Genomic DNA, 72,089 nt, shown 5'->3' on the forward strand with positions numbered 1-72,089 from the left:
TTAATGTTTTTGCTACTAACAAGCACGCAGAAGATTGTAAATTTTTTTGAATGATGTTTAATAATTTTTTTTTTTTTTTTGAAGGGTGGAGGTGGAAAAAAATAATTTCCCCAGGGTGTAAATTTTCCAAATACGCCTTTGCTTCTAAGATATATACAAGTTAAAATTCAGTAAATGTACAATATTAATATTATTATAAAGATAAGCTAGTTACAAAAAAAATTATGCAGCGAGCTATTTTGTTATAAAACAACTGTATTTATCGATATTTATTAATTTCAATTTTCAATGTATAACTAATATTCGATCAATGGCATAACTCGGGGTTGTTAATTTGGTGAGTGAGAAGCAAAACATATAATACATATTGTTCACATTAACTTTATTTTCAAAAAGCACAATAAAAAATATATTATAATAAAACAGACGATATTGAAAACTAATGACACAAATCATTCAAATATACCTACTAATAACTTCATATATGAGATGACCATCTGGCGTTTTTCGGACTTGATTGTACAAAAATATCTATAAAAGAATCCACTGTGACTAGCGTATCGGACCATTCGGACCTGCGGTTAAGTTAGGTTAGCCTTCGAGCCAACCGTCACTGTATAATTAATTTATTAGCATTTAAAATAATTTCATTACCTAGTTTAGTTTACTCTAATAGATACCAATATCGATAATGCCTAACTTTTAAGTTATATTATTTATATTTATTAGAATACAATTATTATTTAAAGTATAACTACACATTATAATACTGGAAAGAATTAACTATTATATGATTTTCTATACATATTTCATGATGTATCGTTTAAATATGAGTCGATTTCATAATTATATCAAATTCACCAACTAAATACCGTAATAAAGAAAATTAAATTATTGAATTATTAATGAAGAATGGTTAGGTTGGGTTAGGTTAAAAATCGAAATCGCTCCAAATTAACATTATGTTTTTGTAAAAATGATTATCCCAGGAGCACATCATTATATTATCCATACCTGCAAGAACTATAATCACGGGAAAATCCGGAAAATTTTTCATTCGTCAGTTATTATACATAATATATATAAGTCTATAACATAATATTATTATATAATTATAATAAATAATAATACCTACCTATATTACATTATTATACCTCTAATTTCCTTGCTACCTATATCCTGCGACAAGCACCCAAATACCAGACCAGTATAAGTCTTTTTAACGATAATATTGGTTGTTCATTGTCTCGCAGTTCTTTTAGCTACTTTGTTTTTGTTTCATTTTATTTAAAATACTATAACCCGACCTTTCCAGACTGACATTAAGTAAGTTTTCAAACATAATATTCTCATGATGTATCTTACATAATAATGTATATTAAATCTGTATATTTATTTATATTCAAAGGTTTATTTACGAATATTCAATTATTAAATCCACGTATAATTAAATAAATATAATATAAAGGTCTATTGCTGTAAGAATTAAATTATAATATTATAAATATCACGAATAGGCATGTGTATTTATTTTTATCGATGTTCATGTTATGTATAATTAATGTAATCATATACTTATACTTATCCTAAAAGTATATAAGACATTACAAAAAGGGCCAATTATGTTACATTTGGTCTAATTATTTTTTCATTTTTTTTTCTGTTGACAAAACTGTCAATAGGTATGTGACCAACTTATTGGCGTAAACATTAGCCATATTGATTTGAACGAATAGTTAGTGTTGTTATTTTGAAAATAGGGCTTATCAATACGGTAATGTGCTTTTGTGACATTGTCTCTTGTATTATAAACCTGAATGCAAGAATAATACGCTATATCTACTTAATCGGTCGACGAAGCAGTTCATTAGTTTCTATTAGTCCATTGTCGATATATAATATGTCTGATTACTCTGATTAAACTAAACACTTTCGTATTCGACTATTTTTTGGTAAGTCGACGAACGAATAACGTTTCTAGAATATATTGGAGTAGCAGATTTGAGCTAATTGTTTCCTTGTCTACACATTGATATACATACATAACACATAATATTATAATATGTATCTACCTACGGATGAGTAACTGGAAATAATTCATTCTATTGTACTTAAAAATATGATAATATTATTGACTACGTTTATTAAAACAGCTTACTGTTTGAATTTCAGTTCAAAATGGTTACTACGACAAAAATGACAACGAAAAACGAAGATAATTTAATGATCAACACTGGATTAATGAAAATAACTGGATTATACCATGTACTGGATTCACGGAGCCTAAAAATCTTTGGTCACAACGTGTTTAAATGCTTGTCTGTAGTTCAAATGTCGAGTCTTATATTGTTGACGATTATATTTCCTGCAAACATATATTATTTTTCGAATGACATTAATGTAGTAATGCAGTATTTGATGTTACTAACATCCGATATGATCTCGATTCTTAAACTCTATGTCACAATCGTAAATTCAGATACGATATGGAACTGTATACAAATGACATCCATCGACAACCTGTCTTATAAGTATCACGATAGACGCATGCTCAGAGATGGACAATTGAAGTCCAAATCGTATTCTATACTAATTATGTTTATGTGGATGAATCTCATGTTATCTTGGGGATTGGCTCCTTTGTTTGTCACAAACTATTTTTTAGAAACACAAGTCGAAAATAAAATTTACCGTTACCGCTTTAACATATTGAGTTTCGCATTCCCTGTTACCGATCAATTCTACAACGACAATTTTATGATTTATTACTATATAGAATTTGTCTATCTGATACTGTGGTGCCATTGCACAATGAATTTCGATATATTATTGCTGTCGATGAACATTACGTTCAAATATCAGTTGAAAACTATTGCGAATTCTTTCAGTACGTTCAACATTACACATTACGTTAAGAGTAAGTTATATACCTATACAATTATGTATTATACATGCTTTCAGTTTGTTATACACTCGTAAGATATATAAATAATTATATCGATTATCATTTTTCTTATTTCTTATGATATCTAGATAATCTCACAAAAAATGTTAAACACCGCAAAGAATCGGAATTGATGTCTGATTTCAAGAGTATGATATACGATCAACAACGTATCATTGAGTAAGTATAGTAGGCACCTGCATACTATTGTGACTACATTCATTTAAACTATATTCAATTAAACCTAGCCACGGTGATTATTCTTATTTATCGCAATTATAGTGACTAACGACTAAAAATAATATAGGCATAGAAGGTATCAAGTACAAATAGACAATATAGATTCTTAAACTTTTATTTTAAGCTTTATGAACGATAAGATTAAAATTTAAAAAAAAATCGTGGTCAATTGGGTATCACTCTGCTGTACGGTAGGTCACTATTATCATTTATCAATAAATAATAAGTTAAATTTGAATCAATTGATAGGTATCATTGTACCTATATGAAATACGATTCTGAACCGAAATAATTTGTCGCGTAGGATATATTTTCCAGTGGGTGGTGAAAATGGTGGTTTATGTTTTAATGATCAAAATACCTCAAAATTAAATCATATACATAAAACAAATGAAAATATTATAACGACAGTTTTATTCGATGTATAGTTAGTTCGATATACACTATATGAGGAAAACGATTTTGACGTGCGGTGAAAATGCGCGTTACCGAGTGCCGCCGTAGTATGCTTACCGCGAGCCATAATCACTCTAGTGAAGCTTGGTCCTTACAAAAATATAAATTTTTTTCTCGGAATGACAACGTTGCATTTAAAATTATGCGGAATTGTATATACATAATATATAATATAGAAATTGCGAAGTCACTTATCTATATCAGTGGATATTAAATTCAACACTATTCGGCAAATTTACGGAATCGTTCTGCACCGACATGCCCATTCAAACGACTGGTATATGTTCCAAGTTTCTACGATCAGTACATTTTAACAACAACAAAAATCTAAAATGATATGATAGTAAATCGTTATTTTACGAGTAAATTTTCGTAAAAATTTAAACTACCCGAGGATTAATTTCGTTTTAAATGACAAACGATCAAGTTCTTTTTTTTAATTGTTGTAAACCAAACTGATAGAAAATCTTGTATTATATGCTCAACTTCTAATAAAATAATTTAATAATTTAATTCCAGAAACATGAGAAATATTTACCGAATATTTCAACCCGTAATACTTACTCAACTAGCTTCCGAGTCTATAATAATAATTCTACTGTCCTGTATCATAATGATGGTAAAATTAATTTTATTTAGCTTATCATAAAAAAATATACCTATTAAAAGTAAAAAAATCAGATATTTACGTTCTGGCATTTTTTCTTTATTCAGAACTATTTTAATGGTATATCGTTGATATCGGCAATGAACTTGAGACTATTTGCAGCAGTATTGACGTTTACATTCCACATTTATGTTATCTGCTACTTATTTGACGATGTCAACCAACAAGTATGTTACATACATAATTTATTGCATAAAACATAATTGTAATTGTTATATTACATAAAACAATCAATAGCTTTTTGTATACATTTATAATACATTTAATTCACATTTTTTATACACAAGTAAGGTTAGGTTAGGTTATATATATCAATATATTTGCACTGCACTATACATAAAATATTTGAACATCTGTTAAATCTCGCAAGTGAAGTAGTGCGCTTTTATTTTATTTAAATAAAACCAATATAATACATAATAATATGATAAATTATATTTTAAATTTAAGTTCAGTGTTTATTTGTCCAATGCCATTTACACACATACACACACCTAATACCTAAACTACGCACCACAACACGACCTAACTACGACCAGATCAATTTAACGATCTTGTTAGTTTAGTCTATGTCACATCATACGTATTTTAATATAAAATAATACGTAGTCTGTTGGTTTTTCCAATCTCGAACGAATTAATATTTAATTATTTAATTTATATTATATTCCTCATCGATCTACCAACTCATTACAATCATTATATGTCGTTGTTCACAATTTAATTTTTTAGAAAGATTCGATAAACTTTGCTCTGTATAGCAGTGATTGGACGCAAAGCAATGCACAACATAAACATCTACTACTACACGCCATGCGGATGAATAACGCCGAAAATCTGAGACTACAAGTGACAAGAAAAAGAATAGTTAATTTCAAAATGTTTACTGATGTACGTACAATTTTCTTTTTTTTTCATTTTAGTACCTACTACAGATATGTCTTAAAAAATATAATTTTACGGCATTATATATTTTATATTAAATTATTATTCACTCGTTTTTCGTAAATACTCGTATATTAATGCATCATCGTTCGTCGTTTACACGACTATATCGTGCAAGCAACAATTTGAGTTGTGTTACGAATTTACAATACATTACAATATTATTATGATTAATGATGTATTAATGCATTTAAAAGTAACAATATGTTTTTACATCTGTTCGTAGATCATGCGGAAAGCGTATTCAATACTATCAGTGTTGGGAAAGATGTGTGCAAAGAAAGCGTAGACGATATCATTATACCGAAACTATTTAATTGTGACCTGTGGGCATTGTATTTAAATTTTCGAACATAATAATATTATACTATTATCTAGTTGTCTAGAATCTTTCAAAATGTTCACCCAAAATAGAATAGCATTTTTAGTCTTGTAGATAATAAACATATGGTAGGTTTTGGCGTCGGGCATCAAATATTAAAAAAAACGCATGTGTACCAAATACCGGCTTATTAAACTTATAAAACATATAAAATATAATCAAAATTCAAAGAATAAACATGACTGCAAGAAGTATACCTACGTCAACACGAGCACGTCCTAGACTGACGCTCACAACACCGATACATAAACACAATTGTACGCTGCAGGTCATAGAGCAGTTATGTTAAACCAAAAAACATCCCTGTACACGTTACACATATTATTAATATAATTAAGTGCATTTTAATTTTGAGCCTGAAGATTATTTCAAATAAAGGTTTTCGTTTAGGATTTATTGATTATAGTTTATTTTGGAGTAAATATGTACCACTGGAGAGGTGCATTAACGACAGTGTGAACAAACAGCTAGTAATGTGCTTTTTAAGGATGTGTATATTGTGAAAACTAAAATTACACAAAGTAGCGGTTCCCAACCCATGAGCCGCGAGCAGCATGATACTGGGCCGTGAACCATAATATTAATTATTATTATGTATAATATGCATATGAATACGTATATATGTGTGCTATTAGTGGGTCTCAAAGATTTTTTTTACAAAATCGGTGGTCCACTCGGGCGGTGGTAAACTCTTCTGATTTTATGGTAAACTATCCCGATTTTTAAAAATAGTAAACTATCCCGAATGTAAACTCTCCCGGGTTAATATTATGTTTACCTGAAGTAAATATGTAAACTCTTCCGAGTTGTTTTAAATGTTATTGCTACACTACGAAGTTGGAAATTTTTACGTATATTTTGTATTTGTAATTTATATTATTATTATTGAATATTTTTAAAAGAAACTTAAATGTATATTGGATTTTTTGAAATTTTATTTTTTATTGTATTTTGACTATAATATCATGGTCATAGCAGCTAAAGACATTAATTTATATTGTGATTATTATTATATATGATTGACTATTTTTAAACGCAATTTAAATGTATATTAAATTTATTTTATGATTTTTACAAGACCCGGGAGAGTTTACATATTTCCGTAAGGTAGTACAGGAATAAATCCGGGAGAGTTTACACGTTTCTGTCAGGGAGTACTGGAGTAGACCCGGGAGAGTGTACCATCGGGAGAGTTTACAATCGCCCGGTCCACTCATCTAAAAATGTTGGGAACCGCTGACAAAGCGTTTAGGGAACTCACGCTCAATAATGATCAGTCACAACATACACAGTTACACAACACTCACGAAGGATATTTAATATTGCTTAAATGTGACCCATTAAAAATGGTTCGCTTTCAACCACCCTAAATTTATATATACATTAATATTCAAAGGGTGATTTATGAATATTCAATTAAATCCGTGTATAATTAAATAAATAAATATATATATATGTAAGTAAAAATTAAATTGTAATATAATAAATATCACGAGGAGACATGAATTTATTATGATCGATGTTTATGTTATGTATAATTAATGTAATTATATACTTGTTCTAAAAGAATATATAAACCTGCATAGAGAAATAGTAAACTATTTATAATAGTTATTCGTCCAACGAAGCAATTCATTAGTTTCTATAAATCCTTTGTCGATAAATAATATTATGTCTGATTACTCCTAAACACATTCGTATTCGGCTATTTTTTTGGTAAGTTCATAAACAAATTAACGTTTCTAGAAGATATTGGCGTAGTGGGTAGATTTTTGAGCTAATTGGCTCCTTGTCTAAGCATTATTGATATATACATAACATATAAGAGTAAATAGATGATAATATTATAATATGTACCTACAGATAAGTGCTTGGAAATCCATTTGTACTCGACAAATATCTTACTTTTGACTACATATTTTATTAAAACAGCTTACTATTAAAATTTTAGTTCAAAATGGCTACTAGGACAAAAATGGCAACGAAGAACGAAGATAATTTAATGATCAACACTCGATTAATGAAACTAACCGGATTATACCATTTATTGGATTCGAGGAGTTCAAAAAGTTTTGGTCACAACGTGTTAAAATACTTGTCTTTAGTTGAAATGTCGATTCTTTTCACATTGATGTTTATATTTACTGCAAACTTATATTATTTTTCGGATGACATTAATGCAGTAATGCAGTATTCGATGTTATTTGCATGCGGTGTGATCTCGATTCATAAACTTTATGTCACACTCGTAAAATCAGATACATTATGGAACGGTATACAAATGACATCCATCGAAGACTTGTCTTATAAATATCACGATAGAAGCATACTCAGTAAAGGCCAACTGAAGTCCAAAACGTACTCTATACTAATTATGTTTTCGTGGATAAATCTCATAATATCTTGGTCATTGGCTCCTTTGTTTGTCACAAACTATTTTTTCGAAACACGTGTCGAAAACAAGATTTACCGTTACCGCTTTAACATAATGAATTTTGCATACCCGGCTACCGATCAATTCTACAACGACAATTACATGATTTATTACTATACAGAATTCGTCTTTCTGATGCTATGGTGCCATTGCACAATGAATTTCGATATACTATTTCTGTCGATGAACATTACGTTCAAATATCAGTTAAAAACTATTGCGAATTCTTTCAGTACGTTCAACATAAAAAATTACGTTGAGAGTAAGTTATAGTTACCTATACAATTATGTATATACGCTTTTAGTTTGTTACTCTCATAAGATATAATAATAATTGCGCTTCTATATGGATTACCATTTTTGTTCATTCTCATGATATCTAGATAATCTCACAAAAAATGTTAAACATCGCAGAGAATCCGAATTGATGTTTGATTTCAAGAGTATGATTTACGATCAACAGCGAGTCATAGAGTATGTATAACAAGCACCTGAATACTATTGCGACCATATTCATTTAAATTTCATTCCATGTTATTTAATGTGACCCTACGATAGTTAAACCTAGTAACTATATTTATTCTTATTTTTCGTAATTATTGTGACTAATGAGGTATCAAGTAATAATAGGCAATTCTTTAACTTTTATTTTGTGAGCAAAATTGTCAACATTAAAAAATCATCCAATAATCTAACATTTAAGTTAAGTTTATTATTCTACAATATTTATAAGTTCATTTTTGATATCAAAATTGTTCCGTTATTTAAAATATTTTAACAAAATGATTAACCTCGTATTTTGATAATTATTTAAGTATTAGTTACACTTGTCTAACTACCAATATATAGTTATGATTTTAAATAATTTAAAATTGTTGAGTTATTTTTCTGTAATAAAATCATTATTAATAATAAAATTTGTATCTTCAACGAAATCTACAACAATACTAATGTGTAATTTGAATTTTAGTTTATATAATTTTATAATTAAAAAAATTACTAACAAAATTCAAATGTTATTATAATACCTATCTATCAATCCAAGCATTTGAAAAAAAAATTTACAATTCCTTGACGTTTTATAATATATAATTTATAACCCTGTAATACCTACAGAGTACTGAGTACTATTTTATTTTTACTATAACTGGTTTCATGTTTCAGATTTATTCATAAAATAATTTAATAATTTAATTCCAGAAATATGAGAAACATTTACCGAATATTTCAACCCGTAGTACTTACTCAACTAGCTTCCGAGTCTATAATAATAATTCTACATTCGTGTATGATAATGATGGTAAAATTAATTTAATTTAGCTTATTATAAATAGATATTAGACATATCTATTATAAGTGAAAAATCAGATATTTACTTAGGGCACTTTTTTTTTATTCAGAACTATTTTAATGGTATATCATTGATATCGGCAATGAACTTAAGACTATTTGCAGCGGTATTGACGGTTACATTCCACATTTATATTATCTGCTACATATTTGACGATGTTAACCAACAAGTATGTTACATGTTTACAAAAAAACTTAACTATAATTATTATAATTACATATAATATATAAATATATATGATAGTTAATTAGAATTAAGTTTTTAATTAATAAGTTTTTCCAATCTTGAACAAATTAATATTTAATTATTTAATTTATATTATATTCCTCATCGATCTACCAACATATTACAACCATTCTATGTCGTTTTTTACATTTTAATTTTTTTAGAAAGATTCGATAAACTTTGCTCTGTATAGCAGTGATTGGACGCAAAGCAATGCACAACATAAACATCTACTACTACACGCCATGCGGATGAATAACGCCGAAAATCTGAGACTACAAGTGACAAGAAAAAGAATAGTAAATTTCAAAATGTTTACTGATGTACGTACAATTTTCATGTTTTTTTTTCATTTTAGTGCCTACTACAGACATTTCTTAAAAAATATAATTTTACGGCTTAAATTAAATTATTATTCACTCGTTTTTCGCAAATATATATATATATATATTAATGCAACATCGTTCGTCGTTTACACGACTATATCGTGCAAGCAACAATTTGAATTGTGTTACGAATTTACAATACATTACAATATTATTATAATTTATGATGTATAAATGCATTTAAAATTAACAATATGTTTTTATATCTGTTCGTAGATCATGCGGAAAGCGTATTCAATACTATCAGTGTTGGGAAAGATGTGTGCAAAGAAAGCGTAGACGATATCATTATACCGAAACTATGTAATTGTGGCCTGTAGGGATTGTATTTAAATTTTTGAACATATAATAATATTATACTATTATCTATTGTCTAGAATCTTGCAGAATATTCACCCTAAATATAATAGCATTTGTAGTACCTATTGTAGATAATAAACATGGTAAGTTTTAGCACCGGTGTAACAGGCAAATCTTACACCCAGGATATTCTTACTGAGGGGGTATGATTTTCCTAGGATCATTTTACCCCCGGTAAGATATTTCTAGGTTATCTATACCCCCGGTAAAAATATCCTAGGATAACTGTACCCCCGGTAAGAATATCCTAGGCTTATTATACCGAGAGGGGGTACGATTTTCCTAGTCATATTTTACCCCCAGTAAGAACAACCTAGGTAAATCATACCCCCATCACAGTATAATGTTCCTGGAAAATTCTTACCGGGAGGTAAGATTTTCCTAGGTTGTTCTTACCGGGGGTCAGATTATCCTAGGAAATTCTTACCTCCTTGTGAGGTATAAATGTTCTAGGATATTCTTACCGGGGGTAAAATATGACTAGGAAAATCGTACCCCCTCTCGGTATAATAAGCCTATGATATTCTGACCGGGGGTACAGTTATCCTAGGATATTTTTACCGGGGGTATAGATAACCTAGGAATATCTTACCGGGGGTATAGATAACCTAGGAATATCTTACCGGGGGTAAAATTATCCTAGGAAAATTTTACCTTCCCCCGGTAAAATTATTCGAGGGTAAGATTTGACTGCAACACCCGGCATCAAATATACAAAAAGAGGGTAAGTGAGTATCGCTTTGCTGTACATTAGATGCCGTGTGGATTAAGAGTGTTAAATTTGAATCCAATGATAGATATCATTGTATACGAAAAACGATTCTGAACGAAGATGATTTGTTAGCCTAGGATATACTCGTAATTTCCAGTGGTTGGTAAAAAAGATGGTTTATGATTTAATGGCTTGAATACACCAAAATGTAAGCTCTTTTATAATTATTGTAACCTAAACTTATGGAAAATCTTGTATTACATTTTCAACTCTTAGCTACTTATAAAAATTGTTTTTGAATTATACCTACAAAATAATTTGTAAATATTCATGATTCCGACGAATTTTTGTCAATATTTAAACTTCAAATGCTAATAAAAAAAAAATTGTGACTTTGTATTCTTATAATTTTTTTATCACCATAAAAATAACTTATGAGGAACTTTGTATTAATTTTTCAAGTATTTTGACTTAGCCAAAAAAATTTTATTGACACTCCAAAAAAAAATTCTTAAAAAAATTGAAAATTTCAGTTGTCTATAAATAGCTCAAATAAAGTCAAAATATTTTCATGTAAAGAAAATGCCAATCTAAATAACTGGTGACATTTTCAAGTAATTACGACTTATACTTTTTGAATAATAACAAATATTTATACTATATTATTTACTATAAATACTGTAAAATTATGAAAATTGGTTCATATGATAAAAAAATAATCTCTTAAAATTAATCATCGTATTTCTCAACATCATTATTAAAATATGTAGGTACTCGTAGTTAAAAAATTATAAAAAAATTTTGTATGATTAACTAAGAGTTAAAATTTTAATTCAAGATTTCCCAAGAGTTTTACTTACAATAATTATAAGAGAAGTTGAACATTGGCCAATGAAAACAATTTAATCTAAAGCTTAAACTTTTACGAAATCAAAAATGCACACTTAAAATAACGGTTTACTATCAAATAATTTTAGATTTTTGTTATACTTTAGTAGTTAAAAATTACTAGTCGTTAAACTTGAAACATACACCAGTTGTTTTAATCGACATTTTGTGTACATGACTTAATTTTAGGCTATTTAGGTCGTTACAATATAAACCACCTTTTTCACCGCCCAGTGAAAAATGTATCCTAAGCTGACCAGGTATCGAATATTGCCTAAATACGACCCCTTAAAAATGGTTCGCTTTCAACAGCATTAAATTTATGGATACATTAATATTCAAAGGGTGATTTATGAATATTCAATTAAATCCGCATATAATTAAATAATTATATAATATATAGGTTAAAATTCAATTATAATATTATAAATATCACGATTAGCTATGAATTTATTTTAATCGATGTGTATATGACGTATAATTAATGGTAATAAACTCAATATACTTAATTATATATACTTGTCCTAAAAGAATGTATAAACCTACATAGAAAAATAATACACTATTCAGTTATTCGGTCGACGGAACAGTTCATTAATTTCTATTAGTCCACTGACGATATATTATAATATGTCTGATTACTCTGGTTGAACTAAACACTTTTGTATTCGGTTAATTTTTGGTAAGTTGACAAACAAATTAACGTATCTATAGAAGATATTGGAGTAGTGGGTACATTTTTGAGCTAATTAGCTCCTTGTCTACGCATATATAATATTATTATTATTTTTTTTTTTTTGCATATGACAATATAATATTAAAATATGTACCTACAGATAAGTATTTGGAAATCTATTTGTACTTGACTACGTTTATTAAAACAGCTTATACTGTTTAAATTTTAGTTCAAAATGGCTACTACGACAAAAATGGTATACAATAACGAAGATAATTTAATGATCAACACTGGATTAATGAAAATAACTGGATTATACCATGTACTGGATTCACGGAGCCTAAAAATCTTTGGTCACAACGTGTTTAAATGCTTGTCTGTAGTTCAAATGTCGAGTCTTATATTGTTGACGGTTATATTTCTTTCAAACATATATTATTTTTTGGATGACATCAATGCAGTAATGCACTATTCGACTTTATTAACATCCGATATGATCTCGATTTTTAAACTTTATGTCACAATCGTAAATTCGGACACAATATGGAACTGTATACAAATGACATCCATCGACGACTTGTCATATAAGTATCACGATAGACGCATACTCATAAATGGTCAATCGAAGTCCAAATCGTATTCTATACTAATTATGTTTATGTGGATGAATCTTATAATATCTTGGTCATTGGCTCCTTTGTTTGTCACAAACTTTTTTTTAGAATTAGAAGTCGAAAACGAGATTTACCGTTACCGCCTCAGCATAATGAATTTCGTATTCCCTGTTACCGATCAATTCTACAACGAAAACTACGTGATTTATTACTGTATAGAATTTACCGGCTTGATACTATGGTGTCATTGCACAATGAATTTCGATATACTATTGCTGTCGATGAATATTACGTTCAAATATCAGTTAAAAACTATTGCGAATTCTTTCAGTACATTCAACATAAAAAATTACGTTGAGAGTAAGTTATATACCTATACAATTATGTATTATATGCTTTTAGTTTGTTATGCACTCATAAGATATATAAATAATTATACCGGTTACCATTTTTCTCATTCCTACGATATAATTTAGACAATCTCACAAAAAATGTGGAACACCACAAAAAATCAGAATTATTGATGTTTGATTTCAAGAGTATAATATACGATCAACAGCGTGTCATAGAGTAAGTATAATAGGCACCTACATACTATTGTGGCTACATTCGTTTAAATAGTATTTAATATGAATTCAATTAAACCTAGCCACGATATTTATTCTTATTTTTCGAAATTTTTATGACTAATGGCTAAAATAATCTATAGAAGGTATCAAGTACATATTATATAGGCAATAGGGATTTTTAAACTTTTATTTCATATTTTGTGTACGATAAGGTTAAAATTAAAAATGATCCAATAAACTAAAATCGATGTTAAGTTTAATATTCTACAATATTTACAAGTTCATTTTTGATATCAAAACTTTTTATTATCTAAAATATGCTTTTGCCAAAATTATTAACCTCATCTTATGATAATAATTTAATATTAGTTACACTAATTTAATTACTTTATAGTTATGATTTTAAATAATTTAAAATTGTTTAATTATTTTTTTACAATAAAATTTGTATCTTTGCGAAATCGAATACAATAATAATGTGTAATTTTATGATTAAACTAAAATTACTAACAGTAATCAAGTTTTATTATAATAGTATTTACCTATCAGATATCCAAGCAATTGTAAAAATAATTTACAATCGCTTGACGTTGTTTATCAATCTGCAACACAGGGTAGTGTTTTATTTTCACTAAAAGTTGTTTCGTGTTTCAGATTTATTCATAAAATAATTTAATAATTTAATTCCAGAAACATGAGAAACATTTACCGAATATTTCAACCCGTTGTACTTACTCAACTAGCTTCCGAGTCTATAATAATAATTCTTTTGTCCTGTATCTTAATGATGGTAAAATTAATTTTATTTAGCTTTTTATATACAGATATAACCTATTATAAGTGAAAAATCAAATATTTACGTATATAGTGGCACTTTTTTTTTTTTATTCAGAACTATTTTAACGGTATATCATTGATATCGGTAATGAACTCGAGACTATGTTTAGCGGTATCAACGTTCACATTCCACATTTATGTTATCTGCTACTTATTTGACGATGTCAACCAACAAGTATGTTACCTACACAATTACATAAAACTTAATTATAATTGTTATTATCACATAAAATAATCAATAGCCTTTGTGTAATTTTATAAAACATGTAATTAGATTTTTTATACTGTAATATATTTGCCCTGCACTATATAAAGTGTCTGGCCAGTGGTCACCTGTTAAATTTCGCAAGTGAAGTTGTGCGCTTTCATTTTCACACCTAAACTCTATTCACCACAGCATGACCGAACTACAACCAGATCGATTAACGATCTTATTAATTTAGTATAATTTTCATCATTAGTATTTAATATATAAAATAATACGTAGTCTGTTGATGTTTCGAATCTCGAACGATTTAATAATTAATTATTTGACTAACATCATATGCCTAATCGATTTACTGACTTATTACAACCATTCTATGCGGTTGTTCATATTTTTTTTTTTAGAAAGATTCGATCAATTTTGCTCTGTACAGCAATGATTGGACGCAGAGCAATACACAACATAAACATCTACTACTACACGCCATGCGAATGAATAACGCTGAAAATCTTAGACTACACGTGACACAAAATAGAATAGTAAATTTCAAAATGTTTACTAGTGTACGTATAATTTTCGTTTTTTATTTTAATGCCTATTGCAAATATGTCTTAAGAGATATAATTTCATTTTTTATATTTAATTCTATATTATATCATATATTTTATATTAAATTATTATTCACTCGTTTTCGTGAATAATTTATATAATTCAATGTGATATCGTCCGTCGTGTACACTAATATCTCGTGCAATCGAAAGTTTGAATTGTGTAACACAAATTTACAATACATTATAATATTATCATGATTTATGATATACAAATGCATTTGAAATTAACAATATGATTTTACGTCTGTTCGCAGATCATGCGGAAAGCGTATTCAATATTATCAGTGTTGGGAAAGATGTGTGCAAAGAAGACGTAGACGATATCGTTATGCCGAAACTGTGTAGTTATGACCTGTGGGGGTTAACAAGAAAATTGTCAAATCAACAATACATATTTATTGATTGATTCAACATTATAAGAAGGTGCAACAACTGCAATAGTATTGTTGAGTCGATACAAAAATCTTGTTGGCTCTATATTAACACGATTATTATGGTCATTCTAACATAGTTTTACAACAATATCATTGTGATTTTTTTCTTGTGCTTATAATCCTATAGTTGAATCCCGTGATTTACTCATCGCTGAGCCTGATCGATCTCCGTACATTTTTCAAAAAATTACTCGCGCTATCATCATCATCACGTTATGAATTATACGGAAATACTGCACATTTACATAATATTTTAACGACGTGCCCATAGCAACAATAAACCAAAAAAATAAATAAATAAATAAACAAACAAACAAAAACGTAATCGAAAAAAAATAATTAAAATTTCCGCTATGTCGTACGACGAGAAATGAAGCAAATAGAAGCAATAGCAGTACTGTCCGTCGACTCGGACCAAGTCCGGTTCACGGTGCTATCGAACAGGGACGGCAGCGAAGTGGCCTCGTCGGTCGAGACGTTTCCGCTGATAACCGCGGTGGGAAACGCGACGAGCGCCGATCGGTCGACGTCGTCCGTCGTCGCCGTCGAGCCGGACGATCGGACGGAATGTTCCGCGGTGGCGGCGGAAGAGGAAGACGACTCGCCGACGGGCCGAGGGTTCGTGGAACAGGACCCGGACCGGATATGGGAGGCGGTGCTGCGGGTGACGGAGGACGTGGTGGACAAGATGTGCCGGGACGGGACGCCGGTGACGTACATCAAGTCGGTGGCCATCGTCAACGAGATGGGCACGTTGGTGGCGTGGAACGCGGTCACCGGAAAACCGGTGCACAACGCCGTCCACTGGTCGGACGTCCGGATGACGGCCGGCGGCGGCGGCACGGGCGCGGCCGCCCAGTGGCTGCTCCAGCGGTCCGCGGCCGTCCGGTGTTCGGCGGACAGCTGTCGTTTCGGCACGCTGGACGCGTGGCTCACGTGGAAGCTGACGGCCGGCGCCACGTACCAGACGGACGCGACCAACGCCTCGTACACGGGACTGCTGGACCTGTCCACGCTGTGCTGGGACCGGGACGCCGTGCGGTCCCGCGGCCTGTCCGGCGACGCGTGGCCGCCCGTCCGCCGGCCGCACAAGCGGTCCGCCGCCGTCATCGTGGTGGGCCGGCTGTACGGGCTGTCCGTGCACGTGACCATGGCCCGCCCGGGGGCCGTGCTGTACGCGCAGGCCTGCTACCGGCGCGGCCAGGCGGCCGTCACGCTGACCGACCGGACGGCCGTGGCGGTGTGCGCGCACGACCGCGGCCCGCCCCGGCCGCAACCGTCCCGGCTGGGCCCGTGGCCGGTGGTCGGCTACTGCGAACCGAACGCGGCCGACCGGAAGCACCCGAGAATCGTGTACGGGCTGCTGGCCGTTTCCGGCGCCACTTCCGTCGCGGGCTGGCTGAGGAACATGGGCGTGGCCAAGTCGTGGGACGAGTGCGCGCACGCCTACGAAGCGGCCGCTCCGGCGCTGAACCGCGACGGCGCCGGCCCGCACAGGTCGTACATGGTGCCGGCGTTCGGCGGCCTTCCGTCGGCGCCGTACGGGCGGCCGGACGCGCGTCCGGTGGTGTGCGGCATCGGCGGCCACACGGGCCCGGCGCACCTGATCGCCGCGGCCGTGGACTCGATGTGCCACGGCGTGGACGACGTGGTCGGGTGCGCGGTGGCCGGTTCGGCGGCGGCGTCCGGGCTGGCGGGACCGCTGCACGTGGACGGGCCGTGCTCCGCGCTGGACGGCCTGATGCGCCGGCTGGCCGACGTCACCGGTCACCGGTTGGCCGTCAACCGGGCCGACATGGCCGTGACCGGCGCCGCCCGGATGGCCGCGGCCGCGATGAACGTCGAGTACGGCGACCCGCACGCCACCGTCCACTACGAGCCGACGTCCACGGCCGAACAGCGGTCGGCGTGGCGCGGCCAGTGGACGAAGGCGGTGCGCAGGAGTTACGGCTGGGCGGCCGCGGTCGGCCGCGGGCTGGACGACCCGTACGCGGTTCAGCAGGACTCGGCCGACCGCCGGCGGACGGGATTCTCGGCGCTGGCCGACGCTGTCCGCCGCCTCGGTTCCTGGTACAGCGACAGGGTGAACGAGGTGCTGTACGCCGTCCGCAGCTATTTCGCGCCCGACGTTCGTCCTGGGCGGTCGGTGTACGTCGTCGAAGGTTCGGCCGCCGCCGACGGTGCCGCGTGCGATCGGTGAACTTTTACGCGCTACAATTGACGCCGTTTTAATTAATAATCTTTTAATGTTCAATGTGTTTTAATACGTCATTTTTATGAAATTATAAAACCAAAATTTCCAATACAATGTCGAACTCGCAGTATTAAATAATGTTATATTTTATTCGACGTGTATATACTTACGCCATACACACTTATATATATACTTACATACGCAATAACGATAGGTTTCGTGAAAAGACAAATCGCACGCGATCGAGTTCCACCCTCAACAGCCGCAAATCCAGAATAATATTATGTTGTGTCTGCATTATCGACGAGTGCGAATCTTTTAAAACAACAAAACGCCACCTTTTTCATTTCACGTGTTTTCCGCAAAATATTTTGAAAATAATGGCATATGATTACTATTAGCACACCCTACTTTATATGCCATTGATTTAATCTTAAAACAATTATATAAATAACAATAACGCGCGTAGCCCGCGAACCACAGATATTATGTTTTGGATGTACAACGTTACATTGGTGATAGAAAATCAGCAAGTGAAAAAGCTGCAATGTTTATTACACATGAGTAAACCGGTAGACTTGTGATCAACAAGTCGCTATTAAATCTGTGCAATAATTATAACAAGCGAGTTAAATCAAATAATATGAAAATACATCATGTGGAACATAAAGTTTTTGCTCATTTAAAATCAAAGGTAAATGTTTAAATTATAACGATTCGCCCACGCACGTCAACCACGACCGTTGCGCTAGCATTTCTACGAAAAGCTAGTTCACCGTCGTACTAAATTATAGGCCTACAATGTATTTTTGATTATTATCTTATTATAATATTTTCGGGCGTGGGAGGCGTTAACCATTTCCCAAATTACGATAGGTGTGTAGTTCCTCTCTTTGTTTTTCGACATAAATGCAGTTTAATCACTCATTATATTACTTCCCTAGTGTTAGGTCGTTAAAGTCTACGTCGTAGTGCCTACATGTATTATATTTAGTTATATGAGATATTAGAGCACATAGCACAATCTACATTATATAATTGAGTTCGTATTGTGACGAAAAAAAGGCGCCCATCGCCACGGAATGGTACATATCATATATTATGGACTTAAGCATTGTAAACCAAATGGCGAACTTATTATTAGTGTGTATTGTGTGTAGTTTTGGTAGATCACTTACAACACCACTGTGGTAGATTGATATTATTATTACACGAACGTTATCCAAAACAGACTGTTAGTAGGTACTAACTAAAAAAAAACAAACCATTCAGTCTTTTTTCTAATTACTTTTATTACAATTTTGATACAACATAACATGATATGGATATTAGATACAATTAATATTAATTTTATCAATAATGATTATAGGTACATAATTAGAGGTGTATAATATGTCAATTTACATAATTAATATTATTTTTATTTATAAAATATTATGAATAGGTACAGTAATAATTCTTTATACTTAATACTAATAATAATTCTATACACTTCAAAAATAAGTACAGTGAATTCCGTATAATGTGGGCACGTAGGGGCCAGCCCTGTTTGCCCACAAAAACTGAAATTAGTTCAAAAAGATAAACATTTTTAATATCAAAAAAAAAAAATGTTTTTATTTTACACATGTGAACTACACAATTAAAAAAACTACTTTGTTGTAGACTTGTAGACAAATAACAACTAAAAGTTTTAATTTTTAATTTTATAACACTGTTGTTGTTGTTTTTAGATTAAATAATGCTGTTATAAAATAATTTTATAAATATTATTTGTTTCCATAAAATTTGTATGCAACATATTTGAATATTTTTTTTCTCTTTTTTTTCCATTGTATATATTAAACAGTAGTCACTTATAATTAATACACATAACAAGCATATTATACAAAGATACTAATATGCATTACAACACATACATAATCTGGGTTAATATTAATAATAAAAAGTAAAAACATTTACAGTATTAAATGAACATTTAAAAATTTTTTGGAACTAAAGTCACTCCAAAAATCAAACTATAATTCCACCAATGTCAATGCACTGATATTTGTTAATAATATATCATTTCTTTATATCTAAATTGTGTACTAACTAAATCGTAATATTATTAATGTTTCAAAATTTTAATCCCTTAAAATTAGATGAATTGTATTATTCTAAGTGCTAAAATTATAAAAAGCATAAAAAAAGTAAAATAAAATAATTGTATCATTTGATATTTACACAGTAAAATTCCTATACGGCCAATGTATAGAAAAATATTTCAAAAATTTAGAACTATCGACATCCAGACTTTTGGATATTTATGATGTACAAAAATCTACCTCTTTATAGTTGTTCAAATATAGGTGATTCAAAATTCAAACATTGTAGTAAAACAAATTTTTTAAACGACAGTTATGATGTAAACATATTTACAAATAAGGCATAAGCACAATAAAAACGTTAAATTAAAAAACAAATAGAACATTTTCTTGCTATAAATTATTTTATGAGAGTTGATTGAAAATTTGAAGTTTATAATAAGTTATAAATAATAAATATACACGAGACATAACAAGCTAGTAAAACAATAATAATTATTGATAGTCAACAAAATTATCAATAAAATTTAAATACAAACAAAAAAAAAACACAATAGGTATAATATCCTAGGAACAAGTTGTTTTCATACCAATGCTCTTAAACATAAATTTATTCGTACAAAACGAACCCATTAGTAAACTAACAGGTATTCGCTTCAGCAAACTTCTATACTTAAATTTAATGAAAAAAAAAAAAAATTATAACTTTTCAATCTATATACATATAGGAGACCTATTCTCTCATCAACGCCCAGACCAAACCACAGGGTCTGGCGACTTGAAATGTTGTACAGAGGTTAAGCAATGTAGGGGCACACTAAGAAAAGATTTTTTAAAATTCGACTTTTAAGGGAATAAAGGGGGGGGGGGGTTAGAAAAGTTTTTGTATAGATTTTATATAGTAACTACAGTAACAGTATAATGCTAAGTGTTTATATTGGATGGAATTGAGACCTAAACTTATAAAGTAAGCCATATTAACCACAGATATTTATCCATTTTTATACTATAATTTGTATAAATTGACCAGTAATACCTAACTTTTTTATGATTATAATAAACACTTTCAGATTTTGATACAGATACTTCATGACTTTATTATTACAGTAAACACTAACACATGGCCTACAAAAATGCCAAAAAAAAGAAACTAATACACTGGCAACACCGTGTTGGGACAGCTAGTAATAATATAATATTAAATGTGATATTGTTTAGTTGAATAATTATATAGTATTATAATAAAATTTATAATTATTCTGTTGTACTAATATAAGTTATACACATAAAAAAGAAGAATTATCAGATATGTTTCCACGGTGAAAATCTAATAATGACTACTGTTGATGTTTTTATTTTAATAAATATCTTTTTCTTTTTTAAATATCTATTAATTTTATTTTTATCATTCTGTGGGGCATGCACAAGGACAAACCTATGCAGCTGGATTTCAAATTTTAACTTGTAAATACATTTTTTCTTAAAATATCATATTTTATGTACAAGTATAGGGAGTTGGGCGTAGTAGGCTCAGGTACTTACGGTACAGTTTCGAAATGTCTTGATGTGACAAACGGGCAGGTAGTGGCGGTGAAGAAGCTGCGTAACACAATGAATGGTCGCCGAGGTGCCAGCTACCGTAGGTACTGCGAGATGATGGTGCGTGAGATTTGTCTATTACGGGCACTCAATGATGATCATGTAGTATCAATGATTGAAACATTCAGGCACAATGGTCATGTTCATATGGTATTTCCGTTGATGCGTTACAACCTTTACAGACATTTGGAGTTAAATGGTGGATCTTTAACTGTAGATGACACCAAAGAGTGTATATATCAAGTGAGCATATTTTCATGATTATTAACCTAACATAATGTTTGCTGATGTCAGAAAACTGTCAAAGGTATTGAGAGGACTGAACTACATACATGGTCAGAATGTTGTGCACCGCGACATCAAACCAGAAAATATTTTACTGTCAGCCAATGGTGTAATCAAGATCTGTGACTTTGGAGTGTCCCGCATGTTTTGTTCAGACCGAACACTAGATTTGAGCATTGAGATGGGCACTGTTTGGTACCAAGCCCCAGAAATGCTGATGGAATCAACAAAATATGATGCTACTGTGGACATTTGGTCAGTTGGTAAGTGTCCAGTCAACCAGTGTTATGAGAAACAATCATACATTTATTATATTATATATTTGGATACTGTGTGGTATTTTATAGGCATTTTGATCACAGAATTGATCAGCAAAATGCCTCTTGTCGCTGAAGACACAGTTATCAGTCAATTATATGGCATTACAAAAATACTGGGTAGTGATAATTGTGACTTAACAGTTGTAGACGAGTATTTACGCAAACACGGCTTTAGCCTTAATTTAGAGGCTAGCCGTGCACTGCAGTCTCAATCTTATATAATATCAAAAACTGCTAAGGCACTTCGAAAAGTGTATGCCTGGTGGCCAGGATATCTCATGGAAATAACAACATATTGTCTGCAGTTTAACCCGAATAACCGTAAAAGTGCTGCACAGTTACTAGAAATGAAGTTTTTCACTGCCGGAACATTTTTATTACGCTTTAATAAAGAGCTGAAAATCATGCTGGATAATGACAATGCAAGATACCAATAAACGAAATAACCGTTTATAGTTGTACCACAAGACATTGCAAGAGTCAACTTGTATAGTATAACTATTGTTATTCAACAAATCTCCACTTTGTTGGTTGTGTACACTTAACAATGTTGTCTCCACAAAAGCTATTGAATGTAGTTTCTACTGGCAATCCAAGAATTTCCCTCTCCTCTTGAATTCGGAATGAAAACGTAGATTTGGATGTTCCGATAAAATATCTAAAAAGAAAATACATTTTTAAATTTTTTAAAGATTAACATTAAAATAAACAGAATAAGTTACACACTTTGCTTGAGAACATATTATTTGATCTATTATTGCTACTCCACCATCCAAAAAATTATTCAAGGTTTTCTCATCAGCTTCAAATTTAAACACTTCATAAGGTTGCAAATAATTATTAAGTTCTTCAAATTCTAAAATAATAATATAGATTATATTAACATGGAGTTAAACATTACGGTGAGAATAAATAATCAATATTAAAAAGAAATATTTACCTTTTTTTGAAGCATCAGTTGCTATATAAATTGTTTTAATATTACTCATTAAACTTAGTTTCTCTATTATCTGTTTAGCTGTATTGTTAATACTGGGTACATCACTGGGATGGCCATACAAAAAATCTCTGCGACGCAAATGTGCACACAAGTAATCTTGTTTTAAATTTTTTTTCATAAATTCCTTAGCAATTTCATGCAGGTTGTTACTAAATTGCATACTTTTTCTAATCCTCCAATACTCTTGTCCACCATAATAGTTGTGCAATGCTAATTCCGCATGGTCAAATATAATAGTTCTAATATATAAAAAAAAAAAGACCTTTTAATTAATAATAGCTATTGTATAATATGACTTAAAAATTTTCATTAGAAATATCTTAGTTTCTTTACTGTGTTTTTAGACAGAAAAGAAACAGTATAGGGGGTAAATAATGTATAGTAATAGAGGAAAAATAATATCACAATAAATAAAACCACTATTTAGAATTTACCATTAATATTAAAACTGAATTTGTTTTTACAACAATTCTTAGAACATATTTTTATCTAGTAAGTATTATACCTTGTTTTAAAATAGAAAACTCAATTAGAAAGTTATACATTTTATTTATATATAAATTAAAAGTTTACTAACAAGTTTTTAGTTTAAAAATATAATAGCTCGTTTAACTGATTAAGTGCCTTCACTGGAAGACTTTCATTATACGTAATTCAAGTCATACAATGTTCATCACTTTTACTTATTGTTCTATTTGTAACAGATTATACATTATATTATTAAAAATAAAAATAATAATAATTAATTAAAACAAATTGTTGAAAGTTTTTTTTCCATAGTGGTATCATACTTAAAGGAAATGGTTTAACTTAATGAGTTTATTATTAGCTAATTTGATTGTACCAGTTATAAATACTTATAAATAAACAAATAAATATGGGTAACACAATATCTTTTTATTAAATTATTGAATCCATTACCTTGGTTGTAACTCCTGAACGATGTCAGCCAATAGAGTAGAAATTCCTTGAAATGATATACATAATGATTTGGTAAATGTTAGATTGTTTAGATTCCAAAATTCTTTTTGAACTTGACCTTTGCAATTGGCTATTTCCCATTTGTCTGAAAAGTCTGGATATTGATCAAATGATTTCAAATTAAAATCTTGTAACGTAACTTGGGCATCCAAAGGTCTTAATCCGTTCACTAATGTGTTAAATAAATATTATATTATACTCAATTATGATTTAGTTTAAAAAAATGTGTTATACTTTGAAAAAATTCATGTAATTCAACAACTGGAACAATATTTTTAATAGAATCTACATTGAAAAATAGACTCCATGGAACACGGTCTTGCACAAGATTTGATGATCTCCAATGATACAAACGATGCCATGGTGGCAACACCTATAATGACAATTTAACAATATAACAGTTATATCTATTGCATTTTGTAAATGAAAAAAATATGTTTACCAAAATCCAATGATAATCAGACACTTTATTCATATGATGTATAAAAGATGCCATTCTTATGAACACATCACGGCGTAAATTAAATCCTTCAGGCTTGTTGACATCATACAAAATATACCTAAACAAAATAAAGTACCCCGCCTATTATTTTATAAATCAAACACTTACATTAGAAATCATTAAAATATTAAAAATCAATTCATGTATTATAATCATATTTTAAAACTAGTTTTTTGAATAGTTTTTCCTTGCCAACACCACAGATCGTTTAGAGACAATTTTCATCAGTTATAGACGACACATCATTCATATTTAGCATTATATAACAAGGGAAAAATAATATGTTCATTTACAATGTGATTCATTAACCGCTGAAATATATGTCTTGCTAACTTTAATCTGACTTACCGAGGCAACGTGTTGAGTACAGTATGGCCGGCCAATGTTTCTCCTTCGTCCGACAGCCGGTTGTCATCGGCGCACAACAAACACTCGAATTGAACTGCAGTCCACAAGACTAGTGTCAAGCACCAACAAGCCGAGTCCAGATGCATGTTTCGTAGTCGGCTTGAAAGATTTTTAAATGTTAAACTCACTATTCATCACGAGTCACTGTACGTGATGCGGACAACAGCACTGCCGGCACAATGTCGTCCGACAAAAGTAAATAGTATGGCATATTATACGAATCGATGAGCCTCTGGTACTCATATATTATACTCTGATACTCGGGAATTTACGGCGGACATTGTTAAACGTAAAAAACAGAAATCAGAAGGAAGAAGGGCGTAAGAGAACACGGAACAGCCAAGACCAGCCGCCGCGGCTAGGCATCGAGCAGCTGCCGCCACAGCGCGGAGTTCGGTTACCAAAAAATTAAAACAACAATATGATTATCTTTCTCTTATCACGATATCGTCGTGACTAATGATAATAGATAAAAAATTATCAGCGGTAATATCGTTCACGGGTCAGCAATTTATACAATAATTATAGCTGTTGTTGTTGTTCGCTGAAAAGTGTTGTGGTCTTGTGGAATGTGAACAAGACGAGTAGCCTTGAATTCATGACTAATAGATCATAGTTGACTATTATTTATTAATTATTATTATTATTATTAGACGAGCAGTAAGCGTATATGTCGTAAGAATTATTTAATAATTATATCCACTGCTCGGAATGGACGACTTTTTGAACCGGAACGCTATGTTATATTGTTATTAAATACACGAAAAAATTAATATATTTTTAGTATTCGAAAACGAGGAAATGAAAACATTTTAATATTATTAAACTTAAAAACTTTAAAAGTACGTAGAAATTTATCACACAACATTTTTCTCTCCAAATCGTCGAATTCCTAAAGAGATCGATGATTCGTTTTTATTGAGTCAATTATTTTTCAAAATTAATAAACACTACAGTCGCGACAATCAGTTATTTCATTTTCCTCACTCAACTAAAAAGTCTTCGTCAACCGACCCGATAAACGTTTTCATGTTTTCAGGTAGGCTGCGAGCGTTACCTCCATAATATTATTAGTATTATCTATAAACATTGACCTCCAAGAACGATCCGCCACCCACGACTTGCGAGCCACATTATCATTGATTATATTCTATCAATGTTATTGCTTACATAATAATATTATTAATTATTATGATGTACAATATTGTGTAATAATATTATATTATATTATAATCATTATTATACTCGTCAATTTTATTGTTTTTCTAAATTCGTAATATTGTTTTCATGTCATATGTAAACATCGTAATCATCTCCATACAGTAAAATACGTATTGTCAATACAGATATGAAATAACTTAAATTTTCTTTATTATCTTATAAGTTTGTGATTGTCAATGTAGTTGCAATAATTTTTTTGTTTTTTCAAAAATGATAACCAGTAATGTTTCTATTACAGAAAAATACAAAAATATTATATTGCGCCATAACGTGCACTTGACATTAACGATTGAAAAAATAGCGATATTATGAATGTTGTAGTTTTTGAGGTTCATCGACTACAGCCTTTCTAAAATATGTCTTCAACTCTAATCGCCGTCTTCGCTCCATACTGACGTTGGATTCAATAATATGAAAACTCTAATATACTGTTGTGGACCAGATCGTACATTTGCAGTTTGAGTATTTTGACAGAAAATTTTTGGATCAAAAATGTTTTGCGGTAACGGCTTTAGGAGGCTATGTATTCAAACGCGCAGCTTACATATGCTGTCGTATAGAAAACCTAATCGATTTTCGTGTACCAGTCACATACCTTTTCCTGTCTATAAGTACCGATATCCACTCGTTGGTAAAAATGGAAGCAATCGTTTGCAGTCAAGTGAAAGATATTTTAGGTATATACTTTTATTATAGAATATTTATATACTATAAATGTTTTTCTTATTCTAATTGCAAACATTTTTGTTTTAATTCAGTGTTTCACCTGTTAACCGTCTTCCATTACCTCCAATAGCGGCAATAGTGTTGCGTCCAGTTGCCAAGTTTTTTGCTATGATGTTAGGAATACGTATTCGACGCTGGTGGTCAAAGCTGAGTGCAAAGGAGAAGCAACAGTTCTGGAATAACGTACACAAACGTCGAAAGCAAATAACTGCTGCCATAGCTAGTGTAATTGGTTTGTTTCTCGTTTACTGTGCTGCTCACATGGAGTTTGACCCAATTACTGGTAAACGTCGATTAATTTTGTTTACACATCAACAAATGGTAGAGCTGGCGAATTCAATTTCCAATGAAATATTGAGTGAAAACAAACAAGCTGTGTTACCTACGTCACATCCGCTTTACAAACGAGCTTTATCCTTAGCAATGCTTGTAATTAATGCCAATAAGCCATATGACCGCTTACAAAATCGAAAATGGTCTCTGATAGTTGTCAATGATCCAAGAATTAACGCTATGGTTTTGCCAAACGGCATGATAATAGTCTTCTCTGGGTTACTATATACTGCTAATGATCAACAAGTAGGTGTTGTTTTATCACACGAAATTGCACATTGTTTCCTTGATCATCATGCGGTACGTTTGAGTCGAGAACATTTACTAGAAATACTTTGGCTTGTACCACTTACTATAATGTGGGCTGTGTTTCCAGTACCAGAAGCTATTTTGGGTTACTTATTTGGTCATTATTTTAAAAATATAGCTATGTTGTTGCCATATGAACGTGAACAGGAAGTCGAAGCTGACAAGTATGGTTTGATGCTAGCAGCTAATGCGTGTATTGACGTTCGCCAGGCTCCTATTTTCTGGAGAAGAATGGAAAAGCTTGATCCAAATAATAAAGAAACATGGTGGTTGTCCACACATCCGTCTCATAGTAAACGAGTCAAATATATTGAAGATCTTTTACCGTATGCGTTACAATTAAGACAACAAAATGGATGTCCGTCCCTAGATAGAAGTTACTGGTCAAGATTTTCATTGTTTTAACAATAATTAAGAATTGTAGTCTAAAAATTATGAATTACTTTGGTAATTATATTGGTGCTTTTAATTATATAGCTTAATATACATAATTTTGTCATGAATGTCATGAATAATAATCATGGTATTTTTATAAATTTTAAATCATTTGTGACATTTTATGTACATAATATAATTCTAAATACTTACCATTATACTCATATAATTATTGTTATTATTATCTTTTGTAAATCATGTGTGTTATTTGTATTAATTATTTAAATTGTAAATTGTGAAATTGTTGTATAGGGCTATAAATAAATATAAATAAAATATAAACTAATGTTACCATAATTGACTTTTGTTTTGTAATTAATAATTATATGGTTTTAAACAGGGATTTTGGTTTTAAAAAATAATCCTACACACACCGTGATTCTACTACAGTCTACAACACCTACTGAAGATGATGAGATGTGTACATTTTTATAATACATAAAATATTAAAGATTGTTAACAAATTGAATTTATAACATAAGTTATCTTTCTACAGTTTTTTTTTTATTATTTTATTAAGTTTAATGTTTTAATAGGTAATTCTAAACAAACCAATACAATTTGTTGTCTAATGTTTTTTTGATATGGGAAAGTAACAAAGTATTTAAATTACTATTGTAGTTAAATAGGAAAGTTTTAATTCATAATAATATGAATAAACAACACTTTAATATTATACATTCACCTTTATGTATAACAACAAATGTTTTATTATTAATTATCTCAATCAAAAAAATAGTAAATCTTATATTATAGAATCATATAAAGAATCACTAAACATTCATTGAATCAATGATCATTGATGAACTATTTGACCCTTAAATAAGTTAAGTGGCCCATGGTTGTTCTGGTTGTTCAGTTGAATCTTAATGGATTGAAATTAACTAATTTTTTATGCAATGCATCGTTATTAAGAAGATGTCACGTGTTTTAGAATAAAAAAAAAATTAACTTGTTTTACTCAAAAAGTTGTAATGAGTTAATCAATTTAACTATTCAATGCAATAATACCGGATAAGAATTAAATTGTCTATCGTTCATATTTCATATGTGTTATTTTGTTTTCATTAGGTATTATTTATTAAAAAACATCAAAAATTTTAGTTTGGTTTTCAGATAAAGAGAAATTCTAATACCGAAATAGGTATCGCGATTTTTTTTTAATCAGTAATTTAAATTATTTACAGTGTGATTTATGAATGATAGTAAATTTAACATACAATAATTTATTATTGTTTTTTTTAGAGCATATTAGTGAATTCATATTTACCTAATAGGTATTTAGGGCATATGACATACAATTATAGTAATAACTGTAGCCGTCACCGAATAAATAACCGTGTATGGTCACACATGGTGCTACGTGCTCTGCTGATATCCTATACCTATATTAAATATAAAACGTGATGTGGATACTTCAGTCGTATAGGAGTTAACGACCAAATACCTAACTACCTATAAGTAGAGATAAATAATATAATTATATGTGTGCAGCCGTGCAGGGAACCAATTAGACCTAGAAGTGAAGGGTAGAATTTACACATCGTGTCCTGGGAACAACTCGGTGGCGCCACACAAAAATATAAAAAATGAATTTAAGCAGCGAGGGGTTGTGAGTATATAATCAATGGCAGCGGCGGAATAGCTCTTCTTGGATATGCTAAGCGCACGAAAAGTGTAGAGGGGGCGAGGGTAGCTCGTCGTTCAGACCACAGTATCATCGCTCATTTATATTTTAAAATACGTAAATACGTAATACCTAGACGGGCTAGACGTATAATTAACGCATATGGTGTGGGAGCGCGATGACGCGCGTGAGACTGAACAACAGCGACCTGTCGATGCGGTGCGGGAGGACACCGAACATACAAAATTGAGGGCCCAGATAGACATTTTCCAGACGTGATTCTCCAGAGTTAGAGCGAGCACTTTCACGCCAATCTGCAGTATAATAAATCGTGTCCTAGGGACTTGGAATAATTTTCAATAAAATAAACACTTTGAAATTAGGTAGTTGTCAAATTTATTTCAACTTCTCATTCCAATTAAACAACGCAAACGGTTGCTCGCACGTGGGCTGCTACAATGGATATACATTTTGAGATAGCTTGAGAGGTATAAATTAAAAATTCAAGAGTCAAATCAAATCAAATTGATTAATTAATTGAAAATATTTCAGTCTACAAAAATACAATTCGCCTGACATTGATTGGCGTGAAGGTGCTCGCTTTAACTGCGCTTTAAATCACGTCTAAAAAAGACCTTTATCGAACTCGCCTATATAGGTCGTCCTTTCCCCACTCTTTTGGTTAACCGTGATAGAAAGCAGATTATTCAAAACTATAGGGTTCAGGCCACCCCCAAATTGACCTTCTTAATTTTGTTTTTTAAAACATTTATTATATTACACAGTCACGATTAAGCATAATTTTATTCATCGATTTAAAAGTAAATTTTATAATAATATAATATAATATAATAATAATAATATAATGTTAAAAAATTAAGACCACTAAATCGACTAAATCCTAGGCGGCTAGGCACCACCGTTGACCGATGCTGACCGTCGGGTTTCCGCGGTTCGTGTGTAGTGAATACGTACTATTCGTTCTAAAATAATATCTTCAAAACGCAGTTCTTACATAATTGTATGATATTCAAAAATTCACGAGTACAAACGATTTCGCACTGCTCACCGACTGCCTGGTCAACACCGCCATCATCGGTACGAGGAAATCAGTTCTGCTTCCATGTGGTCTCCAGCGACGCGTCGCGGTTTGTCAGCGTGTGCGCTCTTTTTATTTATTTAAATCATTTAAAGTCGGTGTGCAAGTCTTATTGACTGTCACTTACGTCGTGTGTACCTATATACGCATAGTAAGTGTTGTCATTGTCACCGTCGTGCCGCAATTCTATTTTCACTATTGTAACGAACTTACGAACTCTAATATATTGAACCAAGTCGAATGGATGATGGTTTAAATTAATTACAACAGTCGTGATAGAATTTATATATTATTTAAAATGCAAAATGATCGTTTAATTTAAAGTAACTTATTTTATATAATAATAAAATAGCAGCGAGAGGTGTGGCTGGTAGTACCGCGAGGCTGCGTCTGACTCGTTCCAGTCGTAGTGTGGAATAGCTCTGCCAAATCATAGTGCGTTATTCCTTCTTATATAGTGGTCTAGGATGACTCTGCAGCCAAAGGATTTTGCGCACGTCATCATGTGCGATATGAGTGCACACGTGACGAACGCCCTTCCACGGACTTCTCACAGATAACAGCTCCACTTTTATAAATAATATAATAGTTTAAGTTGCAGTTTCCTTTGGTACTAATTGACATATTTGTAAAAAATATGGTTTGAACACAATAATAACATGATTCTTGGCTCTTATGTTCGAATTTCCAAATATATACGTAGGCCTTAATGAAGTGTACATTACCGTATGTCACTATATGTATATTATATATTTACAACATACATTATACATATATATATACATATACATACTACATAGTAGTAAATACCTACTCACATCTGGCTTCATTATTTTCTATGAGTAGTAGGTAGTTCTATATGAGGTACCTATAACACATTTTAAAATATTATAACATTGGTATAACCTTCCGACGCTGTTATCGCCGTTTTTACGTACGACCCACAATCATCAGACACATTAATTTTTAATACTTTAATATTACAATCTAATATAATGTAATATTCAGATTATCTGATAGGTAGTATATGCAGGACGGTACAGACTTTCTCTTATACTATCAGCTACAGATTACCGCAGACACCGTTATTTTATAGTCAATCGATTACAACAATTGAACTATCACGTACTTATCATTATTTCGTTAACCTCATCTCTTTTTTTTTATATATTGTTTATTGGTGTGTTAACGCTGTATAAATAACTTTAAAGGAACTCGATGACGAATTAAATAAGTTTCTGCGTCTGTCTGAATTAATTTACTGTGTAGCACTGTATTTTATATAGCTACTTACATCTAACATGTAACAACACACATTTTAGACACCAAAAATGTATGGGAATATTGTGTGCAATATAATAAGAAAATGCTTAGTAATGCATTATACAAAATTAATTTTAATATTAAGCCATATTAATGTTATCATTGTCACATAGCCATCATAATCCCTAAAGCGCATATATTTATGAATAGCTATTGCCGGGGGGGGGGGAGGAAATGCTCGCGTCCGCAAATCTGGCTTATAAAAAATAATATACAAAGAGCAGTATAATATTACGATAAAATAATATTATAATATATGACTTGAAAATGCAGATTGACAAAAATTATAATATAATATTATGCTGTTGACGCCGCTTCAATTCGTGGAATTTAATACACGAAACCGGAACCTAAAAAATATACAAGGATTTTAGATTGCGCTAAATTTTAAATTAATCGAATGTATAAAAATTACGCCGTTGTGTTATTGTCTCAGTGGTTTAGCCGGTTTAGGAACGGCAGCATAGGGGGTTCCATAATACCATTAATTATAATATCAAAGCCGAAATACGTCAAAAACAGATAATTTCTAGCGCCAATATAGTAGAGACGCATATAGTAAGCCGGCGGCGCAACTTAGGTACAAACATACATTTACATACACGCGAGTAAAATATTATCAATTAAAACACTAGGAATTATAATTAACATGCCAAAAACCGAAGAGCGTTGTGCAATAACACATTTTCGCCTCCTTTTTGATTTACCACCTACATATTATAACCTCTCTAACGCGTATTTGCTAGTCGATATTCCGTATGAATACAGAACCCGGATATTATGCTGTTTGATCATCCGAATCGTCGCGGACTTAGTCGAGTCGTCGGGTGGCGCATTAACATTGCCCTTAGGTTTTTTACGTGTATCATTGTAATTCCTAGTATTTTGACTATAGAATAAGGTTTTACTAAGCGGATTGTAATGTCGTTTACACCGATTTTGCATAAATAAATTCGCACGTTATTGCTGTACGGTGACAACGCTTGTTGCGTACCGAAGATGTAAATGCATAATATGTATAATATAATATATGTCGTATAGCGACGGCGCCAGTTTACTACACTACGTGCCTTCACGTCAATACGTTTTTTGTATTTGTATTTTATGGCTTAGAAATAAATGTTATTCGCACTTGAGCATTTTTTTATTTCATCTGTCATTGAAGATCGACGAGAGGCGTCTGTATGACATATTAAAATATTTTAATTCAGTCGGCCAATAATACTCTCGTATAGTTTCGTATGTGAATGTTGTTTCGTATTCGCGAATAGATATTCCAATTGTTTAACAAATACAATATCTGGTATGTATGGAAAATTGGCATTTTGTATAATCAAGACGTATACATAAATAATATACTGTAAAAATAAGTTAAATACCTAATAATTAGCAAGTTTATAATTAATATTGTAGCGGGTATAAGCAGTCGTCGACTGATGTTGAAGTAAGTTGAAATGAAATAAATAAACGATGAAAATATTTTCCAAGTGTATTTTTATTGTAAAATGTTTCTAAGTGTTTTTAAACTGAAAAATAAAAAGTCAAATAGTGAATGAAAATAATAATATTAGAAATTATGATTCATACAAAAAATCCAATTAGATTTTAATACATATTTATGTGTTTGAAAATATTAGGTAAATATAATATGTAGTTATTATAATTACTTGGTCTTATTTTTAATTATCTGAACACTTAGTTATTTTTTCGATTTAAAAAACACTTTAAAATATTTTTAATTTTTAAAACACTGAAATATTTTGTCAACTTTATCTACTACCTCATCCTACTTCAACATCAACATAATATGGTTCTTCACACGTGGCCTACCACATAATTATAGTTTCATCATATAGTACAGATAATTGTGTAATGATATAAATATATATATCTTTAAAATTATATTTAATTGTTCATATATATATTAGTCAACAATTAAACTTAAAATAAGAAATCAAATCCTATACATTATAATAATTGTAATGATTTACATATTATATTATAATATATTATCTTTTAAAATTATATTTAATTGTATATAATTGTTAGACGGCATTTGAACTTAAAATAAAAAATAAAAATTCAAATTATATATACATTATAATAATTGTAATGACTTACATATATTATAACATAGCTTTAAAATTATATTTAATTGTACATAATTATTATTAGACGACATTTTAACTTAAAATCAAAAATAAAAATTCAAATCATATACATTATAATAATTATTGTAATGATTTACATATATTATAACATATCTTTAAAACTATATTTAATTGTACATAATTATTAGACATTAAAACTTAAAATAAGAAATCAAATCATAAACATTATAATAATTGTAATGATTTACAAATTATATTATGATATTTTATCTTTAAAATTATATTTAATTGTATATAATTATTAGACGACATTTAAACTTAAAATAAGAAATCAAATTATACACATTATAATAGATTATTATAATTTACATTTAAATTTATTTATTTAATAAAATAATAACTATAGATAACTTTTATAATTATGACAATAAATAATATAATAATACTTAATAGAATAATTAAAACACTTAATATCATTTGATCACATCCAATAATGATAATGTCACACATACTGCCGTGCTTTAAGCGAAAACAGGATAACAGGATTTTCAACTCAATTTTTCGTAAAAATGATATTTTTATTTCTAAAGGTAAAATTAGTGGTTTTACACTGATTTTTAATGTAAAAATAGCGTATTTTTTATTAAAACCCATCTTATGATAAAATATTTTAAATAAGAAAATATGAGGTAAATCCAATAAATTTGAGATTTTGTAAGCGAAAACACGGTAAATCCAAATACCTACTAAGCAAAAACTCGGTATATCACATGAAAAATAATGGAGTTACCGTGATTTAGCTTACGCTGAAAAAAAGGGGTACTGACTTATCATAAACTTTAATCACATTATATAAATTAAAAATAACGATTATTTGATGTATTATTTTGTAATTTACTAAACTGATATTATTAAGAATATTAATATGTCTCGTGGTCATCACTGTATAGGTACTTCCTTATAATTTATAATTTTATGATAAGTCCATTTTCTCCTTAAAAAAACCCAAAAAGTTAAAATAAAAAGTACTTAACCAATGCTAGATGTACAATCAGATAAATCAGCACAAATTTTTGATCAATTTTTGTATAAATTCTATTTTTAGGCTTGATTTACTGTTAAAAACGTTTTTTGCTGTTTCTCAACAATCGTGTTAATTGGAATTATCCTATTTCCGGTTAGCGCGGCAACATAAAACATCTATAGACTATACCCCACGCAAAATACAAAAACGCCCTCAGTCGCTCACACTTACTGCGACCGTTACCGCATAATTATTTAAACGACGTAGCACGTTCCTGGTTGAGCTTGAGTTGGTTGTGAGAAAGGTAGATAATGCGAATTAAAACCTTTGATGTTTTAATTAGAAACTGAACCATCAATTTATTACGTAAATCAATAAAATATAAATTTAAATAGCTTACGGCTATCCTATAGTTAATACTTACTAAACTGGGAGTGACTATTATGTATACTCGCGGCGATATGTCTGTGTTAAAATACACGAAGATCAATAGTTTTACAATTTGGGATAATAATATAGTCAGTCTAAAACTGTGATTACCTCCAATACCTCCTGATCAGTACTAGGTCTTCTACTCATATTTATATGAGTCTTTTCAATGAAGTAATATTATCAAGTAGTATTAACAAATAATCACTCGTGATTTAAGGTAGCGTGATCTCATTAGTAGTCTACCTGTTTATGGAAATCCTACATGTTGTCCACGCCGAGCGCAGTAAAAACTTCTATATGGCGAAAATAACATGTTTTTCTAGCCTTTGCACTTTTATTTAAAACGCGAGAGTAAAAAGTAGATTGTATTTAACTTGTTTTTACATTAAATATTAATATAACACAATATAGGCTATATTGGGTTCACTATATGTAAATACTATAGTATCAATTAATATGTAATTTTTACTTTTTGTATTTAACTGTAGAGATTGGATATTTTCTATTATCATGTGTACTTCATGTAAAAATCCTTGTATTTAACAAATTTATGTATTGTATTGTTGACTGTTGCTTAATTTAGAAAATAGCATATAAAAAATATATATTATACCTAGTTGCATTTGTAGTGATCGCTGAGCAGGACACTGAGACTACGTACCAATTATTATTTAAACGACGTAGCACGTTCCTTGGTTGAGCTTGAGTTGTTATGAGAAAAGTAGATGTTGTAAATTAAAACACTTGTTGTTTTAATTGAAATAAAATAAATGTTTTATTAAGTTTGAACAAATAAAATATTAAATAATGACAGAAAACAAAGTTAAAATAGCTTACTGCTATGTAAAATTACAAGTACTGGGGATTGGCCGTAAACTCGCGGCGATGTGGCTGTGACAAAGTCCACGACGAGCAATAGTCTTACACTGGAGTTAACTACCTTCTGAATAATACTAAGTCCTCTACTCGTATTTATATGAGTTTTCAATGACGTACAGGGGACTAGTATTATTAATCGTTTTAATTAGATCTGTTTTAGAGTGGTATTATATTATCATGGTATTTTACATAATTATGGAATCTAACATATTGTTTCCACTGAGTGTGGCCAAAACTTACTATTTGTGGAAAACACGTATCTCTGGTGATCTTTGGCCTATGTAAGTATAACCAGGTGTTTCCGCTGAGTTAATGTTAATCAATCGACGGAAAGAACATATTTTTCTGATCTCTGGCCTATTGCTTACAATGCAGGTGTATTACTTAAATTAATACACATTTTCTACATGATTTAATAATATAACATAATATAATATAATATAATATAATATAATGCAGGTGCATTGGGCTTACTACACATTATATGATAAATTATAAAACTTCAAAACTAATCAGAAATTATAATTTATTTTAACATAAATACATATTTTATGAGCTAGATACAAAACTTTTTAAACTATAACTATTTAAGAACATATTATATAGGATCCAACGTCTGTCAATGCAACGGAAAAATATCAAATATTTTTTTTCATTTTAGGGTTTTTTCTTATAGTATCAAATCTAAGTGTTGTTGAAAAATTGCAAGAATCGCATATGAAAGGAAGAAAAGAATTGACCATTGTTGTTCAACATGAGTGCAGCATATATTTTTGAATCGTATCTTGATTCAGTGATGTCTATTTTACCATAAATAAATATTATAATTGGAAGTGCTGAAGTGAGTATAGAATAAAATGTAATGTAATAAAATAATTAGGAAGTTAAAGCACTAATTGCTTATGCAATATATTATGCTTTTATTTCAAAAAAACCCATGAGTTCTCTCTTAAATATTGTTTTCTATCATTTCTTAATAGGTATTTTTACTCCGAAACCACTTTTTTATGCCGTTTTGTTCGTTTTCCGCAGACAAGTTTTACGGCTGAAAATGACCAGTGTGGCGTCTTCTTAATCCAGATTATTCTTCTACTATACCTACTTAATAAATACGACTTCAAGTTTAATGTATTATTTCATATTATGTACAATGTTGTATATTTTATCTGAACATTAGAGGTGTCTCATGATGAAATAATTATTGTCACATTTTAAAATAAAAAATAAAAAATAAAAATGTAAAATTCCCAAATTTCCAACAAATTAACTTTATAACGAACTGAGAGAACAAGGCAGCGCATAATAAATAAGCCAAGTCGGTGTAATAAAAATATCGTATTTTTTTACTTTACTACTATTGCTATTTATACTGCAATTTTTAGATTTGAGTAAGAAAACGTACCATCAATTTATGTCGTTACTGCAGATCGATCTCACGACACTTGTGAAGTTGTATCGTGAGTTTTTATGCTACAACGCAGTACAGATTTAATCTGCAAGTCTTGAGTGACTTAAGTCTTACCGCAACGTAATACTATGTACAGCAATATTATAATACACTCGGAATTTTTGTATATACTCGCTGAGTTCATACCACTTATGTGATACATAACTGCAATATAATGTGCTATGTTTCACTTCCTATAATCGTTCGCGACCATTATACTCTACCTTTTATCGTCGCCGATCATTATACTAATATACTATACTTTTTGATAATTCGTACTTATTGGTCAGCTGCTGCCTGGTATATTCCGATATACCTGATCAACCCTTAAATTTGTCGTCTAGACTTACGTATTACCGTATTACGTATTAGGACGAGGTATACATATATTATAGATTATATAGTCCGACGGTGACGTAATTGAAGGGTAAATGAAGTATATCGTGAAGAATTTCATTTGAGCTTATAACTGTATCTATAGTAATAAGGTTGTCGAGTTATCATTAAGTTAAATTAAAAATTTGTATTACTTTAAAAAAAAAAATTGATTATCATGAGGCCTTTGTGTCAAAAGCTACATTTAAAAATTATTATCTGTAATAACACAAAAAGAAAAGAAAAGAAATAAAACAAAAATATAAATTATTAATTAATAAAGTAATTTAAATTTTAAATTAATAAGAAAGTTTAAGTACGTTTATTAAATTTAATGTGAGGCAAACACAAGGGACATAAGCCTTGAATGAATGCATGAATCTGTGGAACTCTTCCCTACACTTATATGTGCTGGAGAATATAGTCTTAGATATGAGTATTAAATTATTTTAATTTTTGCTATTACCTTCCTTTTGATCGTCAGAGGGCTCTCGAGGTCATGATTCGAGAATATGACCAAGTACGCCGTGGTAATAAAATATTGATAAATTAATTATAAAAATTAATATAGATAATATGATCCTCTTACACCTTACCTTATTCACAGTTGTGTTAAATTTGTGCAGTTGTTTTAATAAGGTTAAAAAGTTTTAAACACTCGAATCCAAATATTAGGTAGTATAATTTTATTGAAGTTTAACATTATTGTATAATATAATGAAATAATATTGTGATTTTTGCTTAATTTCTACTTTTACATAAATAGTGAATACATGATATTATAACTTATTAGCTATATAGTTAGTGATATTTGTCTTATAATAAAATAATTGTAAGTAGCCTACCCAATTCTTTTTATATCTATATATTATGTATTTACTTTCTATATACCTATGGTTGATTTCGTATCTATATGGATTTGCCTAATTTGAGTGTTTTTTGTTTTGTATTTTATTAGTTTATATTTATAGTTTATTTTAGTATTATTTATAATATATTTATGGATAAATAGTTGTAATTTATGTAGTAGTCCAAATCCTGTTCTCCACAACTACCACCTCCACTTTGAAGATCGCCCAACCTTAAATTGAACTCAATACAATATATCGTGATAGAAATTTTGCTTAGAGGCACATCCACCTATCGGCGGCGACAAAGTACCCAACGCCATTATTTTAAATCGTTCGTCCAGTGATCCTTATGGAAGACAAGGTTCTTGAATTTTTCTTAAAACAACTTACAGATGTGGAATCTGGGTTTTTGGTCTTTCCTGTGATTTTTCATGTGAAAAACGTCTCAGGTGCATCGTGATAGAAATCGCCTGTATAATGGGGAAGGTGACTGCAAACAACAATAACAGACTTGTAACAGACGCCATTGTATTGTTGGTTTGACTCGAAGATGAAGTAATGTGAATCATAACTAAAGTAATTAGAATAAGTCCAAAATACAATTAAAAACTACAGCATTCGCAACGAGCGGGCGCGGTGCGTAAGTGAAAAGTGTGTACGTCGAAGAAAATTACTGTTTGAAAATCAGGAAGTACAAAACGTTAAAAATCAAAGTGAAAAACAAATTGCGATTAATTTAAGTTAAGAATAATTAAGTTAGTATAAGTTATATAATAGATGTTTATACAATTAGAATAATAATAAATACACCTAACCTAATCTAAGTTAATACAAGTTAAGTCATAACTTTTTGTGCATCAATACATCATACCTATATATTTAAAAAAATTATAATTTAATTCAATAATAATTAGGTTAGTATAGGTTATATAATAGATGTTTATACAATTAGAGTAAAAATAAAAACACTTAACCTAAGTTAAGCTAATATATCTATCTATGCATAGAGGATGACAATATTAAAGGCTGGTATATGTAACACGCTGTATGGTCGAACTGCCAGATTGCCCGACTAGCTCAGTCGGTAGAACTGAAAAATAATTTTTACAATCAAGTCATTAATATAATAAAAGCAAAAAAATATAATAAATAATTAAGTCATAAATATAATATTAAGTGTCACATATTTATTTCCACTGGTACGCGTTCGCAATAATAATGTTAAAATGTCAATTTTTGTAGATTTGTAATCAGAGTACCTATATTTTTTTCATATATTTTTGTTTTTAAAATATATTAATAAGTGCGAAAATAAGTCTCAGCCCGGTAGAGCACAAGGCTCTTAATCTCGGGGTCGAGGGTTCGATTCCTATGTTGGGCGCCACTTTATAATAATACTAAAAGAAATAAAACAAAAATATTAATAAATAATTAATGGTAAATTAGTAAGAATGTTAGAGTACGTTTAATAAATTTAATGTGAGGCCAACACGAGGCACACAAGCCTTGAATTAATGCCGGAATCTGTGGGATACTTTCCTACACTTATTAGTGCTGGAGATTATAGTAATCTATCAGATATGATTATACAATTATTTATATTTGCGCTATTACCTTCCTCCTGATCGTCAAAGGGCTCTCAAAGTCGTGATTTGAGAATACGAACGAGTACACCGTGGTATTACAATATTAATAAGTAAATTATAAAAATTAATATAGATAATGTAATGCTCATGCACCTTACCTTATTCGCAGACCGCGGTAGGATTTGATTTATGCAGTTGTCTTAACACTCAAATCCAAATCGCTTTGATTTTAAACTTTTGTACTCCATGATTTTCGAACAGTAATTTTCTTTGCCGTACACACTTTTCACTTACGCGCCGCGCCCGCTCGTTGCGAATGCTGTGATTTTCAATTGTATTTCGGACTTTTTCTAATTACTGTATTTATGGTTCACATTACTTCATCCCCGCGTCAAACCAACAACACGATGGCGTCTGTTACAAGTGTGATAATGTTGCTTGCTGTCACCTTCCTCATTATACATTCCCATCACGATGCACTAGAGACGTTTTCACATGAAAATCCACAAAAACGGCCAACAGCCCATATCCCGGACTACAAGCTGTCTTAAGACAAATCCAAAAATCTTGTCCGCCGTTTGAATAACCGAAAGAACGATTTAAATTAATGGCGTTGGGCACTTTGTCGTCACATGGATGTGCCTCTAAGCGAAAATTCCATCCCGATATTGTACCAGGATTCAACTTAAGGTTAGGAGATCTTCAAAGTGGTGGAGGTAGTTGCGACGAACAGGATTTGGACCATTATATGTTGAATGTTTATCAAGCTAAAAAATAATTTTTACAATCATGTCATTAATATAATAAAAGTATAAAAATATAATAAATAATTTAGTCATTAAAATAATTTTAAGTACCGGACATATTTATTATTTATTAGTACGCATTTGCAATAAAAATGTTAAAATGTCAATTTTTGTAGACTTGTAATCAGAATATATTTTTTTCACATAATTTTATTTTTTTAATATTTATTATTTATACGAGTATTTTCTTTTTTTTTTTAGTGAATTAATTTTTAAATCACTATCGGCTTGAGTTTCCATTAGTACTTAAATAATTTGGTGAATGTGATGGTGGAAGGTATATAAGATTGATTATTGAAATGCATATGAATTTTTCAACTCCATTCGTTGTTTTTACTTTTTAGGTTAATGTCTGATTCACTAGCCCATAAGTCTGGCCCAAAATTAGCATCAAAATCAATAAAAAATTTTAATATATAATCTGAAAAAATCTATACATAAGTAGCAAGCTGCTATTGAAATTAAATCAGTTAATGCGTCCGGAACATCATTTGGATTTAAATAAGATAAACCGAAAAAAATGTCAGCTATCTTAGGTTAAAAATAAAGGTTTTAATTTAAAAGTATACGGACACCCTATACACCCAGAATTGGGAGATTGTAAATTCCACCCAGAAAATAAATATTTTTAAACTTAGCATTCCGTGACGATACGACCTATACGACATGTCAACATGTATACTGTTCCCGATATGGGGTTTATATGCTATAATATGATATTTGAAACTTTGAAAGTTCCAAATTTTCGTACACGGAACAATCATATCAGAGACGATAATCGTATATCATGTCATATCATATCAGCTTTGACAACAGTTGACACGGTACGCAACGGTCGCCAGTCCAAAGTACAGGCACCGCAGCGACGGTCGGCACCTTATCAACCACCACCACGGCCTACGACGATACGACTTAGTTGACTCTACCACCAACGCCCCCAAAGGCTAGGCGAGAGGTTAGGTTAGGTTAACAAGTCGCACTGGACGATACCAGCCGCCCGCGATCGCGGCTCTGCAACACGCAACGTCAACAGGACAACACGGTGCTATAATCGCCCGTGTTTTAAGGACATAAGAACGACGACCGACAATCATACCACGTTGGATACGCCAGCCCTCGTCCAACCATGGAGATCGATCGATCATCATCTCCGTCACCAGTACATCATCGGCAACGGTTACATCTCAACCGACACCGGCCATACACCTGCGAAGACGATCTACAATCAATCTCCGCCAGGTCCGCGCCACAGTATTGTGGACATAATAATTGGAAATATCAGATAGAAGAATATTTTAAATTGTTTAAATATAATTAGAAAAAATATAAATAATGAAATATCTAAAGATGATTATGTAGAATTGTAGAAAATGTGGCTTAATATTTTGGGGATTTTGAAGAAAAAAATAATAATAATGAAGTAATTTGATATACATTATACATGTTTTATATACCTAGTTATATATAATAATATATTATGCTAATTATTGATTATGATTATATTTCGACTCGTCTTTATTATTATAATTATTAATATATATTTTTTTTATATGATATACACGATATGTTGTAATTATTGACTTAATATGTGAAATATATATATTTTTAAATACTTATAAATTATAATGATTAATCTATGTTATGTTAAAATAATAATATAATTAATAAGACACATTCAAAAATTTGTATATATAAACAGTAAGTAATAAATGTGTTCTATATAAACCTATTATATATGGTTTTGATTAAAAATATAAAAAAAAAAATTGGGCAGAATTTACATATACCTTTTTTACCGGTATTTTTTTTTTTTTTTTTTGGTGGAATTTACATGCGCTCGTCGCGGTTAATAAGGTGCCGACCGGTCGCTGCGGTGCCTGTACTTAATATAAAATAATAATATGATCAATACACAGCCATTTTATGACATACGCCTTAAATATATGCCGGAATCTGTAGGACTCTTAGTCTTTCCTACACTTATAAGTGCTGGAGAATATAATCACCGCTATCAGATACGAGATTAAATTATTTAAATTTGCGCTATTACTTTTCTACTGATCGTTGAAGGGTGCTCAAAATCGTGATTTACGAATATGACCAATTACACCGTGGACCGTGGTAATAAATTATTGATAAGTAAATTATAAAAATTAATATAGATAATATAATGCTCATGCGTCTTACCTTATTCGCAGTTGTATTTGATTTATGCAGTTGTCTTGACACTCGAATCAAAATAAATAGAATACTGATATATTTTCGTTAAAATGTAAAGACCCAATGTCGCTCGCAGGATGTGGTGCGGACGTGTGGTAAACCAACCACACGTCCACACCGTCTGTTGTTCTCGTACTGAAGAGAGGAGCCGACGTGCAGGTCGAGGCAGCCAGAGTGGCAGGTGCATAGAGTAAGAATATAGGGAGGTGGCTTCAACAAAGACCTCTGCATTCCAATGATATAGCGTTAATCTTAGCGAGACTCTCATTGAACCATCCCTTGTGACTGGCGGCATATGAATTAGTCATGCATTTTTCGCCACATTATCACAAACACGTATTCCTTTCATCTGTATAAGCCATTCAAATATACTTTTTTTTTTTAAATTTTTTTTAAATAAAATATACTTTATTATTTCTACTTACAAATTATCAATTATTGACCAAAGGTATGCAAATAATAGTTCGTTAAAAACGCCTAAAGTTACATATTAATGTATTATTATTTATAACAATAAAAACAGTGAGGAATATTGTATACAACTATTTAATACAAGTAGAGAAAATGAATTAGCCTGTAACTACATACATTGTAGTATACTAAAAACTTCAGAATTAGACGAGTTGACGGACAGTGGATCGTAAATGGTTGACTACTCTGAGAACTCGCCATAAAAAATTTTCAGTTAAATGGTACGCGCTTAAAATCATATTCAATAATACGCGTAGGTACACCATATTATTCACTTTAATACGTAATTTATATTAAGTTTATACATAATTAATGTACAATGAGTGTATAAAATGTATACACAAAAACACAATTCAACTTAAATTAAACGCTCTATGATGCGTCTTTTGTCAAACACTGGTCAAAAAGTGGCTGAAACACCCGATTTCTTGTATTTAATATAAGATAAACCATCTTAATGTATTATTAAGTTGTATAGTTATGAATTGTTTACGTATAAGTACTTGAAAAATAAAACATATTTTAACATACGCCATTGGCAATTGTATTTAGTGAAATATTTTCTTTTACAGACGAATAAATAGAAAATTAAAATTAAAAAACAGTAATTTTGCATTTATATGTGTCCTAAACCAAACAACGGTTGTTGAACATAAATAATGGGACAAATTACTGAATAAATACGTTCACTGGATAAAATATAGCTGTCACCATCCAGCGCGACGGTAGTGGCGCGAAGCTAAGTAAAAAAAAAAGCGTAGTAGCCACGAACAGGAATAATAACAGGAGCAAGAGTTTTACCATTGAAAACCCGTCTTAATTTATATGAATCCATTGTCCAGCCGTCCTGCAGGGCAAACGGACGTAGGTATAAGGTATCAATCGATCAAAAATATTGTGCAAATATAGGAACAGAGAAACTCGCAAACGGATTCCTTAGATGGTTTATAAGTTATAACTAAAAATGTTCAAGTACTTTTAAGACCGATTTTGCGTACGCAATGAAATATATATGTCCCCCGATCTGCCACTTATCCATCCCCACTACTCTCATCATAAAGACACGGTCTCTCAGATGCTGGTGAATATAATAATTATATAACAAATAATAATATATAAAATATTATATGATATAATATAATAATAATAATAATGTATAATATTATAATGCCACTGATGCTAGCTAAATTATTATTACTAATATATAGGTACACTCTAATATAGTATTATAGTACTATACTAATGTTAAATACTTAGTCAACATATTGTTTATACATTATTAATTATGAAAAATATTATAGTGGTTACTTATTTGTATTTATTGAAGTATACTTCTACGTCTGCCAAATAGTTAAACAATATGTTGACTAAATATTTAACATTATAACATTCATGGGCGCCCGCAGAGGGGGAGGGGCCATACCCCCCCTTTGGTTGCCAATGATTGTATACCTATTACAGTATTTTACCTAACCTAACCTAGCATTTTGTATATATAATATATATATATGTATAATATACACCTTGCCCCCCCGGTGAAAATTTCTGCGGGCGCCCTTGATAACATTATACTAAATTTATTTTTTTTTTACGGAGTTATAACGAAGTTAATCTTTATTAAGAAAGTTATTTATTTATTTATTATTATTATTTTTTTTTTTTGACTATTTAAAATGTTTGCAACGTCGTAATTCACAAGAAGCCACAACATTGAGCAGTTTAGACGGGAATTACCTACTTAGCATCCAATTTGAAATTAACATAAAATTAAATATTAAATAAATATATAATTAAATTATATATATTATAATTAAATATATTTAATAGTCTCAATAGTAGTCGCAACTCACATTATACCTATAGTTTATATCTATGTTTGATAACGATAAAATAATACTAAATTTAATTTATATACCTTGGTATCTGTTTCCAAGTTGGCTTAAATATATTAATAAAGATTTTGTATCCTTACGATTTAAACATTGATTGAAAGCTTGAATATTAAATTCTATTTTTTTTTAATTTCTACATATAATAACTGGTGTAATAATACGTGAAAATAATAAATTACAAAATGTTGGCAACGTGAATGTGGTAACATCGCATAAAATATATTATGCTCAATCGTGCTTTACTACTATTAGAATAATTGGGTGCCTGGTTTTGGCAACGCCTATGGTAATAGATAATATAATACTACATTTATATTAAAACGGTTTAGCGCCGTTTAAATTCGCAACAACATATTGGTGATAAATAATAGTAGAATATTGTTATGTACCTATGTATAACATGGATTACATGCTTCGCCGGTTTTCTATTTAATTTACAAAAGTTAGAACGAACACTTTCACGCCAGTCTGTCACTTGTATCTTTTTAAACATAAAATAATTTTCAATTAATTATACATTTAGACATTTTTTCGATAAAAAGAAAATCACTTAGTAATATTTTAAGAATTAAATTATTTTATACCTCAAACTATATCATATCCATATTATACAAGATTACTTATACGTGATCATATGCATACTATAAATGTATTTAAACCTACATTGGAGAACCGAGTACCCATATGGCATATGGCCACATGAAACTACATAGAATATCAAAGAAATTATTTTAAAGGCAGAATGCCACTAACAACTATTGGTCATGCAGTATTTAACAATTGTATTAGTATTGTCGGTGGCACATAATAGGAAATCTTATACGCAGTATCTAAAGGGATTGGACATAGGGGGTAGTTATACAAAGGGCAGTTAAACATAACACAACAATCGAACACGGCACTATTCATTTCCACCAAACTGGATGTATTGTGAATACCACATCGTTCGCTTGTGAAAGTGCATACATACAACTGTTACAACAATAAAAAGGACCAGATTTACCTACCCTAAATTCATGTGGAGAGATTACATTAAATAAAACCCATTTAAAGATTCAATAGAAATACCGAAGTATAAATAAGCTTTTGTTGAAATTGTATTGACAGAAAAAAAATAAAAGTATGGTTTTATTGACAAGATTAATGTTTTTCTTTGTATTATTATTGAAAGGAATGAGCATTTTTAAGACTTCAAAGACTTCAAGAGACCGTCTTCCGCAGCTATAATGACAGCGGCTAAATAATGGGGCTGCACTATGGTATACTTGTACTTCCTGTCTTCCTAGAGTTATGTAGCAGGTGCAAAATATACGTTTATTATAAAATACTTAATAAATTATATCGCAAAACGGTTAGAAAAAATCTGAGAGTAAATTATATTATACATTATTTGTTGTATAATACATGTCATAAATGGTTTGAAGATCAAAATTAAGTCTTAAGTACCTATATCAAGGTATACTCCTGCATGTTGTCCTGTCGGACTTTGAGACAAAATCGTATACCTAAAACCTTTTAGATATCATTATTTACTGTAATAATAATAATTGGTAGTAAAAATCATTTATCGAGTTCTAATTTTTAACAGTAACAACATTTTGTATAATATTAAATGTTTTATAAAATAACACAAATACGGCGCGAGCTGAGGAGAGAAATTTGATTTGAGCGCAACTTCGGACTTAATTGTCGTAATCGTATTGCGGTGTGCCAACGGCTGGTACATTTCTATAATTTTTTTGTTAGTTATAAAAAGTATAACCAAATTGATAGCAGCGTGTGAGACATGATTACTGTAGCGTGCTACGTATAAGTGACCGTAGAGATGTAGTATGAAGAGATGTTGAAATAATTTAAATACCGATGAAATATTTCTAAGTGTTTTTTATTGCAAAATTAAGTCCAAATAATTAAATAAACTAAACTATGAAAAATATTCTAAGTCCAGGAGATATAAATATGAAACTGGGTGACGTGAAGGTGCTCACTCTAACTCTGATAAATCACGTCTAAAATGTGCCTACTCGGGACCCCCTTCCCATCTTCCAGAGACTCCCGCGGTATCGGCAAGTCCCTGCTGTTCAGTGCACGTGCATCCGCTTTTCCCACGCCTTTGCGTCATCCACGCGACGATGTGCGTCAATCATACATCTATACATCCTGTCGGATCGTAAGCGTGCGTGCGATGATATTGGTCTCATTTATATTATACATAATATAATATTACTAGTTCCGCCAGCGTTTCCAAGACAAGCTGTATACTTGTTACCGGTTATTATAGGCGTACAATTATCATTACATTTTGTTTCCCATACAACTTGTAGTTCTACCCTTCACTTTTAGGCAAAAAATTATCGATCCGTACTCGGTCATTACCTACTCTAATGTTTCTAACGCACCTCAACACCTGTTCCTGAACTTAATTAAATAATATCCATTATAAATATTTGATCTCAGGATAGGTTAGGAATATCAGGATCTACGTTTATGACCTATATGTCCTATATGTCTACCTGTATGTACTATATTTAATATATAAAATGTCAGAGCTCGTAACACTACTTACATAAGTGTTATTTGTTAAATCCGATGAAAATTTTAAAATATAGTTTCAAGGGAAAAACGATTCAAGTATGATCTCATCGGCATAAAATTTAAATCATTAATATATATAACAACTATTATAGATAGCTGTCTTAATAATATCTAAAATAATCAGTATTAATTTAAATTAATAAATATAGCAGAGGATGTTTTCATTTTGTTTAACAAATATTCAAATATTTACTAGATACAATAGGTACATGTATAAATCACTAGTAAATATTGCCTGCTTTGCAAATACAAGTTGACTTCAATTATAAGAACATGACAGCCATCTATAGTTAGTATTATACATTTATAGTTTAAATATACGAGTACTTAAACCACATAGGCCTTATAATAAGGTAATAATTTGAAGAAAGAAAACGAAAAGTAAATATTTATTTCCTACTTAAACATTTAATAATATATGGTATCATTATGTGCTCTGATGATATCCTATATACAAATACAATTTAATACAAATACTGCGACATAGACTTTATACATTCCAATAAAAAATAAAGGAATCCGAGATATAACTTGTTGCGTGCCAGTATCAGAGTTGAATCCAAATGGTTATTTTGAATGAAAGTTACAACTTAATAACGAATAATGTCTTTATTACGTATAAACGAAATACATGTAACAAATAAAATAAGTGGCTGAGTGTCGTGAAAGTGCTCAGGTGTTGATAGCTTTGGTACATCTGCCGTTGCTGGTCTTCGGGCTCCCTTATATATCATGGTGCGTCTATTGTTTGCGTGAAAGTATGGTTTAAACTAGATGTCCTTGTGTTTGTTGTTGCAAATTCGGACCAGGATTAGAATGTGCAATATTATCGTGAGTAACATCATTAATGACTATAATTATTGGTGCGGTTTATTTTACCGACACGTGTCATGGTCATAGTAGTGTATGCATCACTACCCTCGACACGAGGCATGGTCATACTAACTTAGCATTAATAACTCGTAGATATCTTATAGATATCTCGTAGCCCATAACATTATACACGAATAATGAGGTAAATCTGGTATGTCTTGTACTCATACCTAACTGTACATCACAGTCGTATTATTTTGTGTATTATAGAATATCTTTCATACGAGTATAATTACTGATAATGCAAAGCGATAGAATAAACCGATTAACGAACTGGGCGTAATTGAAATGTAATGGATTTAGGCGTGTGAATGTGAGAACCAGATTTGTGTTCAGCGCGTAGGCTCCGGGCCTACCCTGATTTTTGACACATAAATTAATATAGGTACACAAAATATAAATTTTTTTTCAAATTTTATTTACGCCGAACACTGAATGTGAAATGTGAATACATCGTCACATCTGGACCTAACCTGGGTATTGATTATATTATTTTATTCGCTCTGTGACACGTCACGCGAACGAGACAACACGGGTGTTAGCGGCCATGCCACTTGAATACACCACCAGCTCTCGTCCGAGCACGGAAATTAACCAATCACCATCTCCGTCAACTGCACCGTCATCGGCAACAGCTACAGCTCAACAGACGCCGACCACCCACCGTGCGAGATCGATCCCAATCAACCTCCACTAGGTCCGCGTCAAATTAACGATTGACTACAAACTGTTGTAAAGTATATTTAAAAAATATATTAAATATGTCCTTAAGAAAAAAGTGACGTATACAATAATAATAATATAATTTACAAATTGTTTTTATAACCGGGCATGTCCTGAATTTTTATCTTGGACACGATTCATATTAAGCAAACACAATGATCTACATGCAATAGCCGATAGTTGACAAACAAAAAACTCGACCAGAAGAATACGGGAAATAATACATAAACTCGAGATAGACCTTTTTTAGACGTGAATTATTGGTATATCTTTGTTATACTTGCCTGCTGTGTTTTGTGTGGGAACTTACCAAGCCCCAAAATAAATATCAGAATTAAAGCGAATACCTACTTTCACACCAGTTTATACCAAAAATTGTATTTTTTTTTTTTATTTACACATGGTAATAGTTTCAATAAATTAAAGGCTACACACCAGTACGTTTGACGTTGGATGGCGTACAATGACGATACTAAACCTCTCGTTGTCTGTGTGTTATGTGTGTCGTGCGTGTGGTCTGACCGATGGAAAACATATGTTTCAATAGGATACGACATGTGTAGCTGCCCATTCAACCTTTTCTTAGTAATCACATTTGACATGCCCTGCAACGGTAATAAAGATAAATTATTGTTATTTTGTAAATTCGTAAATCGTATAATGCTTACCATACATGTGAACACCATGGAAATGTCAAATGTGATAAGCTAAGACGACACGTTTTGGATTACTATTTATTGATGCAAACTGAGTGAATATAGATTATAACCACGGGGCACGTACTAAGATGTTAGCTTCAGAATCTAAAATAATAAATTGTGGGAACAACATTCGCCGCCGGCGACGACGATTGGCGCCAGTCACCCTCGCGTGATGTTGGAATTTTCAATTATCTCCGAACCGTACAATGATCACTGATCAGTGTCGACAATGAAAACTGCCGCCAGCGACAATGATCGGCGCCAGTCGCCTTCACACAATGTCGAAATTCTTGTTTAAATCCGAACGCATTAACCTCGGATGATGATCACGGACAATGAAAACCGCCGCTGGTGAAGTTGATAGCCGCCAGCCGCCTTCGTCCGACATCGGAATTCTCATATTTCTCCGAACAATGATCGCCGAAAACGAAAATCACTGCCGGATGTAATGATCGACGGCAGTGGCGCAACTAGGGGGCTGCAAAAAGGTCTTTAGCACTCCCAAGTTAAAATTTAGCACCCCCTGTTTTTTATATCTAACTTTTATTATTTTATTGAAGTACCACGATTGTTATGTTTTTAAATTATGGAAAGTACTATACATTTGTATGTTCTGCGCACTTTTGACTGCGGAGATTTTTAAAATTTAAGGTATAGTTTCCCCTGTTATACATAAAGTTTAAACAGTGTATACACTATTTATTTCCCGTGTAACACAGGCGGAGTATTCCGCTTAAACCAATAAATTTTTTTCTATGTTACACATAAAGTTTAAGCAGTGTATACACACTTCATAATTATATTTTTACTCAAATTTTTTTTTTGTTCATGTTTTTTTTTAAAAAATAAAAAATAATACGTTTTGGTTCAAAATAAAAGAAATATATTTATATGTACTGTCTCATTATTCTAAATTAATTCTAAATTGATTATACTAGTTTTCTTACTTCCCTAGTAAAAGGTACATATTCTACAATGCGATCATGAATTAATAAACAATAAGCAGTTACACCTGAAAGAGATTCTGATGCTTCAATTTCTAATTGAACATCTACTGATGAAGCTGTAGCTGAATCATTCTGTTTTGACGTATCGATAACAATAATTGGAGCATGCGTTAGAAATGTAGATGGGCTTAATATCGGGTTCCGAATACTTTTTTCATAGTACGATTCTTGAAACGATGTATACATATCATATAATAAGGTAAAATTATTTTTAGCAAAATCCAAATTTGAATTATCATAAAGATATACTATTGAGTTTAAAAATACTTTTACATATGTTATATTACAATGATCGAATACACCACAATCTTTTTCTAACGAATTTTTACGTCCCTTTTATAATCCGATTATAATGAATCGAGGATTTTCTAATTTTGAAGCAGTTTTTAGGTTTCATACAACTTTTTTAGTGGTTCCGAGTTCAGGATATTCAAAAGTTTCAAAAGATCTGAACGGGATAAACAAACTTTTTTCTTTTTCAATAAGTTTTAATAATTTTAACCTTTCTTCATCATCAACAGTAATATGTGGAACCTTCCAAACTATTTTATTCAAAACAACTTTTCCAGAATTTGTACTTCCACTAGTAATTACTTTTAGAGCGTTTAAATCGCTATGACTTCGAGTTAATACTAGTTCTAATCTAGAATTAACTAATATATTTTTAAAGTCTTCAAATAGACCTAACCAATATTTTAACGGAATGCATGCACTAAATTCTCCATTACTATTTGCTGGGTTTGAACTATTTTTAAAAATCCAACCAGCATTTTCATAACAATTATAATTATCAGGTGTACTTGATAGATAATCTTTTAACGAACTGGTAATACCAAGTACACGTGTACTATCTACTTCTATTCCATTGATTTCAAGTCGTATTTGTTCAAAGAGATAGGAAAAACCGTTATTAGTAAGTTTTACTTTTCCAGCATCTGATACTTGACCTTCTAAATATATAAAGCTTTCATTCAGATACGGATAAACATCTGTTTGTTGGATTGATATTCGTATTTCATCATTATTATTAAATGAAGTTGTATATAAATGATATTCGATTTTCATAATTTTAGAATCGGTTTCAAACGGTGAACTTATATCTAAAATATCACTTTCTGGCATTCTGCTTTAATTTATAACCTAAAGCCTTTAAAATTGTTTTATTTTTCGTTGTTATTTTTTTTACTTTATTCGATGTTGCCGGTAACGCTTTAGTCATATGACTAGCAAGATTTATCTTATGTAATGGGCTTATATTAAATTTTAATCCCATCTTAAGATCCGTAACGTTTAATATGTAGATCGATTACTACTTTTTAACCATGTCTGTTTTCGAAATCTAACATAATCATACAAATTATAATATTTATTAACAAGTAATATTTCATTTCTCAAATTTATTATATTTTCTTTGAAGATTTTTATTTTTTTTATATCTTGTAAAAGTGTTTTAGCTAAGTATTTTTCATATCTTAATATTTTAATTTTTCTTTTGATTAAAATTATGGTTTTTCTTTGTTCATGTTTACTTTGTACTTCCTTCTCATCATTATCATCGATTTCTGCAAATGTGTCGTAACACATTTCGGATTCCATCTTGAGTGTTCAATCCATGGATTATCTTCTTTTTCCCAACGATGCAATATAAGACCGCAGCAAAAATATTCAACAATATCTTTTTTCCCTGAATATATAAAACCGCTTTCAGCTAATGAGTATTTATCTTGAGATGAAGTCAACGGAAATAAATTGAATGTTTTCAATCTTGATATAAATGTAGTAAATTCTGGATATATAGGATATGCATTGTTTCGTACTAACGAAACAAGTGAACAAAAACTGTTGTTAATTTGTTGAAAATTCATTTTTTTTATAAAAAAATAAAAAAACTTAACTGAATTAAACTTGGTTAAAAATAACAGAACCTGATTGAACGATGGTTGAATATTAACTTAACTGTCTGAACTGGAATGAATTAAATAAAACGACTTTTATCTATAATTTATTAAAATGAAATTACAGTGTAACCTGAATGTTTAACTTACAAAGGAAATAAATAGTGTTGAAGTGTGTATACACTGTTTAAACTTTATGTGTAACAGGGGAAAAAATAATTGGTTTAAGGGGGAAACTATACCTTAAATTTTAAAAATCTCCGCAGTCAAAAGTGCGCAGAACATACATTATGGTTTTTGAAAATCAGTGTTTTTTTACTGGTACAGCGGAGAAAAAAAAGTTTGAGAGGAAAATCCACCTAAAAATTTTACAATCACCGCAGTCTGGTACAGCGGAGAAAAAAAAGTTTGAGGGGAAAAATCCCCCTTAAAATTTTACAATCTCCGCAGTCAAAAGTGCGCAGAACATACAAATGTATACTACTGAGCAAATACAGTTGTAGAGTATAATTGTTTATTGAATAAGACAAAATAATAATGTAATACAAATACATATAATAATCAATACTTGTAAAATGTGTGGATATAGTATGTAAGAACTCTAACCGAGAAATTAGTTAAATGTAAACTTGGGATCTGGACTTATATTTAAGCGGCGATGTTAGGGAGCGACCGAACGGCTCAACTAAGTCTGGTTCGGGTGATCAGACTAATTCTGATTATTGACAGTGTATCGGGTCCCGTATTTATACGGAATATCGGCTAGCAAATGCACGGTAGAGAGGTTGATAGGTAAAAGGAAGCAGAAAATGTGTTTTTGTACAACGTCCTTCGGTTTTAATAAATCCATTAAGAATGACAATATTAGCTATTAATTTATATTGTTCTATTCTGTGATATTAGTACCTATGCGAGTTATTCAAATAACTAATATGAAAAAATGTTATTTGTTCGTTATGAATGAAAACTAGTATGTTAATTGTTTTAATTAGTATGAAATATCGAATAGATAAATCCGCACGTATCTCATGGTAAACGGCGGCAAACGTATGTGTATGTTGTACAGCGACGACTACACTTTGAACATTTTCATCAGCTGCTGGCTTATAATATATGCAGTGGCGAATTCTCCAAGCATGAATATAAACATAATATTAGTAAAAATACAAAAATTATTTTGTCATCAATGGCATATTACGTATTTAAAAAAATCATAATGTAATATGTATGACAAATTTTTTATCTATTTCTGTTGTATTTATCTGTATATATCTTGTTCGTAACTTTCAAGACCCGCTGCACGCTGGCCGCTACACTAACAGCCGCGGTATTAACCGCCCAGGACATGCTCATCGAGTTGCACTTCGTCAATGATTTATATATATAATTTACGTGTACGAGTGTATGAAGTTTTGTTCATTTTTATTTATTTATAAATAAATTCAAATATGTGTACTGTTTATTGTTTATAAATTAAAAAGACTATACTACATTATAATAAATTAGCATGCTCATACTTTGGAGTCAGCATTCGCCACTGATATGAATATGTTAACTGTAGTCTGTAGACTGTAATTGTATGATATCATTAATTGATATTTATTCATGTATAGATTTCGTGATGTTTAACTATTGATGTCAATATTAACCGTTTTCTCATTATGTGACGTGTCCAATGATCATTCCGAATGATCAAATTTCCGCCTATGATTCATTTGATAATTATTGAAGACTATTATTATCACTGATAATTAATTCAATATTGGTATTTGAGACGTAAACCGTTTTCCGACAAAATGACCTCGCTCGTTATCACTATGACTGTTTTCCGCCAAAGGTTATACTTCGATATTTTCCAAAAAAAAATAATAATAATAAATTGTTTTGTAGACTTATAGTATACCAATTATCTTTTTTTAGACCCTTGATTAAATTGGATATTGCTATCTTATATTGTTTTAGTATCTGTAATTATTTTATCAAATTGCTTAATAGTCATTGTATTGGGATATTTAATAGTGAAATCGTTTAGTAATAAGATAAAAAATAATTTTATTTTCAGTTAAATATATTGGTGTAGTGACCTCTTGGTGTCCCAAAGTCATACGACGACGAATATTAAAAAACTACTCCGGCAGCGCCGAGTCGTTTTACGTTGGATCTGTAGAATGTATGTATTGAAGGTGAAACAGAGTGAAACGCAGTAGTAGAGTATAAGTGTGTTTATTTATAACAGTACAAAAATTAAATACTTATAAAGAAATTTGTGGATAGAGTTATGTACAATTCTATCCGAGAAATTAGTTAAATAAAAGACTGTTACTAAGTCCTACAGCTTGGTTGATCAGACTAATTCTAATTTAACAATGCCTCTGGACTCATATTTGTACGAAGTCTTTAATTGGCAAAATGCACGGTAGAGAAATACACGTGTAAAGGCTAGGAGATGGTTGTACTTAATTAATATGTTTGTTTCCCAGTCGTAAAAAATATTAATAACTGAAATATCGAAAGGTCCCGAGGAAGGGTTGTCTACTTGTAATAAAATTATATTATACTAATTTGTAAAAATATGTTTAATTGTCTTGTTAATTCGACCCGAGGACGAGTTATCAATTTCTAAGAATTAATATATTATATTATTCTAGTAAACAAATTAATTGTCGTATCACATATATATGTACATAGATACTGATTATATTTTATATGTTATGTATGCGGCGAAGCCGGTTTACTACAATGGGTATCACATCGCCAATATTTAACTTTTATATTTATACTTAATCAAATATCGGATAGGTAATCGGCCGTATTCTTTTGAAGTTTCTGATATTATTTATTTATAAACCCCAAAAGAACATATTATAGAAAGTACAACTCAATATAAACATAATAGTAGCAGATAGTGATATAGTACTATATATCAAACTTATAACTAATACATTTACACGTGTATAAATATATTATTGTTTTTACAAATAATAAAATCAAAATTAACATTATTTAGTTTACAGAGCATTTTATATTAATTCTTTATCAATTTTAAAATCAGTCTATGTATAATGTACTACTTGTAGTGAACTGGCAGTGACCCCAAGTGCTGTAGGCTCTGCACTCGTCACACAATTATATATAAATATTCTCTGGAACGTTTGTCGGTCGTACGTCAGTAGATGGAGTTCGGATAAGTAATGAGTAGAACACAACAATTTGAGTTAGTATAATGTATAGTTTATTATGTTAAGAAAATATAATTGTAACTTAATGTTTAACAATATTTAATAAATTTGAGGACAGAGTATAAATGACTCTGCCCGAGAAATAGTTAATTTAAGACTGGGATCTAGACTTAGTGTACAAGCGGCGATGTTAGGGGCGCGGCCCAACGACTAAGCTAAGTCCGGTGATCTGGGATAGTAGACTAATTCTAATCGTACAGCGTGTAGAGACCTGTATATATACTAAATCTCCGCTGGACGATTGCACGGTAAAGAATGGAAGTGGATCAAGGAAGCCGAAATTATATTGGGATAGTAACTTGTCAAAATTGTGATTTACTGTTGTACTATTATTTTGCACGGATAAATGGTTTACTAATAATTTCGTAGAATTGTAAACTGGTTCACCTATTCCATATTTCTACATGCGTAAACAACAAGCCAATAAATTATTGTACTATGTGTTAAACTATCATAAATAGTAAAACGATAATGTGCTAGTAAAGGGACTATGTCGGTTTACTACATATATTGCATATTCTTGTGAAAAGTTCTAAAATATTAACTATTTAATATTAAATTATATATTAATTCGTTAATGTGATTTTTAATTATAACTTTGTTTATTGTTATTTAAAATCATATTTTATTTTTCTAATATATGTATATGCGTCGACATATTATTCATACATTAGAAAAATAAAATAATATATATATATCTACTATATATCCGTAGGCATATAGTCAAAGAATTTAATTTTTATGCAATTAAATTATATTGTAATGATATGCTCACTATCACATATAATATCATGATTGTAAATTTCTTATTTTTATTTAATAAAATAAATAACGGTCGAGTTGTCGCACGCACATAATAAACCCCAATAAACATCTTAAATAACTGATGAAAGGAACGATTTATATTATTTGGTCACGTAGGATATTATACATAGTTGTGACAGTGTAGCGCAACACGTGTGATCTATTTCGCGTGCCGCCAGAGACAATGGATGGTCCAGTAAGGGTCTGTGTCGCCGGTGATAAAGACAATTTCTTGGTAACACAGAGTCCTTTGATGGGACCGCCTGCGACTCTGGCTGGCTTGACCAAATCGTCTTCTCTCATTAGTGCATGAGCATTGAGCACCTTTCATAGCGATAAGTGCATGAGCACCCTCCAAAGAGTTCAGTGCACGAGCACCTCTCAACCAGACAAGTGCAGGAGCACATCATATATACCCAAGACATACTCAAAAGATCCTGCGAGCGACAACTGTGCTGTTTCCTTTTTTTTTAAAAACGAAATTTAATCAGTTTTCAGTCATTTCTTTTTAAGTGTTTAAAATAATTCTTTCTCTCCTTATTACGTCGACTGCGTTTTCAGACAGCAACGGATAAGGTAAGGTGCATGTGCATCGATATTTATATAGTCATAATATTTTATATAGGTATCATACTTTATTTATTAATTTATTAGAATTTAATAAATTAATAATTCACTTAATATTTTATCAACGGTATACTTGATCGTTCTCGAATCACGACCTCGAGAACCCTCCGAAGATAAGGAGGAAGGTAATTACGCAAATTTAAAATAATAACTAATAACTTATAAATATATTTAAGGCATTCATTCAAGGCTTGTGTCCCTTGTGTTTGCCTTACAATTTATTTAGACCACTTAATCTTCCATACAAAAATAATACATTATAAAATTAAATAATATATTAATATTTTTATTATTTGTATTAATTTTAATTACTTTTTTCTTTCTTTTATTTTTGCGTTATTACAATATTAATATTTATATATATCTAATATCAATATAATAATTAAATAAATATAAAACAGAGATTTACATAATATTATACAATAATATATTTTTTTTAAATTTAGTGCTGCGCGTGTCATAGTGTGTCACAGACCTACTTAGTTGGCATTTAATAATATTCTTATTGCTTTTTTTTTTTAAACAACATTATTTGTTTTATGAATATTTAAACCACATTTTTTGTTTGTATATTTATAATTATTTGATTTTTGTTTTTCCGGCGTATAGAGAGGGATTTTTCAATTATTTGTTTAGTTTTTAAATTTAATTACTTATTTTATTATATTCGATTGTAGTTGGATTATTAATTTGATTTAATTAATTTTGAATTATATATATATTTATATCGTTTCTAATTTCCAAGTGAGTTTGAGCTTTTTAACCTGTAAAATGCTGTGATCACATATTCTATAATTTCGTATTTTCTAACCAGTGATTATTATTATTTTTGCGAATCCCAATATGTTACATGCCGAAGGATAGAATGTGAATAATTTTAACGCGATCGGTGATTATTGTTGTATAATAGGTATGTAGTTAGTAATTACGTTTATTGAAAAAAACTACCAAGTCCAAAGTAAAATAATAAGATTAGATTGTGCGGTGTAAAGTGTTGCTTCAAGTGCTATGATACCGCGTCTGTCTTAATCCTTCCAATCTGGGGACCAGCTCTCCTACGTTAAAGCTTATCCCTATTATATTATTTCAATATGTCCATATATTATGCCTTCGTTCAATTCTCACAAATACATTGTTTGTAGCCGGATACTACCAACAGATATCCCTGTGAGTTAAAACACATTACTCTTAACGCTCATGTAAAATATAATTGAATAAGTTAAATAATAAATTTAGTTTGTGTCACATTGTCGAATTCGTTTCATAGTTGTCGTATTTATATGTTTTCACATTATTATATATATATAATACATATATGTATACGTAATAATTATAGCTTGCTATATACATTATATTTTTACTTTATAATTTATATACCTACCTATAACTTACACCTGTTGAGTTTTGGCTATTGCTGATTTCATTTTTTTTTAATTTCAAATTGATCTGTTCATACATTAAATTTATAATATGGATTATTATTTTGAAGTAGATTATTGAACATTTTTTTTTCAATTTCGATGAACATTTTGAATATTATTAATAATATAGCAGGCCACGTGTGAGCAACAGTAAGCGATGTTAAAAAGAGGTAATTGTATGAAATAATTTGACAAAAAAGTATCATCGACAAGTATCTGCTGGTCAGTTGCACGTGCATCCGCCGCGTTCCTGCGCTATACGCCGATTACGTTCTTTTGGAATATATAGGCGTACGATTCTGTAGTTTAATGACGTCCGGATGATCACCCGCCCTAATACATATAATGTATTATATTATACGATCCACCCTCGCATTCCAACACAACCGGTACGGCCAGAATTTTCAAGAAAATCTACTCTGGTACCGCTGTTGATTATAAGCCTATAATTTATCATTCCATATCCATTACCAATAAATCCGACGTTGTCGAGTCATTTTCACACCATATTATGTAATTTTACCTTCTACCTTAGGCCCAATGTTTCTAACGCGTACTTAATCATTTAAGCACCCGGTTTGTAAATCCTACGACGTAATACCAACATGTATTATATTTAATACATCAGATATCAGAGCACGTAGCAATAAACATTTTTGATTTTGATAGAATTTTTGATTTTTTTAAAAAATTTTTAACGATTTTTATTGATATTTAAAATCGATTTCAAGCCCTGATTTGAAAAAGTTATTTTATGAAATTATACACTTTTCTTTTTACTATTTTAGTAAATAAATATATACATATACCTATTATACAATATTACAATATATGTATTGTTAAAATTGTTAACTAAAGAAATTCTATGTGTATAATATAATACTTTGTTTTGAATATTTTAAAAATAAATTAATATATTTAAGTTTTATACAAATTGTTTATTAGCAATTTTTTTTTATTAAATATAAGAATCGTGTTATTGTATTATATTATAATATAACATAAATAAATAAATTATATGTCTTACCTTTTGTAGAATTCATAATTTATACCAGTTTTATACAGTTCGTCTTGATGACTTAATAGGAGTATAGATCTGAATTATTATTTTTTTTTAAATAAATAATAAAGCAAAAGAAGTACCTACGTTAATATTGCATTTTTAAAAAATAAAAATAATTATTATAATTATTAACACAAATAACATAAATTGGACAAAAATACACGCAATACTTGTGATACCTACTAATATAGAACTAGTGACTGAGTGCAGTTGACATATTGTATGGGTACATCGAATCTGATCGCAGTAATCTAAGGTGCTGCCTTTGGTTATAGCTTAAGTTATTATCAAAATCGTAAATTGCGATGTGACTCAACCGCATATATAACTATATGTGTTGTACATGAGATTTATTAATTATTATTATTATGTAAGTCTCTTAAATTAATGGTTATTATAATAATTGGTTTGTTTAACACCTCGCAATATGTATATTATTTCATTATCTGTATACATGTTATTACTGTTTTGTATAACTTAATCAATTTAATAATATGTATATATATAATTTTATGTATTATATGTGATTCAGTTGCAAAAGTTGTATTCATTAAACAATATAAAAAATATACTGCATGTGCAACGTGCTCTGATACTACATACTAAATATAATACATAAACTCCATACCATAAATAGGTACTTTTCAGACGTAATCCATCAGAGTTAGAGCGAGCACCTTCACGTCACCCAGTTCAATAATTTTACTATTTGGACTTGGAATATTTTTCAAAGTTTAATTAATTTAATTAATTGAACATAGAATATTTTTGTCTAAATAAAACACTTAGAAATAATTCAACAGTTTTCATTTTTTTAAATCAATCCACTCGATACTACATCTTTCTGTTGCTCGAACGTGGCACGTTACATATATATAAAAAAAAAAATGAATAGCAAAAAATATGCCGTCGCTACTATAGAAAATTGTTGTAGTTGTAGTAAACCGGCGTCTCCACTATAATATAACATTATATATTATATATGATTATGGTTGTAACTCGCAATAACTAATCTCCGCAAGTACTTGAAATAATTGTCACCAAATGTTACATTAACGTTATCTATGTACAGTTAAATTTTCAAAATATTTTGGCTTTTTTTGAGCTATTTAGAGACAACTGAAATTTTCGATTTTTCTAAGTGTTTTTTCTAAGTATTTTTTTTTAAGTGTTGTAACGTGCCACGTACAATCAGTTGAATGATGTCGAATCGGAAAGGTTTTGTGAAATAAATGAACTCTCGAATTTATTCTAAGTGTTTTTTATTTAAAATTATTCGAAGTCCAATTAATTAATTTAATTAAACTTGTGAAAAATATTCTAAGTCCAAATGACAAAACTATTGATCTGGGTGACGTGAAGGTGCTTGCTCTAACTCTGGTGGATTACGTCTGAAATGTGCCTAATCTGGGCCCCCTTATATATCACCCAGGGACTCCCGCGGTACCTTCAGGTCCCTGTTGGTCATCTGCACCTGCATCCGCTTCTTCCCACGCTTTGCGTTATCTGAACGATGTCGTGCGTCAATTATGTATCTATAATATTCTACCGGGTGGGTAATTACGCACCTAGTATATTCTACCGGGTGGTAATTACGCATCCACACATTTCACCAAATAGCAATCATATAGCCATTATTTCTAGCGGGTAGAAAGCATACGTGTAATGATACCTTTTGATTAGTTATCTTTTACCTTTCATTTTAGGTCCCAAATTGTTGGTCTATACTCGATCATTACTTGCTTAACTGCTCACCCTTAGCATAATTATAGGGATGTTTGTTATGCCCCCTAGCGTTGTGGTTATTGTCGGCTACAGAATGTAATTTATATATTATATTTAATATAAGTATCAGAGCACGTTGCAGTGTCAATAAAAAAATTTCGGGTGCCCAAAAAAACTTAAAAATTTAATACAACGTATCTTATGAGTTATTCTTATTGTAGTCTAAGAAAATCGAAAATCGTTTGTCACAATTTTTTAAACATAAACATTTAAAGTTAACATTTTTACGAAATATGTCAAGATCGATAAAATTTACAAGTAATTTTGTAGTTGAAAATTCATAAAATGTTTTGTATTTATATCTAAGGTTAAAAAAAATCAACACTATAAGTTTTCCTTCTGCAAATAGCTATAGAGAAAACTCGAATAGTCATTACTCATTACAAAGTTCTTTACAAGTTAGTCTTATAGTATTATAGTCTTAAAATATTCAAAAATTATAAAAATACATAGGCACAATTTTTTTTATTAGCATTTGAAGTTTAAATATTGACAAAAATTCGTCAAAATCATGAATATTTGAAAATTATTTTGTAGTTTAAAATTTATAAAATATGTTGTATCAGTAACGAAGATTTAATACAAGATATTTTCCATAAGTTTGGCTTACAATAATTATAAAAGAACTTAAATTTTGGGGGTATTCAGGTCATTAAAACATAAACCTCTTTTTTCACCACCCATTGGAAAATGTATCTTAGGTGACAAATCATCTCCGTTCAGAATCGTTTTTTTGTATACAATAATACCTATCATTTTATTAAAATTACATACATCCATTATAGTTACCTACAGCAGAGCATTATTCACTTGACTATACTCTTTTTTATTATTTTGTATTTTGTCAGTCTCCAGCGGTTTTTGCATCGATAGCTCGTTAATTTCCAAGGATTCAGAAAATCTAAGACCATATTGTGTGATTTGTGAACAATATTAACAACCCCGAGCGATATCACAAAGGGTATAATACTATTATAGTGAGTATAAATATGTGACGGGTATCCCGCGATGTTCCAAGAAAACACGTCCCCTTTTTGCTGTCCTTACTCTACGGTCATATTTATTTGTCAACCGTTTTTCGACGTTCGTCTTATAATAATATTATTATTTTTTTTTTTCATATTATGAACAATGGTACATGGTTAGAATGTATTTAAATGGACACAATACACTGTAAACGAAAACTGTGTAGTTTGATTATATGTTCGATATTTTTAAGATTTAACATATTAAATAAAACAGAATGTCTGTATCTAACTTTGAGAATGTTCTAAACTTCTAACTACGCTGCGCGAAGTCATCCACAATCTCCATACATATATGTGCACAAAAATATTATAAAATTAAAAATATTATCGTAATATTATATGAATGTTTAAATAAAAATAAAGTGTTCTAATTTAATTCTCGCCAAATACTATTTAAAATTATATGATTATTTTTTTTTAATAATGCATAATATATATGTATAATTAAATAACATTTTCGTATAAATTTTAATTTTGTGGATTATTCACGGAATTCGATTTTCCATAGATGCCAAACCACTATATTCCGCGGATAATCGGGAGTGCACTGTATAACTATAAAAATTAAAAATTAAATTTATTATAAAAATTATGTGTATTAATTATGTATACATAACTATTATATTAAAAATATAATTTTATAATATGACTTGCTAATAAAAAGTTTAATAAAATAACACAAAATATTGTATTAAAATCAAAAATTATAAATTTATCTGAAAAGTATACACTATACATAATATATAATTAAAATATAGAATAATTTTTTAATAAACAAATTCATAAAATACCATTCATTAAAACAGAACATTATCATTTTTGATTTCTTTATATATTGTAACGTGCCACGTACAATCAGTTGAATGATGTCGATTTGGAAAGGTTTTGTGAAATAATTGAACTCTCGAAATTATTCTAAGTGTTTTTTATTTAAAATTATTCTAAGTCCAATTAATTAATTTAATAAAACTTGTGAAAAATATTCTAAGTCCAGGAGACATAAAATATTAAACTGGGTGACGTGAAGGTGCTTGCGCTAACTCTGGTGGATCATACGTCTGAATTGTGCCTAATCTGGGCCCCCTTATATATCGTCCAGGGACTCCCGCGGTACCTTCAGGTCCCTGATGGTCATCTGCACCTGCATCCGCTTCTTCCCACGCATTGCGTCATTCGCGCGACGACGTGCGTCATTTTGACATCTATATTCTTCTATCGGGTGGTAATTATATTTCTATATTATTCTACCGGGTGGCAAGCGTACGTGCGATGATCTGCCTTTGACCCTGCACGATGCCGCCGCATAATATAATTGTTATAATATAATATTTTCGTTGCGGCTAGCGTTCTCACGCCGTTCCGCCGCCGCTGATGATCGACAATTGCTACGTCAATGTGTTAATCGTTCACGGTTAAGAAAATCTGTACTTGATATCACCTGCTCACTTTTAGAATCCAATTATAAGAATAATTGTTACACCCTCATCAAAAAGTGTCTGTTGCACCCCCAATGTTAGGTTATTGTTGGCTATGGTATGTAATTCATATATTATATTTAATATAAGTATCAGAGCACGTTGCACGTGTAAAAATGGCTAAGTAAAAAAAAATATTAGATCTTTAAATATTATAAAGATGCGATATCATGAATACATTCTATAAGTATATTGAATTTAAGTAAGCTTATTTTGTTTCAATATATAAAAAAAAAATAAGTTTAATAAGTTTACTTATTAATATTTCTGATGTTTTGGAGTTTGCTAGAAGTTAATAATTGATGTATTAGAAAATTAGTTATGTCGTATAACAAATTTGTCTGTATTTTATACAGTTTAAATGGGCAGCTCCTGCTTCTATTCTATATAATATGTTCAATATACACACACCAACACCGTTGTGCAGTTATTTTTTTTTACTTATGTAGTAATCCGGTATATTAAACTACTATTTGGTCATAGTAAACATGAAATAGAAACTTATAGTCGAATTTCCTGTTTACCATGACACGTACGTATATTTTGGGGACTACGCCCAAATAGTTTAATATAAAAGTGGTTGTGGTAGTATTAAGAATTAGACATACCTAGTTAAGCCTCACTCACGCATAGACCGATGGCGTTGTTCTATACTTAACAACACATCGGGCTAGCTTTTATTATATACATTGTCTCAGTGAATAAATAACTTTTAATTCAAACGAGTTGTTTATTAACTTCAAACTTCCTACACTCTCTGAAGAAGACATACGACAAAGTGGACTTCGTCGTTAGATCGTGCTGAGCCATCTTCACCAAGACCGGCTCACTACACTTAGCTCGCGCCACGACCATTAATTGGAGCATACGAATTGCATGCCATCTCATTGAGGGGTTTATGCAAATCGCATGCCCAGCATAATTTTATTGGTAATGAAATTACATATAGCTCATTACAGTAAAATATATAAATATATATTTATATTTAATATTCACAGTGCCACCTTCTCTATAATATTTATATATTTTTCTGTAATGAGTTATACCTAGTAACCTCGTAGAATATTGTAGTGACCTCTTGGTGTGCCAAAGTCACGCGACAACAAACATTGAAAAATTACTCTGGTTTTACGTTTGAATTTGAGGAATGTGTTGTAGTAAATCGGCTTCGCCGCGTTTATAACATAATATTATATATGTATGTACATATCTATGTAATACGACAATTACAATATAATAATATACTTGTAACGTGCCACGTACAATCAGTTGAATGATGTCGAATCGGAAAGGTGTTGTGAAATAAATGAACTCTCGAAATTATTCTAAGTGTTTTTTATTTAAAATTATTCGAAGTCCAATTAATTAATTTAATAAAACTTGTGAAAAATATTCTAAGTCCAGGAGACATAAAATATTAAACTGGGTGACGTGAAGGTGCTTGCGCTAACTCTGGTGGATCACGTCTGAATTGTGCCTAATCTGGGCCCCCTTATATATCGTCCAGGGACTCCCGCGGTACCTTCAGGTCCCTGATGGTCATCTGCACCTGCATCCGCTTCTTCCCACGCATTGCGTCATTCGCGCGACGACGTGCGTCATTTTGACATCTATATCTTCTATCGGGTGGTAATTATATTTCTATATTATTCTACCGGGTGGCAAGCGTACGTGCGATGATCTGCCTTTGACCCTGCACGATGCCGCCGCATAATATAATTGTTATAATATAATATTTTCGTTGCGGCTAGCGTTCTCACGCCGTTCCGCCGCCGCTGATGATCGACAATTGCTACGTCAATGTGTTAATCGTTCACGGTTAAGAAAATCTGTACTTGATATCACCTGCTCACTTTTAGAATCCAATTATAAGAATAATTGTTACACCCTCATCAAAAAGTGTCTGTTGCACCCCCAATGTTAGGTTATTGTTGGCTATGGTATGTAATTCATATATTATATTTAATATAAGTACCAGAGCACGTTGCATACTAGAATAATATAATATTTCTTAGAAGTAGCTAACTCGTCCTCGGGACATTTTAATTAGAGATTTTATAGACATTTACGCATATACTGGTATAATATAATATTATTTTTTAGAAGTAAATAAGACTTGTTTTCGGGTTATTTTATTATTTCTTGGAAGCAGTTAACTCTTATTATTTTGGATAGGTAAACCAAGTATTACTCAAATCCTTTACGACATTTGGGACTGGTAAACACTAAACAAAAGTCAAAACCATATTTTATTTAGTATATTTTATTAAACTAAGGACAACTATCTCCTATTTACCTAGTCTCCGGATTCATACTTCTATAAAATCTTAAATCCTAGCTGACAAATGAACGGTAGAGATGCTCATAGGCAATGGAATAAATGAAAATGTCACTGTTGAACCTTCACCAAATCAAGATGAATCTATGTAATAATTTATAATAGTTATTTTAAATAATAGGAGGTAGTTGTTTTTTAGAGATTAATAGTTTTGTTTACTATTATATGTAAATGTCATATTATATACATATGTATATAATATGTTATATGTACGCGGAGATCCAGGTTTACTGCAATGGCATGCAATTCAGGCATTCCAATTTAAGTTTTTTTTTGGCATGCAATTTGGATGCACCGGAGAATTATAATATTATTAATAACACTAGGTATATATACTATTTAATCAAATTCATACGATAAGAAATAATCTAAAACTATATCGGCAGTATGTCTATTCCACGGCTATAGACATCCATCTATCTATAGCCATAGTATATTCTAATTATTTTTGTAACATTCATTTCTCAGATAGAATTTACTACTTAGCATAATAATATTATGTAATATTATTATAGTTAATTATCAATAAATATTTTAGGAATCAATTTCCAAATGACAATATTGTCGTTGGTATCAGATACCCATATAAATATAAAATATATTATGTCTATTATTAACTCGTTATGCCTGTATATTTAATAATATGCTTAAATAAGTATAAACGTAATATAATTATATACATTTCCACGAGTGTGTACTGGTGTGAGTATTATGATAAATTATATTATTATGGTATAACATGCAGGTGCAAGTATAGATTGTACAGAATATATATATATATTTTTTTTTCATACCTCAATTCTCAATCATTTATTTATAACAATGTTTGTTAAAATAAAATAATTTATTATTTATAATTAGTTATTAGAATAACTTGTTATCGTCTATAGACTATAATCATAAATCAGCAATCATTAACTAGTTACTGGAAGACGAGAATTAGTATAATAGTAAATACTAAATAATAAATGGCTTTTCATTTAGTTAGGTGTGTGTATTACGAACCCTATACTAATATTATATATCATATTATTATGGTGTGGTGACACGTTGTATGCAAATTTATTAATACAAGCATGCAAGAACAGAACAAAGAGCGTGGAATATCTTATAATAAATAAATTAGCCAATAAAGAAGTATCACACGTCTACGTCTCTTTTGTAAAAATTCGGTACTCAATGTCCCTTCGATGAGAATCGACAAGAATACATAAACACATTTTAAAGCTCCTTATATAACAGAGTCGCCACTCACTGTGTATAACAATCATGCAAAAGGGAGACCGAGACTGCAAGAACTAGACAGACGATTAGAGATATTCGAGATATTCAGAGGCGTCGTAACACCACTCACGGTCTCATTGATATCAGTATTTTTGAAATCAGGTCGTAAAATCGCTCGAACCTCGTTGTTATAGTCTTAAATATTGTAATTTTGCGCAAGTTACTATAATACTATTATAATAAATGTTTTAATACATACTAAAATCACAAAGTTAATCCTGCGTTAATGCATATATCGACGGAGTCGGACGTAACATAAAAAACACTAGAAAATATTTTTATAGTTAACTTATTTCATTTCAACCTACTTCAACATCAATCAACGCCCAAGGGTTGCTTATACATGGCCCGCTATACATAATCATTAAATATTTTTTATTTGGTTAGCTTATAAGTTATAATGTTGCTATTTAGACTTTATAGTATTTAGGGACTGAAACAGAAGAATATTTTAAGTTAAAAACAAGAAAATATTTAAATATTTTATACGTTCTATCAATTATTATTTAATAAATATAACTTGTGATTTATACAGTTAAATCACGATGATTTTTTTTAGTATAATGTTACTAAATAATTAAGAATTAAAAAATAACAATGCTGAAAATAATATTCAGGCAGGTAGAATGTGGCTTAATAAATAAAAACTCACCATAAAGACATTCTTATATTTATTTATGTTGATAAATTTTAATTTAGCTGATATCTATGATTCTACGTATATAAAATAATGCTTATTGATTTGATGATTGACGACGTCATCATATTATAGGTATGTATATTTTTTACTGGGCATTCACTTCATATCTAATGTTTTTGATGAAACATCATTAATTATAGTATTGTACAGTCAAGTTTCGCTTAATATGCGAGATGATTTTAATTTTAAAACATTAGTACAACAAATAATAAAATATATTACATAAATAATTCAAAGACAAGGGAAAAATTAAAAAAAAATTTAAATAATACTGTAAAAGAGTTTGTGTGTGTGTAAAATTCAGAGAAAGAACAAGAATTTTCGGAAATAAAAATAAAGGTTAAATCCAATAACTGCTATTTAAGCTATACTAAAGAAATGTATATTACCTTTTTATTCGATTATTTTATGATATTTTTTTAGATAGTAATATAAATAAAAGGTTAGATTAAAATCAATTTTCAATTATTATTAATTATTAATTATAAATTATATTATTTTATTAACTAATTGTCCATACCTCTGTACTTTTTTTAATATTATGAAATATTGAAATATAACGAAATGACACACATGTAATGCTCGAAACATTACTGAGCAGTGATTACTGATTACGAATGAGAACAATATGTTTATTCACGTACCTACCTACGCGTTTTATGTCAATTTACTAGTTTTATATCGATAATCAATGAGACTATCTTGGTAGCCCGATAACCGATAAGTTATTAATAAAAAAAACAACTCTACCGATCTATGCATCAATGTAGTCAAAACATGTCTAAAGATTAGTATATTATATACCTGTATTTATAAAAAAAATATTGGTGTAGTACTGTAGTCCCTATTATGCGCGTCGTATGTAAATTACGAAATTATACAACTAAGTTTCGTTATTCAAACAGTGCGTGTGCAACGTGCTCTGATACTTATATTAAATATAATACATAAATTACTACATACTGTAGCCAATAAAAACCACAACACTAGGGACATAACAAACAACACCCCTATAGTTATGCTAAGGGTGAGCAGTCAAACAAGTAATGATCGAGTATAATAAATTAAGATCTAAAAACAAATGGTAAAAACCAATCGAAAGTATCATCGCCTGTATGCTTTCTACCCGCAGGAAAATAATGACAAATAATCCGGTGACATATTATGGATACGTAATTACCACCCGGTAGAATATACTAGGTGCGTAATCACTCACCCGGTAGAATAATATAAGCACATCATTTATATTATTGACGCACGACATCGTTCAGATAACGCAAAGCGTGGGTAGAAGCGGATGCAGGTGCAGATGACCAACAGGGACCTGAAGGTACCGCGGGAGTCCCTGGGTGATATATAAGGGGGCCCAGATTAGGCACATTTCAGACGTAATCCACCAGAGTTAGAGCAAGCACCTTCACGTCACCCAGATCAATAGTTTTGTCATTTGGACTTAGAATATTTTTCACAAGTTTAATTTATTTAATTTATTGGACTTAGAATAATTTTTAATAAAAAACACTTAGAATAATTTCAAGAGTCTTCATTTATTTTACAACAACCTATCCGATACGACTTTATTCAACTGATTGTACGTGGCACGTTACACGTGTTAGAAATAAAAATAGCTAAAATTAGTTGTTAGAATATTGAATAAACATATAATAAGAATTTTCGTATCATAGTATACAGTATATGCACTTAAAATTAATATTTTAAGATAGGTAGGTCGTAGGTATTACGTAAATTTGTGGAAACAACAAGGAACGCAGATCACTACACATAGCTTATACGCCTATACCTTTAGGCGATAACCTAACCGTCTGTAAAGGTTTTTTGGTAGACCTCTTTGTGTATAGTCTTATTAAAAAAGAATGGCAGATTGTACTGTATATAGTATATACTATATTATAATATGTAAAATGGTACTTAATATTTAATGCGATGCGTTTCCTTTTGATGAAGGTCTTCACTCTTCAATTTCCGTATTTTCCCCCTTTGCTGTATGTTACTTGTCTAATAGTTTTATAAAGATGACACAATAATAAGCGT

General features: G+C 30.9%; 6 protein-coding genes and 1 long non-coding RNA gene across 9 annotated transcripts; 5 read left to right on the forward strand and 2 right to left on the reverse strand.

The window, feature by feature from the left end:
• The first annotated feature begins 2,187 nt into the window (after nt 1–2,187).
• Nucleotides 2,188–5,927, forward strand: LOC126550274 (uncharacterized). Its single transcript, XM_050201474.1, has 6 exons — nt 2,188–2,917; nt 3,034–3,124; nt 4,160–4,259; nt 4,355–4,474; nt 5,040–5,198; nt 5,479–5,927. The coding sequence occupies exons 1-6, from the start codon at nt 2,197–2,199 to the stop codon at nt 5,539–5,541; spliced, it is 1,254 nt and encodes a 417-aa protein (XP_050057431.1). The 5' UTR covers nt 2,188–2,196; the 3' UTR covers nt 5,542–5,927.
• A 1,664-nt stretch (nt 5,928–7,591) lies between these two features.
• On the forward strand, nt 7,592–10,543 carry LOC114118957 (uncharacterized). Its single transcript, XM_027980401.2, has 6 exons — nt 7,592–8,330; nt 8,452–8,542; nt 9,269–9,368; nt 9,469–9,588; nt 9,809–9,967; nt 10,247–10,543. The coding sequence occupies exons 1-6, from the start codon at nt 7,592–7,594 to the stop codon at nt 10,307–10,309; spliced, it is 1,272 nt and encodes a 423-aa protein (XP_027836202.2). The 3' UTR covers nt 10,310–10,543.
• A 2,030-nt stretch (nt 10,544–12,573) lies between these two features.
• Nucleotides 12,574–15,866, forward strand: LOC114118958 (odorant receptor 46a-like). Its single transcript, XM_050201627.1, has 7 exons — nt 12,574–12,672; nt 12,896–13,640; nt 13,757–13,850; nt 14,540–14,639; nt 14,742–14,861; nt 15,296–15,454; nt 15,757–15,866. Exons 2-7 carry the CDS (start codon nt 12,902–12,904, stop codon nt 15,817–15,819), a joined length of 1,275 nt encoding a protein of 424 aa, XP_050057584.1. The 5' UTR covers nt 12,574–12,672; nt 12,896–12,901; the 3' UTR covers nt 15,820–15,866.
• Nucleotides 15,867–15,925: 59 nt separating this feature from the next.
• Nucleotides 15,926–18,244, forward strand: LOC126550325 (glycerol kinase 2-like). The gene has a single exon (XM_050201626.1). The coding sequence runs from the start codon at nt 16,307–16,309 to the stop codon at nt 18,134–18,136; it is 1,830 nt and encodes a 609-aa protein (XP_050057583.1). The 5' UTR covers nt 15,926–16,306; the 3' UTR covers nt 18,137–18,244.
• A 1,990-nt stretch (nt 18,245–20,234) lies between these two features.
• Nucleotides 20,235–25,787, reverse strand: LOC114128217 (GDP-fucose protein O-fucosyltransferase 2). Of its 2 annotated transcripts, XR_007603846.1 has the most exons (8): nt 25,253–25,787; nt 24,845–24,962; nt 24,637–24,775; nt 24,343–24,571; nt 23,362–23,660; nt 23,148–23,277; nt 22,149–23,079; nt 20,235–21,990 (listed from the first exon to the last, which is right to left on the reverse strand). XR_007603846.1 is itself a non-coding variant. In XM_027992689.2 (7 exons), exons 1-7 carry the CDS (start codon nt 25,396–25,398, stop codon nt 22,926–22,928), a joined length of 1,215 nt encoding a protein of 404 aa, XP_027848490.2. In that variant the 5' UTR covers nt 25,399–25,787; the 3' UTR covers nt 20,235–22,925. The 2 variants fall into 2 exon arrangements, 1 of the variants encoding a protein (XP_027848490.2); XM_027992689.2 differs by having other exon boundaries at nt 20,235–23,079.
• A 125-nt stretch (nt 25,788–25,912) lies between these two features.
• Nucleotides 25,913–28,633, forward strand: LOC114128234 (metalloendopeptidase OMA1, mitochondrial-like). 2 transcript variants are annotated; one of them, XM_050199952.1, is made up of 3 exons: nt 25,913–25,927; nt 26,772–27,210; nt 27,292–28,633. In XM_050199952.1, the coding sequence occupies exons 2-3, from the start codon at nt 27,026–27,028 to the stop codon at nt 28,304–28,306; spliced, it is 1,200 nt and encodes a 399-aa protein (XP_050055909.1). In that variant the 5' UTR covers nt 25,913–25,927; nt 26,772–27,025; the 3' UTR covers nt 28,307–28,633. The 2 variants fall into 2 exon arrangements, with proteins under 2 accessions (XP_050055909.1, XP_027848513.1); XM_027992712.2 differs by lacking the exon at nt 25,913–25,927 and having other exon boundaries at nt 26,528–27,210.
• A 9,740-nt stretch (nt 28,634–38,373) lies between these two features.
• On the reverse strand, nt 38,374–44,772 carry LOC114128244 (uncharacterized). The gene is made up of 4 exons (XR_003592746.2): nt 44,542–44,772; nt 44,084–44,465; nt 41,249–41,857; nt 38,374–40,594 (listed from the first exon to the last, which is right to left on the reverse strand). It is a non-coding gene; the product is annotated as an uncharacterized LOC114128244 (long non-coding RNA).
• Between the last annotated feature and the right edge of the window lie 27,317 nt (nt 44,773–72,089).

The sequence above is a fragment of the Aphis gossypii genome, chromosome 2, assembly GCF_020184175.1.
Source record: "Aphis gossypii isolate Hap1 chromosome 2, ASM2018417v2, whole genome shotgun sequence".
Taxonomy (NCBI): Eukaryota; Metazoa; Arthropoda; class Insecta; order Hemiptera; family Aphididae; genus Aphis; species Aphis gossypii.

Bases quoted from the DNA above. Each gene is read 5' to 3' on its own strand.
- LOC126550274 (XM_050201474.1), top strand. From the start codon at position 2,197: ATGACAACGAAAAACGAAGATAATTTAATGATCAACACTGGATTAATG. The intron at 3,125-4,159 runs GTAAGTATAGTA...ATTTAATTCCAG, and splicing joins GATCAACAACGTATCATTGA to AAACATGAGAAATATTTACC. The intron at 4,475-5,039 runs GTATGTTACATA...TTAATTTTTTAG, and splicing joins TTGACGATGTCAACCAACAA to AAAGATTCGATAAACTTTGC.
- LOC114118957 (XM_027980401.2), top strand. From the start codon at position 7,592: ATGGCTACTAGGACAAAAATGGCAACGAAGAACGAAGATAATTTAATG. The intron at 8,331-8,451 runs GTAAGTTATAGT...CATGATATCTAG, and splicing joins CATAAAAAATTACGTTGAGA to ATAATCTCACAAAAAATGTT. The intron at 9,369-9,468 runs GTAAAATTAATT...TTTTTTATTCAG, and splicing joins ATTCGTGTATGATAATGATG to AACTATTTTAATGGTATATC.
- LOC114118958 (XM_050201627.1), top strand. From the start codon at position 12,902: ATGGCTACTACGACAAAAATGGTATACAATAACGAAGATAATTTAATG. The intron at 13,851-14,539 runs GTAAGTATAATA...ATTTAATTCCAG, and splicing joins GATCAACAGCGTGTCATAGA to AAACATGAGAAACATTTACC. The intron at 15,455-15,756 runs GTACGTATAATT...GTCTGTTCGCAG, and splicing joins ATTTCAAAATGTTTACTAGT to ATCATGCGGAAAGCGTATTC.
- LOC126550325 (XM_050201626.1), top strand. From the start codon at position 16,307: ATGAAGCAAATAGAAGCAATAGCAGTACTGTCCGTCGACTCGGACCAA.
- LOC114128217 (XM_027992689.2), bottom strand. From the start codon at position 25,398: ATGCATCTGGACTCGGCTTGTTGGTGCTTGACACTAGTCTTGTGGACT. The intron at 24,963-25,252 runs GTAAGTCAGATT...TATTTTGTTTAG, and splicing joins GTACTCAACACGTTGCCTCG to GTATATTTTGTATGATGTCA. The intron at 23,080-23,147 runs GTGTGTAACTTA...TTTTCTTTTTAG, and splicing joins ATAATATGTTCTCAAGCAAA to ATATTTTATCGGAACATCCA.
- LOC114128234 (XM_050199952.1), top strand. From the start codon at position 27,026: ATGTTTTGCGGTAACGGCTTTAGGAGGCTATGTATTCAAACGCGCAGC. The intron at 27,211-27,291 runs GTATATACTTTT...GTTTTAATTCAG, and splicing joins TCAAGTGAAAGATATTTTAG to TGTTTCACCTGTTAACCGTC.